Source organism: Dendrobates tinctorius, unplaced genomic scaffold (genome assembly GCF_039654945.1).
Source record: "Dendrobates tinctorius isolate UK_male_01 unplaced genomic scaffold, ASM3965494v1 ptg000086l, whole genome shotgun sequence".
Classification (NCBI taxonomy): Eukaryota; Metazoa; Chordata; class Amphibia; order Anura; family Dendrobatidae; genus Dendrobates; species Dendrobates tinctorius.
This window is the reverse complement of record NW_027361754.1, coordinates 57,464,240-57,536,328: the sequence shown is the minus strand read 5'-3', so window position 1 is coordinate 57,536,328 and position 72,089 is coordinate 57,464,240. Positions and strand designations below refer to the sequence as shown.

General features: G+C 45.3%; 1 pseudogene; it reads right to left on the bottom strand.

The window, feature by feature from the left end:
- Positions 1-29,624: 29,624 nt before the first annotated feature.
- LOC141098071 (RCC1 and BTB domain-containing protein 2 pseudogene) lies at positions 29,625-30,714 on the bottom strand (annotated as a pseudogene).
- Between the last annotated feature and the right edge of the window lie 41,375 nt (positions 30,715-72,089).

Here is a 72,089-nt window from a genome sequence, read left to right as displayed (position 1 = left end):
CAGGTTCCGGGCATCCGGCAGGCAAACCAGGGTTCAGGCAAGGAGGCACGACAGATATCCAAGCAGGGTGCGTGTTTAGGGAACACGCCAAGGTCCAAGGCTAGGTGCGTGTGTAGGGGACACGCCAGGGTCCAAGGCTAGGTGCGTGTGTAGGGGACACGCCAGGGTCCAAGGCTAGGTGCAAGGCAAGGTGCGTGTGTAGGGGACACGCCAGGGTTCAAAGCGAGGTGCGTGTGTAGGGGACACGCCAAGGTTCGCAAACGAGACAGGGTGCGTGTGTAGCCACGCCAAAGCATAGAATAAGACAGTGCGTGTAGAGACACGCCAAGGTACAAGGTACAAGACAGAGTGCGTGTAGAGACACGCCAAGGTACAAGACAGAGTGCGTGTAGAGACACGCCAAGGTACAAGACAGAGTGCGTGTAGAGACACGCCAGGGTTCAGAGCAGGGCTGCGTGCTAGGAGCTACGCAGGGACGCACACCTCACTGGCCAATGCACACGGCTGTAACGCCAGCACGAGGCACGACTAAGGCACAGGAGGGGGGCAAAGGAACCTTCGTGCTAGGAGCCACGCCAGGTTCAGGGCAGGGTGCGTGCTAGTAGCCACGCCAGGGTTCAAGGCAGGGTGCGTGCTAGGAGCCACGCCAGGACACAAGGAAGGGCTGCGTGCTAGGAGCCACGCAGGGGGCACGCCACACTGGCCAGTACACACGGCTGTACACAAACACGTGGCACTTACCACGGCACAGGAGACGGCCAAGGGGAACCCACGCCGGGGTTCAATGCAAGGACAAGGCAGGGAACAAGGCAAGGAACACAGGCAGAAACAGAGCCAGGTCAGAGAGAGGACAGAGTCTAGCAGCGGAGCGTAGGCAGAAGCCCAGAGCCGGGCCAAGGGAAGACCTTGGGACTAGACAAAGAAACGAGCACTAAGGAGAGGAGAAATGGTGCGTGTGCCAGGGAGCACTACAGAGCACCATAGGAGAGAGCGAGGCAGAGCAAGCAAAGACTGAGACCATAGGGAGGAACACAAAGCAAGGAATAGCAAGGCAGAGAACACAGGGAGGACTACAAGTCAAAGCATAGCAAAAGCAAGACATAGCAAAACAGGCGAGGCAGAGAACACAGGAAGGACTACAAGTCAAAGCATAGCTAAGGCGAGACATAGCAAAACAGACTAAGACAAAGAACAGCAGAAGGACTACAAGGCAAAGCAAGGCAAAGACAAACATGGCACGAGAGACAACACAAGACAAGAGGCGGAATACGAGCACGGAGCGTGTGCAGAGACGCACTACAGAGCAAAGTGCAAGGGCACAGAATAGAGGGAGCAACCCCACAGACCCAGAGCCTTGCAGGGAAGCAACACAATAATCAGGCCCTGAGCATAGGAAGAGGCGGCCTGATATAGGGCATAGCACCTCCTCCTCCAGGTCAGGACCAGGGGAGAACTTCCGGGATTCTAGACATGACGAGATGATAGCAGAACCAGACAGTGCAGGATCTTAGGAAACGTCACATGATCAGGGTTTCAGACATGACGAGATGATCACCGAACCAACCAGTGCAGGATCCTAGGAAGAACACATGATCCGGGATTCTAGACATGACGAGATGATTGCAGAACCAGACAGTGCAGGATCTTAAGAAACATCACATGATCAAGGACTCCAGACATGACGAGAAGATCACAGAAGGCAGAGCAGAAACGCAGGGATCCTGCAGCTCAGACATGAGGTGAGTCTGCACACAGCTCTAGCGAACATGCAGGACAGCAGACAAAACATGCGCATGCACATCGCTCCAGGAGTTCTTGAGACAAACAGACATGGCGGACGTGACACTGTGGCACCTGTGCTGTTGCTCAGGGTTGCTGCTCTTAGTGTATAACCTCTCTTCCTTCACCAGCTCCCCCTGGTGGAGGTTTCACTACACCAGAGTTTAGATAGTATCTCTGAGAGGTATGGGGTGAGTCATTGATCCTCAGGAAATATTGGGGATGGATCTGAGCCTATCAGAGCCATCATAACTGTGGGAAAGGCATGCAAAATACAAATTTCCTCACTGTCTTCATCTACATAGGGATTTTATAACAAAAAAAAAAAAAAAAAAAACATCTGACCATCATCTTGGAATTGTATTCTGGAGCGGAACTGTGATAATTAATCTGCCCCTAGTAAATTTACAGGACATGTGGGAGCGATCACGAACTGAGCAGTAACAAGAATTAGCAGGGAGGGGCTGAGGAGCAGGGTTCCCACTAGCTGAAGTCGAGGAAGGGGGGCAAGAGTTTGCTGTGTGGGCTGAAGGGCACACTGTGTGCTCGCAGCTGCGGTGGGGGCTGGAGGCTGCTGTTTGCTTTTGGTTTTTTTTCTGTACGCTGAACAGACGGGTTAAATTCTTCTGCGGTGGCTCATAAGAGATACTGTGAGCGTTTAACAAAGAAAAGGTGGGGGCTGCGACTCTCGGTCTCCTTGTACAATTGTCATCTAGCAGGGAGACCTCTTCTTTCAAATCATCACTTTTAACTATTTCCCTGACACATTAATATCAATCTTAGTTCCTTCGTAACTAATCACATTCTCACAGCACAGTCACTTTCTTGAACCACAATACATTCCGTCTTTGCCATAATAATAGACAATTTTTCCTTCTTCAACATAGCAGTAACAGAAACAATCAGAATTCACTTTCTCTGTTCTTCCTAACACCTTCGGCACACAATTCATGTGCCAAGCCACAAAATTCTTCTTTTCCTTCCACAGATTCTCTCATTTAGAGCTAAATATCCTTACTTCAGTTGTGCACAACACTGGAGCGGCCGTCTCAGTCTGTTCCACAGGGTCAATAATCCCCCTCTGGGATTGCCCAAAATTCGCGGTACTCAGTGAAAGGAGGAGGGCGTCTCAGACTATCCCTCCGGACACCTCTGGTTATATATATCTATCTATATATACCTGAGTTACGTATCCTACCCATCTTCGATCACATGACCACGCCTGACTACTAACAGTGAATTCAGGATTTCAGGATATTTTGACTATAAAGAGAGTCACAATCACTGGTCAATCCGGGGTGTCCGTCCCTTATGAGGTACGGTTCGAGCACTGGGCCCCCAACGGGACTACACCTCTATATGATTCCACCCATGAATCACCCCACCAGGGGACAAACCTCAGATCCTCTTTGCAGCAACAAGCACAGGAAAACCACACCAACGGCCAGTCTGAACAGTATAACTGCCAACTTACCGCGGCTGTGGGGGGTGATCAGTCCCAATTTTCCAACACCTGTGTCCGCTCCGAGGGTCCTTTGTCTTGTTGTCCTCCGGGGGCAGAGGCGTCCCTACTCGGGGCCCCACGTTTGGGCGCCAAGACTGTTGAGGTAGAGCTAAATTAACCCTTCACGGTTGAGCCAGTGATTTCCAAATTAATTTACAGGGAGTTGCTAGCAACTGGGAATGACCACACGGAGACGGGGGTCTCTGTACGGGAGGATCGAGGCAGATCACTGAGCCCCTTTACTGAATCTCACATTACATAGCATTCTGCTTAATTATGCAAAGTATACAGCTACCAATAGAATCGTAATACATTTAAGCCAATAGTATTGCAAGAAAATCAGAATATGTCCCCAGCTGCATGACGTAGAATATAGAACAATAGCACATTCTTTTAGGGTCTCATCTCATATCTTGTACAAGCTAGAACAGTCTGGTTTCATAACAGCCGTGAACTTTCATCTAGTTAAGTTACAAAATTTAACTCGGAAACAACAAAATGGCGTTGCAAGCACAAAAATGGATTCCGAAGAACAAGATGTCCTGTACATCTGAATACTGTACTTCACAGTAGTATATATGTAGTATGTATGTTGCATGTAGTATATATGTAGTATATATGTATGTTGCATGCATGTAGTATATATGTTGTATATATGTATGTTGCATGCATGTGGTATATATGTAGTATGCATGTAGTATGTATGTTGCATGCATGTAGTATTTATGTAGCATGTATGTTGCATGTAGTATATATGTAGTATGTATGTTGCATGTAGTATATATGTAGTATATATGTATGTTGCATGCATGTAGTATATATGTAGTATATATGTATGTTGCATGCATGTAGTATATATGTATGTAGCATGCATGTGGTATATATGTAGTATGCATGTAGTATATATGTGTTATATATGTAGTATGCATGTTGCATGCATGTGGTATAAATGTAGTATGTATGTATGTTGCATGTAGTATATATGTGTTATATATGTAGTATGCATGTTGCATGCATGTGGTATAAATGTAGTATGTATGTATGTTGCATGCATGTAGTATATATGTAGTATGCATGTTGCATGTAGTATATATGTATGTTGCATGCATGTAGTATATATGTGGTATATATGTAGTATGCATGTTGCATGCATGTAGTATATATGTTGTATATATGTATGTTGCATGCATGTGGTATATATGTAGTATGCATGTAGTATGTATGTTGCATGCATGTAGTATTTATGTAGCATGTATGTTGCATGTAGTATATATGTAGTATGTATGTTGCATGTAGTATATATGTAGTATATATGTATGTTGCATGCATGTAGTATATACACTCACTGGCCACTTTATTAGGTACACCATGCTAGTAAGGGGTTGGACCCCCTTTTGCCTTCAGAACTGCCTCAATTCTTCGTGGCAGAGATTCAACAAGGTGCTGGAAGCATTCCTCAGAGATTTTGGACCATATTGACATGATGGCATCACACAGTTGGCGCAGATTTGTCGGCTGCACATCCCTGATGCGAATCTCCCGTTCCACCACATCCCAAAGATGCTCTATTGGATTGAGATCTGGTGACTGAGGAGGCCATTTGAGTACAGTAAACTCATTGTCATGTTCAAGAAACCAATCTGAGATGATTTGAGCTTTAGGACATGGCGCATTATCCTGCTGAAAGTAGCCATCAGATGTTGGGTACATTGTGGTCATAAAGGGATGGACATGGTCAGCAACAATACTCAGGTAGGCTGTGGCGTTGCAACGATGCTCAATTGGTACCAAGGGGCCCAAAGAGTGCCCAGAAAAAATTCCCCACACCATGACACCACCACCACCAGCCTGAACCGTTGATACAAGGCAGGATGGATCCATGCTTTCATGTTGTTTACGCCAAATTCTGACCCTACCATCCGAATGTCGCAGCAGAAATCGAGACTCATCAGACCAGGCAACGTTTTCCCAATCTTCTACTGTCCAATTTCGATGAGCTTGTGCAAATTGTAGCCTCAGTTTCCTGTTCTTAGCTGAGAGGAGTGGTACCCAGTGTGGTCTTCTGCTGCTGTAGCCCATCTGCTTCAAAGTTCGACGCACTGTGCGTTCAGAGATGCTCTTCTGGCCACCTTGGTTGTAACGGGTGGCAATTTGAGTCACTGTTGCCTTTCTATCAGCTCGAACCAGTCTGCCCATTCTCCTCTGACCTCTGGCATCAACATGGCATTTCCGGCCACAGAACTGCCGCTCCCTGGATTTTTTTTCTTTTTCGGACCATTCTCTGTAAACCCTAGAGATGGTTGTGCGTGAAAATCCCAGTAGATCAGCAGTTTTGGAAATTCTCAGACCAGCCCTTCTGGCACCAACAATCATGCCACGTTCAAAGGCACTCAAATCACCTTTCTTCCCCATACTGATGCTCGGTTTGAACTGCAAGAGATTGTCTTGACCATGTCTACATGCCTAAATGCACTGAGTTGCCGCCATGTGATTGGCTGATTAGAAATTAAGTCTTAACACACAGTTGGACAGGTGTACCTAATAAAGTGGCCAGTGAGTGTATGTATGTAGCATGCATGTGGTATATATGTAGTATGCATGTAGTATATATGTGTTATATATGTAGTATGCATGTTGCATGCATGTGGTATAAATGTAGTATGTATGTATGTTGCATGCATGTAGTATATATGTAGTATGCATGTTGCATGTAGTATATATGTATGTTGCATGCATGTAGTATATATGTGGTATATATGTAGTATGCATGTAGTATATATGTGGTATATATGTAGTATGCATGTTGCATGCATGTGGTATATATGTAGTATGTATGAATGTTGCATGCATGTAGTATATATGTAGTATGCATGTTGCATGTAGTATATATGTAGTATATATGTATGTTGCATGCATGTAGTATATATGTAGTATCCATGTTGCATGCATGTAGTATATATGTTGTATGTATGTTGCATGCATGTTGTATATATGTAGTATGCATGTTGCATGTAGTATATATGTAGTATGTATGTATGTTGCATGCATGTAGCATATATGTAGTATGCATGTTCAATGCATGTAGTATATATGTAGTATGCATGTTGCATGCATGTAGTATATATGTTGTATGTATGTATGTTGCATGCATGTAGTATATATGTGGTATATATGTAGTATGTATGTTGCATGCATGTAGGATATATGTAGTATGCATGTTGCATGTAGTATATATGTAGTATGTATGTTGCATGCATATACAGTCATATGTTAAAGTTTGGGCACCCCTATTAATGTTAACCTTTTTTCTTTATAACAATTTTGGTTTTTGCAACAGCTATTTCAGTTTCATATATCTAATAACTGATGGACTCAGTTATATTTCTGGATTCAAATGAGGTTTATTGTACTAACAGAAAATGTGCAATCTGCATTTAAACAAAATTTGACCGGTGCAAAAGTATGGGCACCCTTTTTCATTTTCTTGATTTGAACACTCCTAACTACTTTTTACTGACTTCCTGAAGCACTAAATTGGTTTTGTAACCTCATTGAGCTTTGAACTTCATAGCCAGGTGTATCAAATCATGAGAAAAGGTATTTAAGGTGGCCACTTGCAAGTAGTTCTCCTATTTGATTCTCCTATGAAGAGTGGCATCATGGGCTCCTCAAAACAACTCTCAAATGATCTGAAAACAAAGATTATTCAACATAGCTTTTCAGGGGAAGGATACAAAAAGTTGTGTCAGAGATTTAACCTGTCAGTTTCCACTGTGAGGAACATAGTAAGGAAATGGAAGAACACAGGTACAGTTCTTGTTAAGCCCAGAAGTGGCAGGCCAAGAAAAATATCAGAAAGGCAGAGAAGAAGAATGGTGAGAACAGTCAAGGACAATCCACAGACCACCTCCAAAGACCTGCAGCATCATCTTGCTGCAGATGGTGTCACTGTGCATCGGTCAACAATACAGCGCACTTTGCACAAGGAGAAGCTGTATGGGAGAGTGATGCGAAAGAAGCCGTTTCTGCAAGTACGCCACAAACAGAGTCGCCTGAGGTATGCAAAAGCACATTTGGACAAGCCAGTTACATTTTGGAAGAAGGTCCTGTGGACTGATGAAACAAAGATTGAGTTGTTTGGTCATACAAAAAAGCGTTATGCATTGAGGCTAAAAAACACAGCATTCCAAGAAAAACACTTGCTACCCACAGTAAAATTTGGTGGAGGTTCCATCATGCTTTGGGGCTGTGTGGCCAATGCCGGCACTGGGAATCTTGTTAAAGTTGAGGGTCGCATGGATTCAACTCAGTATCAGCAGATTCTTGACAATAATGTGCAAGAATCAGTGACGAAGTTGAAGTTACGCAGGGGATGGATATTTCAGCAAGACTATGATCCAAAACACCGCTCCAAATCTACTCAGGCATTCGTGCAGAGGAACAATTACAATGTTCTGGAATGGCCATCCTAGTCCCCAGACCTGAATATCATTGAACATCTGTGGGATGATTTGAAGCGGGCTGTCCATGCTCAGCGACCATCAAACTTAACTGAACTGGAATTGTTTTGTAAACAGGAATGGTCACAAATGCCTTCATCCAGGATCCAGGAACTCAGTAATAGCTACAGGAAGCGACTATAGGCTGTTATTTTTGCAAAAGGAGGATCTACAAAATATTAATGTCACTTTTATGTTGAGGTGCCCATACTTTTGCACCGGTCAAATTTTGTTAAAATGCAGATTGCACATTTTCTGTTAGTACAATAAACCTCATTTGAATCCAGAAATATAACTGAGTCCATCAGTTATTAGATATATGAAACTGAAATAGCTATTGCAAAAACCAAAATTGTTATAAAGAAAAAAGGTTAACATTAATAGGGGTGCCCAAACTTTAACATATGACTGTAGTATATATGTGGTATATATGTAGTATGTATGTTGAATGCATGTAGTATATATGTAGTATGTATGTTGAATGCATGTAGTATATATGTAGTATGTATGTTGAATGCATGTAGTATATATGTAGTATGTAGCATGTATGTAGCATGTATGTAGTATGTATTTTTTTTTTTTACATTCAACACATTAGCCGGATGATGGGATTACTACTGTCCCATCATTAGCTAATGTGTCAGTCACCGTCATGGTAGCAGGCATCGCCCGATGGGACTTGTAGTCCCATTGGACGATGCCTGCACAGACCCCCGCAGCCTGCACAGACCCCCGGACAGTCGGCACATACCACCGGCAGGCCGGCACAGCCCCCCGGTAGGCCGGTACAGACCCCCGGCAGTCAACACAGACCCCCGGGCAGGCCGGCACAGACCCCCGGCAGGCCGGCACAGACCCCCGGACAGTCGGTACAGACCCCCGGCAGTCGGCACAGACCCTCGGGCAGGCCGGCACAGACCCCCGGCAGGCCGGCACAGACCTCCGGCAGGCCGGCACAGACACCCGGGCAGGCAGGTACAGACCCCCCGGAAGGCCCGAACTGACGGCGCATCATGATGCTCACAGACCGCGCATCATGATGCGCACAGACCGCGCATCATGATGACGTCATTTCGGCAGCCAATCAGAGCCACAACAGTGACTCATTGCATTATGGGAACTTCCGTTTCCGATATCGAAAAAATATCGGTACTCGGTATCGGAATTCCGATACAGCGAATATTGTCCGATACCCGATATTTGCAGTATCGGAATGCTCAACACTAACTACCAGTAATATCCCACATCATCCCGTCAGCCAGAGCCACCGTAATACTACCTCTAATATCCCACATCGTCCCGTCAGCCAGAGCCACCGGACTACTAATATCCCACATCGTCCCATCAGCCAGAGCCACCAGACTACTAATGTGGCGCCCCTGAGGGTTCAGTCACCACAGAGGTACTGCACCTCCTCCTGAGGTGTGGTAACCCACTTTCCAGGTAAGGTGGAGACACCTGACCACGCTCCAACACCTGCATCCCACGCAAAATAGTAGTGTAGCAAAGCACCTTTGGTGGCTCCCTGCTTGGAACACGAAGAGTGCTGGGAGGTGGGTGGAGCTAAGTCTGCACCAAAGAGCAGGAGAAGATAGGATTCAGGAGTAGTTGGTGAGAGAAGATCCCCTGAGTGGGATGGATGGAAGGAAGTGCTGCAGCAGACCTCAGTGACCTGGAGCTGCTTGCACAGGAAAGAGATATTCGGAAAGCCTAATTCTCCATAAGAAAGATAGTTTTGTACGGAACGTAAGGAGAAGAGAACTAAGGACTAGGATTAGAGCAGAGCCCTTCCTCAAGTTCTAAGCGCATGGCCGGGGTCCGGTCCCTGACGTTGTATGGATACTAATGGTCCTGCAGCAGACACTGGAGGAATAGAAGCTGTCACCACTTTATTCCCACACAAAACTTGGGGGCACAACAGTAACGTGAGTGAGCCGGGACTTAGTAGCAAGGAGTCCCTGAAGCAGGCTACAGCTGTCTGCCGTACAAGTAGAGTTCAAAGAACATCTGAAAGGAGGAACTCAAGAGTAACTCAGTAATGTGAGTACTTCAAATAGGCGCTAGAAGGGAGACGTTCAGGAAAGGCACATGTTGGTGGAGTGTTGGAACGGAGTACTTCATCTTGCCTGGAGGTTGGCTGAGCCCCTGACCTGGAGGGCACGGATGCGGGCACCTGTATGCACAACAGACTGTGAGTAAAGCTTTGGAACTACATGCCCTGGTGTCCTCCGCTTATTCCTGCGCCAACACACTCAGCACTGCTACATCTCTGTGCCTAACACTGCACCATCTACGTCTCTTCCCTATCTCTTCATCTACTCTGCCCTGGGACTACAGCCCTACCTGTGGAGGGCCACAACATCATTGCTGCACCACACCATCTGTTCCAGAGGGTCTGTCTTCAGCGTCGGCTTAACATCTTCATTGCCGAACACCACAGGTGGCGTCACGAATCATACACTCATAAACTTTAATCATTATCCACACGCACTTGCAATCCCCCTTTTACAATGGACGCCCAGGGCCACGGGCCGGGTCACAGCTACCGTGACAACTCCCATTGAGATCAACGGTCCCGGTACCGAGTACCCCACTGCCCTGGTGAGTGATCCACTAATATCCCACATCATCTCGTCAAAGCCACCGGACTACTACCACTATTATCCCACATCATCCCATCAGCAAGAGCCACCGGACTACTACCCCTAATATCCCACATCATCCCGTCAGCCAGAGCCACCGGACTACTACCCCTAATATCCCACATCATCTCGTCAGCCAGAGCCACCAGACTACTACCCCTGATATCCCACATCAACCCGTCAGCCAGAGCCACCAGACTACTACCCCTAATATCCCACATCATCCCGTCAAAGCCACCGGACCTCTACCACTAATATCCCACATCATCCCGTCAAAGCCACCGGACTTCTACCACTAATATCCCACATCATCCCGTCAGCCAGAGCCACCGGACTACTAATATCCCACATCTTCCCGTCAGCCAGAGTACTTTCTTTGAAAACCTGAGTCAGGAAGGCTATATAATCCTGATTATATGATGAGCATTTTATGAGTCCAGTAGTTAGACAGAAAAAAAGTTTAACAAAGAATAATTCAGCCATTCTCATGTGACTTTTCAAAGTAAGTACACCAGCCTCATCATGTACGTTTAATAATGTATGCAGTGTGTATTATGACAGATCTCGTTAACATCCTATAATCTTATGAATCATCACTAGATTATATAATCATTTAACCCCTGGGACCTCCGCCCATCCTGATAATGAAGGTACAACGGCCGCCCCAGAGCCTCAGTGTTTGTGCAAAACGCAGCGGCCTTGGTATCCAGCAATTTTACCACAATCCTAAGCTTTACCCTGACATTGGGCACCCAGCTTGGGATCAACTGCAGTATTCAACATTTTTATTCTTCCCTTTTGTGTCTCTTCCCAGGAGGTGAGAGGTTCAGAGTTCCCGTAGAAGAGGAGAGCACGAGTTCAGACTCCAGTCCTCCCAAGGACGGTCCAGCATGACGGAGGTCTCGCAATGGAGCGCAGTTCATGGACTGCTTATTACTCACTGGTATCCAGTGGCTTATTCTACCGGACAGCGATACGGGAGAGATCCATAGACTCGCCACTCGAAAATCTCTGCACCAAAGCGATTTGTCAAGGATTTAACCTTTTCACAACCAGACCGGTTTAACTTGAAGCTGATTTTTATGTTTTTTTCCCCCTCGAAAGATGCGTCTTTATTTTTGTAAAAAGCTGGAAAAAGATACAATTTTAATAATTTACCCGAAGATTTCATCCATTTTAAGTTTATGCTTAGAACATACAACACTGCCCTTCACCTCTCCAAACAAACCTATTTCAACACCCTCATCACCTCACTGTCCAATAACCCGAAACGTCTCTTTGACACTTTTCATTCTCTACTCAATCCAAGAGTACAGGCCCCAACCACGGAGCTCCGAGCTGACGATCTGGCCAATTACTTCAAAGAAAAAATTGACCAGATCCGACAGGAAATTATCTCCCAATCACCTCATACCATGCACTGTCCTCCCTCCCCCACTGCATCGAACTCACTCTCTGATTTTGAACCAGTCACAGAAGAAGTAGTAAGCAGGCTCCTTGCATCTTCTCGCCCAACTACTTGCACCAGTGACCCATTTCCGTCACAGCTCCTTCAGTCCCTTTCCCCTGCTGTCACCCCTCACCTAACTAAAATATTTAACCTCTCTCTCTCTTCTGGTATTTTTCCCTTCTCATTTAAGCATGCCATCATACATCCACTACTTAAAAAACCATCCCTCGACCAAAACTGTGCCGCTAACTATAGACCTGTCTCTAATCTTCCCTTCATCTCTAAACTCCTGGAACGCCTGGTCCACTCCCGTCTTATCCGCTATCTCTCAGAAAACTCTCTTCTCGACCCTCTCCAATCCGGTTTCCGCTCTTTACACTCCACTGAAACTGCCCTCACTAAAGTCTCTAATGATCTGCTAACAGCTAAATCAAATGGTCACTACTCCATGCTAATTCTCTTGGATCTCTCTGCAGCATTCGACACTGTGGATCATCAGCTCCTCCTCACTATGCTCCGTTCCATTGGCCTCAAGGATACCGTTCTCTCCTGGTTCTCCTCCTATCTCTCCGACCGCTCCTTTACTGTATCTTTTGCCAGTTCCTCCTCCTCTCATCTTCCCCTTACTGTTGGGGTCCCCCAAGGATCGGTTCTAGGTCCCCTCCTCTTCTCCTTGTACACTGCCCCTATTGGTCAAACAATCAGTAGATTTGATTTCCAGTACCATCTCTATGCTGATGACACCCAATTATACGCTTCTTCTCCTGACATCACGCCAGCCTTTCTAGAAAACACCGGCGATTGTCTAAACGCTGTGTCTAATATCATGTCCTCACTATATCTGAAACTGAACCTGTCAAAGACTGAACTCCTGGTGTTTCCTCCCTCTACTAATGTACCTATACCCGACATTGCCATTTCTGTGTGTGGTTCCACTATTACTCCCCAGCAACAGGCCCGCTGTCTTGGGGTCATACTTGATTCCGAGCTTTCCTTTGCCCCCCACATTCGATCACTGGCTCGCTCTTGTCATCTGCACCTCAAAAACATTTCTAGAATTCGACCTTTTCTTACCTTTGACTCTGCAAAAACTCTTACTGTTTCTCTTATTCATTCTCGTCTCGACTATTGTAACTCTCTTCTAATCGGTCTCCCTCTTACCAAACTCTCCCCCCTCCAATCTGTCTTGAATGCTGCAGCCAGGATCATATTCCTCACCAATCGTTACACCGATGCCTCTACCTTGTGCCAGTCATTACACTGGCTACCCATCCACTCCAGAATTCAGTATAAACTTATTACCCTCACTCACAAAGCCCTCCATGGCTCAGCACCACCCTACATCTCCTCCCTTGTTTCAGTATACCACCCTACCCGCGCCCTCCGTTCTGCTGATGACCTGAGATTAGCATCCTCAATAGTCAGAACCTCCCACTCCCGTCTCCAAGACTTTACACGTGCCGCGCCAATTCTTTGGAATGCACTTCCCAGGTCAATACGATTAGTCCCCAATCCCCACAATTTTAAGCGTGTCCTGAAAACGCATTTATTCAGACTGGCCTACCACCCCAACACATTAACCTAATCTATCCCTGTGTGGCAGAGCCAAAAGTTTTACCATAACCAGGTTCCCCGCATCATGTTCCCACATGCTTTATGCCTCCATTAGCCCTCTGTGTCTGTACTGTTACACACTTAACATTATGACTGGTCCATACAATCAGGGTAACTGTTACCACCCACCTTTCGTGTCTCCCTCTTTCCTCATAGACTGTAAGCTTGCGAGCAGGGCCCTCTTTCCTCTTGGTATTTGTTATAATCTACTGTATGTGATTATTGTTATGCTGTAATGTCTATTGTCTGTACAAATCCCCTCTGAAATGTAAAGTGCTGCGGAATATGTCGGCGCTATAAAAATAAAATTTATTATTATTATTATAATTTAATTTCTTTAATTATGCATAGTGAACTTGAAAATTAAAATTTAGCTTCATTCTGATATATGTGATTTTTGTTGATTTTCTACTCATGGTTAGGTCACGTTCACACGGTCAGTATTTGGTCAGTATTTTATATCAGTCTTTGGAAGCCAAAACCAGGAGTGGGACAATCAGAGGAAAAGTACACTGCTCCAAAAAATAAAGGGAACACTTAAACAACAGAGTATAACTCCAAGTAAATCAAACTTCTGTGAAATCAAACTGTCCACTTAGGAAGCAACACTGATTGACAATCAATTTCACATGCTGTTGTACAAATGGAATAGACAACAGATGGAAATGAATGGCAATTATCAAGACACCCTCAATAAAGGAGTGGTTCTGCAGGTAGGGAACACAGACCATCTCAGAACCAACGCTTTCTGGCTGATGTTTTGGTCACTTTTGAATGTTGGTTGTGCTTTCACACTCGTGGTAGCATAAGACGGACTCTACCACCCACACCAGTGGCTCAGGTAGTGCAGCTCATCCAGGATGGCACATCAATGTGAGCTGTGGCAAGAAGGTTTGCTGTGTCTCAGCGTAGTGTCCAGAGGCTGGAGGCGCTACCAGGAGACAGGCCAGTACACCTGGAGATGTGGAGGGGCCGTAGGAGGGCAACAACCCAGCAGCAGGACCGCTACCTCAGCCTTTGTGCAAGGAGGAACAGAAGGAGCACTGCCAGAGCGCTGCAAAATGACCTCCAGCAGGCCACAAATGTGCATGTGTCTGCACAACGGTTAGAAACCGACTCCATGAGGATGGTCTGAGGGACCGACGTCCACAGATGGGGGTTGTGCTCACAGCCCAACACTGTGCAGGACGCTTGGCATTTGCCACAGAACACCAGGGTTAGAAAATTCGCCACTGGCGCCCTGTGCTCTTCACAGATGAAAGCAAGTTCACATTGAGCACATGTGACATAGTCTGGAGATGCCATGGAGAGCGATCTGCTGCCTGCAACATCCTTCAGCATGACCGATTTGGCAGTGGGTCAGTAATGGTGTGGGGTGGCATTTCTTTGGAGGGTCACACAGCCCTCCATGTGCTCGCCAGAGGTAGCCTGACTGCCATTAGGTACCGAGATGAGATCCTCAGACCCCTTGTGAGACCATATGCTGGTGCGGTTGGCCCTGGGTTCCTCCTAATGCAGGACAATACCAGACCTCATGTGGCTGGAGTGTGTCAGCAGTTCCTGCTAGATGAAAGCATTGAAGCTATGGACTGACCCGCCTGTTCCCCAAACCTGAATCCGATTTAGCACATCTGGGACATCATGTCTCGCTCCATCCACCAACGTGTCATGTTGCACCACAGACTGTCCCGGAGTGGGCGGATGCTTTAGTCCAGGTCTGAGAGGAGATCCCTCAGGAGACCATCCGCCGCCTCATCAGGAGCATGCCCAGGCGTTGTACAGTAGGGAGGTCCTACGGGCACGTGGAGGCCACCCACAATACAGAACATCTTTTCCTTGTCATGAGGCATTTCCACTGAAGTTGGATCAGCCTGTAATTTGATTTTCCACTTTGATTTTGAGTATAATTCCAAATCCAAACCTCCATGGGCTATTCATTTTGATTTACATTAATAATCGTTATGTTCTATTGTTCTGAACACATTCCACTATGTAATGAATAAAAATCTGAAACTGGAATATTTTATTCAGAGATATCTAGGATGTGGTATTTTAGTGTTCCCTTTATTTTTTTGAGCAGTGTATAATTAGAAACATGTCCCCACTTCTGGTTTTGGCTTATAAATACTGATGTGAAATACTTACCAAATACTGAAGGTGTGAGCGTGGCCTTAGGGATATTGGTATGACTGGCTGTGACTTTATCATTTCTTTGAGGCTATGGTCAGACAGCTGTGGCTTCCTTCATCTGAGATAATTTAGTCAATTATGCTAATAAGATTATGATCACAGTGTGATCTGATTCTCACAATGGAGAAGATGGAGAATTTTTTTTCCCCATCTTCCTTATTGTGCCAGTCTGTGAAAATCAGGCTGCACTCAGATATCATCCGAGTGCAGTCTGATGTTTTCTACAGACACATTTACTTGCATGGCCGAGAGTGCTCTGAATATTTGGTCAAACTCGGGCATGCTGCGTTTTTGTGGTTTGTCTGAGGAAAATATGGGACATACGCACTGCCCCTTAGGCCGGGGTCACACTAGCGATTAAAATGGTCGAATGCAATGCGATAAAAAATCGCATTGCATTCGAACCCCTGTTATTCTATGGGGCAGCTCACATCATGTGATTTTTTTTATCGCATCTGTTCCTCGGACCGAGACAATCGCAGCATGCTGCGATTGTCACCGATTTTCGGATCGGATTCCCCAATGCAAGTCTATGGATGCGATAAAAAAACGCATGGAAAATGCACCAAACGTGTGACTTGCGATTAAATCGCACAAATTCTCCAGGTCTACAGGATAGGGCATCAGGCATTGGCATTGGATGTCAATTTGATGCTTAGATGCGATTAAAATTGGTTCCTTGCCGGAAAATGGGATGACAGACGGATATCTGGCCAAGAATTCTTTGTGCGATTTCGTACCGTTAAAATGGGACCGATTTTTTAATGGTTGTGTGTGACTCCAGCCTTAGACTAACATTGGTTCAAGTGCAAACCAATATTTTGTCAGATCAACATTCGGACTGAAAGTATGGCAATGTGCATGAGCCCTTAGTATGATATCTGCTCTAATATCTGCAGCATAAATTGACATGCCGACATTTCTGTCACAGAATCCTTCCCACATGAATCCACCCCAGGGGAATTTTAGCAGCAGAAATTCAGTACAATGTTCAAAACAGATCCCATTTACTTAAACCAAAAAAATTCTACTTAAACAATTTTATTATAAAACATATAATCTTTATTAGATCAAAAAAGACACCAACATTAAAATCAAAAAATATAAAAAAAATCCTACAAAGGAGGCAGGTCCTCATACACAGTTAGACAATATATATAATTATAAATCCCAAAAGGGAAAAAGGAGGGATCATACAATATTATATTACATATAGTCAATTTATCCCATCACTTTTAATTATACTATCAAAAAACAGTTTGTTATATGGCCAAATTTATCACTAATATAAAGAAGCATAAAGTGCATAGTGCATTTCAAATATAAAGTAGTTAGGCCATGATAGTGTGGGGTTAAACCAATAACTACCCACCTGAATTCATACTGTGTATGTGACCACCGCCGCCTCACACTCCAACGCGCGTTTCACACGTGGTTTCCTCAGGGAGTGATAAGGTGAGTGGGCTACACGCTGGTTTTTATAACACAATAATCTAGCAGGATACCAATCAAGAGCGCTCTGCGGCGCATCGCCAGCTGCCATATTGATGACTGTTTTTTGATAGCATAATTAAAAGTGATGGGATAAATTGACTATATGTAATATAATATTGTATGATCCCTCCTTTTTCCCTTTTGGGATTTATAATCATATATATTGTCTAACTGTGTATGAGGACCTGCCTCCTTTGTAGGATTTTTTTTATATTTTTTGATTTTAATGTTGGTGTCTTTTTTGATCTAATAAAGATTATATGTTTTATAATAAAATTGTTTAAGTAGAATTTTTTTGGTTTATGTTTATGGTATCTACTTAAAATTTATATAGAAACTTAGGGTTAAAATAATTGTTAAATCTCCTTTATTTGGAATAAGATCCCATTTACTTGCGGTGTAAGATGCCTGCAGCGTGTTCTCGGCACGTCCGATCTAGTGCGGAAATGCAGAGTATTTTGTAATCAAATATCGTGTTTTGGGGCAGATTTTCATGGGGAAGATTTTCATGACCGGATGTCGGAACTTTAGGTCTAGTCACACTGCAATGTTATTGTGAACGTTAGGAAGTCTCGTTTCATAATCATGCAGTCTGAACAGACACGAGACATGCAGCCGAGGGGATTCAAACATATTATTCGAGCACGCCGAAGTCACTCGGTTAGCACCCGAGCATGCTCAGATAGCACCTTATCCCAGCACGTTCAGTCATCACTAGTCTTAGTGTGTCTGTGCCACATTTCTTTTTCTGATGGCTCCGCCAGAAGAATGAAACTCCAGTGTGCACGTGTCCTGAAGGTTTTTGTACCGCGACATTAAAGCGGATCGTCTCCAAAATCCACAAAGAATAGTGTACATACCGGTGCTTCTCACTAAATTATAACTGAACAGCCAGCTTCTTTAGCAATGACCTTTTGTGGCTTACCCTCCTTGTGGAGTGTGTCAGTGACTGCCTTCTGGACATCTGTAAATTCAGCAGTCTTCCCCATGATTGTGGATCCTACTGAAACAGACTAAGGGACCTTTTTAAACACTTAGGAAGCCTTTGCAGGTGTTTTTTGTTAATTATTCTAATTTACTGAGATAATGACTTTTGGGTTGTCATTGGCTGTAAGCCACAATCATCAACATTAACAGAAATAAACACTTGGAATAGATCACTCTGTAATGACTCTATATAATACAGTGGGGAAAAAAAGTATTTAGTCAGTCAGCAATAGTGCAAGTTCCACCACTTAAAAAGATGAGAGGCGTCTGTAATTTACATCATAGGTAGACCTCAACTATGGGAGACAAACTGAGAAAAAAAAATCCAGAAAATCACATTGTCTGTTTTTTTTTTCATTTTATTTGCATATTATGGTGGAAAATAAGTATTTGGTCAGAAACAAAATTTCATCTCAATACTTTGTGATATATCCTTTGTTGGCAATGACAGAGGTCAAACGTTTTCTGTAAGTCTTCACAAGGTTGCCACACACTGTTGTTGGTATGTTGGCCCATTCCTCCATGCAGATCTCCTCTAGAGCAGTGATGTTTTTGGCTTTTCGCTTGGCAACACGGACTTTCAACTCCCTCCAAAGGTTTTCTATAGGGTTGAGATCTGGAGACTGGCTAGGCCACTCCAGGACCTTGAAATGCTTCTTACGAAGCCACTCCTTCGTTGCCCTGGCGGTGTGCTTTGGATCATTGTCATGTTGAAAGACCCAGCCACGTTTCATCTTCAATGCCCTTGCTGATGGAAGGAGGTTTGCACTCAAAATATCACGATACATGGCCCCATTCATTCTTTCATGTACCCGGATCAGTCGTCCTGGCCCCTTTGCAGAGAAACAGCCCCAAAGCATGATGTTTCCACCACCATGCTTTACAGTAGGTATGGTGTTTGATGGATGCAACTCAGTATTCTTTTTCCTCTAAACACGACAAGTTGTGTTTCTACCAAACAGTTCCAGTTTGGTTTCATCAGACCATAGGACATTCTCCCAAAACTCCTCTGGATCATCCAAATGCTCTCTAGCAAACTTCAGACGGGCCCGGACATGTACAGGCTTAAGCAGTGGGACACGTCTGGCACTGCAGGATCTGAGTCCATGGTGGCGTAGTGTGTTACTTATGGTAGGCCTTGTTACATTGGTCCCAGCTCTCTGCAGTTCATTCACTAGGTCCCCCCGCGTGGTTCTGGGATTTTTGCTCACCGTTCTTGTGATCATTCTGACCCCACGGAGTGGGATTTTGCGTGGAGCACCAGATCGAGGGAGATTATCAGTGGTCTTGTATGTCTTCCATTTTCTAATTATTGCTCCCACAGTTGATTTCTTCACTCCAAGCTGGTTGGCTATTGCAGATTCAGTCTTCCCAGCCTGGTGCAGGGCTACAATTTTGTTTCTGGTGTCCTTTGACAGCTCTTTGGTCTTCACTATAGTGGAGTTTGGAGTCAGACTGTTTGAGGGTGTGCACAGGTGTCTTTTTATACTGATAACAAGTTTAAACAGGTGCCATTACTACAGGTAATGAGTGGAGGAAAGATGAGACTCTTAAAGAAGAAGTTACAGGTCTGTGAGAGCCAGAAATCTTGATTGCTTGTTTCTGACCAAATACTTATTTTCCACCATAATATGCAAATAAAATGAAAAAAAACCAGACAATGTGATTTTCTGGATTTTTTTTTCTCAGTTTGTCTCCCATAGTTGAGGTCTACCTATGAAGTAAATTACAGACGCCTCTCATCTTTTTAAGTGGTGGAACTTGCACTATTGCTGACTGACTAAATACTTTTTTTCCCCACTGTATATGAGCATCACTTTTTGTATTGAAGACCTGAAATAAATGTTTGATGTTCTTATTTTGTGAGATGCACCTGTAAATGACCCAAGCGAGCCTCGATCTTAAAATATAAGTAGCCGATCATCTCTCTTACTCCATGAGGCAAGTTACGAGAAAGAAGGAAAAGGGTCGCTTTTAAAATCGCTCAGCTTGTAGCAATAACACAAAAATATTACCAGCTACTCCCTTGTCCGCAGCCAATTTCAAGAGTTTTCCCAAAAGTCACGTGGCTTGGGTATACTATTGTTAGCAGAACGAGCAATTATTTTCCATCACGTTCTGTAATGATTCTCGGGGTATTTTCAGAGGGTTTTTTCTTTTTAAAGGTGGAAATATCTGACGTAGTTTACAAGAGAAATCCATATCAATTTTTATTTCAGTCTTTTGGTTTCAATATAACGTTTGGAGCAGATTGCACAAGGAAACCAGATCAAAGAAGGGAGGTGACACAATGTTTACACGGCTCATTGTTTGCATAGTTCATTGTTTACATGGCTCACTGTTTACACAGATCGTTGTTTACATGGATTCATTGTTTAACCCCTTAGTGACCGCCGATACGCCTTTTAACGGCAGTAATTAAGTGTACTAAAACCACAGCGCCGTAAATTAGAGAATAGCGCCCCCCAGTGTCGGATTTTCTCCGGGGTCTCGGCAGCCGGGGGTAGCCGAGACCCCAAAAAACATGAATCGGTCGGTTTTTACCGACCCCGCTTTTGCGGTCACCGTTATTAACCCTATAGAAAGAAAATGGCGGGCGCATGCGCAGTGCGCCCGCCGGGAATCTGCCAGCTCCGGCTGGCAGATTCCATTCATTCATTTTGATCACTATGATAAACTATCATAGTGATCAAAATAAAGAAATAGTACATAACCCCCCGTTTATCACCCCCTTAGTTAGGCCAACATAACGAAATAAAGAAAATATTTTTTTTCAGTTTTCCTTTAGGGCTAGGGTTAGGGCTAGGGTTAGGGCTAGGGTTAGGGTTAGGCTAGGGTGAGGGTTAGGGCTAGGGTTAGGGTTGGATGAGGGTTAGGGTTAGGGCTAGGGTTAGGGTTAAGGGTATGTCACACTAAGAGATATCGCTAGCAATATCGCTATAACTAGTGACGTTATAGCGATATTGCTAGCGATATCTCTGTGTGTGATACTTACCTACGACCGGCTCCCCCGCTGGTTATCGCTGATCGCGCGAGAACAGGCTGGACTGTTTCTCGTCGTCAGCTTCCTGTGGCGCTTCCTGCTGTGAGGACGAGCGACGCGTGGAGCCGGGCGGGAGGACGCAGGATCGCCTGGTGTGACAGGTAAGTAGCGATCCCCGTCCCCAGTGATGTCGCTGGTGAGATCTGCCTGTATGGCAGCTCACTAGCGACCACTTAGCGATGTACCAGCGATCCTGACCGCGTCATATCGCTGGTCGGGATCGCTGGTACATCGCTAAGTGTGACAGTACCTTTAGGGCGAACTAGGATTAGGGTTAGAATTATGATTAGGGATTAAGGTTAGGGTTAGGGGTGTGTTGGGGTTAGGGTTGGAGCAAGAATTGAGGGGTTTCCACTATTTACCAACTTTGGGGGTCTAAAAATTGGGGTCTAAAAAAATCACTTTTGTGGAAATAAAAAAGACTTTTAATTTTCACGGCTCTGCATTTATAAACTTCTGTGAAGCGCTTGGAGATTCAAAGTGCTCTCCACACATCTAGATAAGTTCCTTAGGGGGTCTAATTTCCAAAATGGGGTCACTTGTGGGGGGTTTCCACTGTTTAGGCCCATCAGGGGCTCTGCAAATGCAACATGACGCCCGCAGACCATTCCATCAAAGTCTGCATTCCAACATGGCACTCCTTCTCTTCCAAGCTCTCCCATGCACCCAAACAGTGGTTCCCCCCACATATGGGGTATCAGCGTACTCAGGACAAATCGCACAACAACTGTGGGGGTATGATTTCTCCTGTTACCCTTGTAAAAATAAAAATTTGGGTGCGAAAAGATCATTTTTGTGGAAAAAAAATGATTTTTAATTTTCACGGCTCTACGTTATAAACTTCTGTGAAGCACTTGAAGGTTCAAAGTGCTCACCACACATCTAGATAAGTTCCTAGTTTCCAAAATGGGGTCACTTGTTGGAGGTTTCCACTGTTTAGGCACATTAAGGGCTCTCCGAACGCAATATGGCATCCGATCTCAATTCCAACCAATTCTGCGCCGAAAAAATCAAACGGCGCTCCATCCCTTGCAAGCTCTGCCGTGTGCTGAAAAAGTGGTTTACCCCCACATATGGGGTATCGGCGTATTCAGGAGAAACTGTACAACAAATTTTGTGGTTGATTTTCTCTTTTAACACTTGTGAAAATAAAAAAAATTGGTTCTGAATTAAATTTTTTGCAAAAAAAAGTTGAATGTTAATTTTTTCCTTCCACATTGCTTTAGTTCCTGTGAAGCACGTAAAGGGTTAATAAACTTCTTGAATGTGGTTTTGAGCACCTTGAAGGGTCTAGCTTTTAGAATGGTGCCACTTTTGGGTATTTTCTGTCATGTACACCCCTCAAAATTACTTTAAATGTGATGTGGTCCCTAAAAAAAGAATGGTTTTGTAAATTTTGTTGTAAAAATGAGAAATCGCTGGTCAACTTTTAACCCTTATAACTGCCTAACAAAAAAAAATATTGCTTCCAAAATTGTGGTGATGTAAAGTAGACATGTGGAAAATGTTATTTATTAAGAAATTTGTGTGACACATCTCTCTGATTTAAGGGCACAAAAATTAAAATTTTTAAAATTGCAAAATATTCAAAATTTTCGCCATCTTTCCATTTTTTCATAAATAAACATAAGACTTATCGAAGAAATTTTTCCACTATCATGAAGTACAATATGTCATGAAAAAACAATCTCAGAATCAGCGGGATCCGTTAAAGCGTTCCAGAGTTATAACCTCATAAAGTGACAGTGGTCAGAATTGAAAAAAATGGCCTGGTCATAAAGCTGCAAAATGACTCTGTCACTAAGGGGTTAAACATCTCTTTGTTTACATAGATTATTTGTTTACACAGCTCATTGTTTGCATGACTCATGGTTTACATGGTTCACAGTTTACACTGCTCATTGTTTACCTTCCTCACTGTTTACACAACTCATTGTTTACACAACTCATTGTTTACACTGCTCACTGTTTACATGACTCGTTGTTTACACCGTTCACTGTTTACACAGCTCAGTGTTTACATGGCTCATTGTTTACGCTGTTTGCTCAACTCACTGTTTACCCATCTCTTTGTTTACGTAGACTCATTGTTTGCACAACTCATTGTTTACATGGTTAATTGTTTATACAACTCATTGTTTACATGGATCACGGTTTACACTGCTCATTGTTTATCTTGCTCACTATTTACACAGCTTGTTGTTTACACAACTCATTGTTTACATAGCTCATTGTTTACACGGCTCACTGTTTGCATGGCTCACTGTTTACACGACTCATTATTTACACCGTTCACTGTTTACATAGCTCAGTGTTTATACAACTCATTGTTTACATGGCCCATTGTTAACACAGCTCACTGTTTACACATCTTTTTGTTTACATAGATTCATTGTTTACATAGCTTTGTTTACACGACTCATTGTTTACACGGCTCACTGTTTACATGGCTCACTGCATACACGGCTCACTGTTTACAGGACTCATTGTTTACACGGTTCACTGTTTACACAGATCAGTGCTTATGCGGCTCAATGTTTACGCTGTTTACACAGCTCACTGTTTGCATGGCTCATTGTTAACACAGTTCATTATTTACATAGCTCATTGTTTTTGTGACTCATTGTTTTTGTGGCTCATTGTTTTTGTTGCTCATTGTACACCTACATGTACATGGCAGTAGATTCTCTCATCCCAGCGTATCGGCCCAATAATGCTGCCATATTTCTCTTTACACCCGCTGCTGCAATTTTCAGGCTTTGTACACACATTTTTTGTAAAGTGTCAAATTTGGAGTGGATTCCACGAGGGATCCTCTTCAGAGAAGTGACATCTCACTGCTTCATCAGAAAAAAAGTTCTATCTCGCCGGATGAACTACAAAGTGGGTTTCCGTTGAATTAAATAGGAAGAGGATTTTGGAGCCGATCCACTTAACAAATCCTCCGTGCCTAATGGGCAAAACAGCATCCATGTCCTGACCAAAGTGCAAAAAAGAAACCATCCCCTGTGCATACAGGTGTAGGAAATCTATATCTCCACTACATCTCAAAGCTGCGGTGTAGGGTCGACCCCGGACCTGGGGAGGGTATGTAGCGCACGGGTTGTTTTTAATGATTAACGCCGTTTCTAGTAGACAGTTTGGGATATGTTCACACATTGTGTTTTTGCAGGGTTTTTTACTGCACCAAAAACGAGAGCGGTGGCAGGAAACCACTGAATGTTTTATACAGCAATTACACAGAAAAAAGCCACATGTGAACATATCCTTACAGCGGATGAGATTTCATGAAAACTGTTTTTTCTTTTTCTTTGGTTGCATTTTTTTTCCTATAGTTGAATGCCCCCATAAAACCGCACGTAAAAGGTACTGATTCCCCGTGTTTATGCACTAAAAAAAAAGCATTTGACGCTCTGCTTCAAATCTGCACCAAAAAGGGGAAAAAGGCAGAAAAACAGCAGCGGCTTTGAACGTGGTTCTGATGCACGCAGTTTCACCGACCATGTGGATCAGTTGCCATGCTTGGCATGAGGCTGAAGTTGGTTTCTTATTCAGCAATTTTTTCTTTTCTTGTTTTTACAGGTTTAACAACAAAAATAAGCAACACAATAATAAAACATGCCCATTTTTGTGCCAGTTTTATAATTTTTGACGCTGATTTTAAGTGTATTCACATCAGGGTACCTCACTGCATTGGTTTTTATTATTGTGTTGCTTATTTTTTGTTGTTAAACCTGTCAAAACAAGAAAAGAAAAAACTGACGAATAAGAAACCAACTTCAGCCCGAATAAGAAACTGGACGAATAATAAATCAGCCCCGAATAAGAAACTGGACGAATAAGAAACCAACTTCAGCCTCATGTTTTTAAGGGGTTAAATGACTTTGGGCCACTGAAATCACACTAAGAACACAAAGATAGTGATGCCCTGCATCAAACCCAGGTCCCTCCAGCCTGGCCCAAATGTGTTATGGGCACCAGAACTGGCATCAAAGTGGGCACACAGCCAATTTTCACAGATTTGAATAAGCAACTGATGTTTTTAAGGGGTTAAATGACTTTGGGCCACTGATGTCACACTATGAATACACAGATAGTGATGCCCTGCATCAAACCCAGATCCCTCCAGCCTGGCCCAAATGGGTTCTGGGCATCAGAATTGGCATCTAAGTGGGCACACAGCCAATTTTCACAGATTTGAATAAGTAACTGATGTTTTTAAGGGGTTAAATGACTTTGGGCCACTGATGTCACACTATGAATACACAGATAGTGATGCCCTGCATCAAACCCAGGTCCCTCCAGCCTGGCCCAAATGGGTTCTGATCATCAGAATTGGCATTAAATTTGGCACACAGCCAATTTTCACAGATTTGAATAAGTAACTGATGTTTTTAAGGGGTTAAATGACTTTGGGTCAATGATGTCTCACTATGAATACACAGATAGTGATGCCCTGCATCAAACCCAGGACCCTCCAGCCTGGCCCAAATGGGTTCTGATCATCAGAATTGGCATTAAATTGGGCACACAACCGATTTTCACAGATTTGAATAAGTAACTGATGTTTTTAAGGGGTTAAATGACTTTGGGCCACTGATGTCACACTAAGAACACACAGATAGTGATGCCCTGCATCAAACCCAGGTCCCTCCAGCCTGGCCCAAATGGGTTCTGGGCATCAGAATTGGCATCAAATTGGGCACACAGCCAATTTTCACAGATTTGAATAAGTGACTGATGTTTTTAAGGGGTTAAATGACTTTGGGCCACGATGACACACTATTAATACACAGATAGTGATGCCCTGCATCAAACCCAGGTTTCTCCAACCTGGCCCAAATGGATTATGGGCACCAGAACTGGCATCAAAGTGGGCACACAGTCGATTTTCACAGGTTTTAATAAGTAACTGATGTTTTTAAGGGGTTAAATGACTTTGGGCCACTGATGTCACACTAAGAATACACAGATAGTGATGCCCCGCATCAAACCCAGGTCCCTACAGCCTGGCCCAAATGGGTTCTGGGCATCAGATGCTCCATAAAATGCTCCTTAGATTATGCCCCATACGATGCTCCATGGTTTATGTCCCCATAAAATGCTCCTTACATTATGCCCCCGTAAAATGCCCCATAGATTATGCCCCCATAAGATGCTTCATAGATTATGCCCCCAAAAATTGCTCCATAGATTATGCCCCATAAGATTCTTCAGAGATTATGCCCCACATAAGATGCTCCATAAAATGCTCCATAGATTATACCCCATAAGATGCTCAATAGACTATGCCCCCATAAGATGCTCCATAGATTAAGCCCCCATAAAATGTTCCATAGATTATGCCCCCATAGGATGCTCCATAGATTATGCCCCCATAAGATGCTCCATAGATTATGCCCCCATAAGGTGCTCCATAGATTATACCCCCATAAGGTGCTCCATAGATTATGCCCCCATAAAATGCCCCATAAAATGCTCCATAGAATAGGCCCCATATGCTGCTGCCGCTGCTAATAAAAAAATAAATGACATACTCTCCTCTCGTCGCTGGGGGCCAGGTGTCGGGTTTTGAGCAGGCGGGGACACTGGTGCACTATGGGGGACATGTGCGGGTGTCACCGCTGGCTCAGGGACCCGGCACCTGCGATAATCACCTGTCCCCGGTCCATCGCTGCTCGTCGCTGTCTGCCGGGTCCCTCTGTCAGTGACTGTTCAGGCAGAGGGCGCAGCATGCTCTAACTACGTCATCGCACCCTATGCTGCCTGAACGTCACTGACAGAGGAGGCCGAGGACAGAGCAATGCGCAGCGATGGCCCGGGGACAGGTGAATGTCGCTTATACCTACCCCCTCCTAGCACAGTCTCTGCAGTCTCTGTGTCTCCTGCAAGAGAATGGTCATCCATAATATGCTGAGCGGCCATGATGAATCAGGCAGTCATCTTGTCAAAAGTTAGAGAAGATTCAACTTTTACAAAAGAACTCATAAGATGTACTTTGAAATGGAGGATGTAGAATGAGATCATGTCTGCTATCACCCTGGCAGGCTTGCAGAAAGGAAAATTAGATCAATAGGGGAATAGGGTTACCAAATATATGGTCAATGTGTGTATACGTGATAGTTTTAGAAGAAAGAACAGAATCATTAAAATGTCAAATGCATGAATTTTTGGATCAAGCCTGAAAGCAGTGATAAGATTAAGGACAGTAGCCATAGATACCAATGACTTATGGGTTTTAGTGTTGCTTGGAGAAACATTAATTAATGTCTTCGTATTATGTCATTATATTCTGTGCTCCAAACCATGTTTCTCTAGAATTATCATGTAAACGCCTTAGAATTATAATTTAAATGCCCTCTGCAGCAAGATGCAGCTTTCTTTGTTCCCATTATGTATAAGAAGCCCCTGTTGCTTGTTGCCATTCCACCGCCATCATGCCACTGTGCCACACCATGGCCAGGGCACGGAGCCTTATCACCGCCAGACCTCCTAGCGAATCTCTGCCCATCTGAATTCCTGTTTTTGCCCGCATATTTCAACTTCTCTGATTGTCCGTTCTGTTTTGCCGTGTATCTCCTGAATAAACGTAGACCTCAGCTCAACGAGAAGATCGTCTCCAGTTTTGTTTGGCTCTTCCAGCTCTCTCAGTAAGAACTTTTTCTTACATCTCCGACAGCTCTTCCTACCTTCAGCGGTCACGTCGTACCGCTCATTAAAGTCATGAATATGTGCATATTCGGCGTACTTCCTGTGTGGCGCGGTGGATTGTGGGAGAGCGACACAATCGCCGGAAGCTGTGACAGAGCCGATTGCCAATTATTATATATCTTTATATATATATATGTCAGTGACACACACATATATATCTGTATATACCTTTATTAGTGATGAGCAAACGTGCTCGTCACTACTCGTTACTCGCCCGAGTATCACGGTACTCGGCGAGCACCGAGCATTTCCGGGATTACTTTGCAGGAACTCGGGTCTCCACCCAGCTTTTTTGGAGGACTTTAGAGACCCAGTCACGATGCAGGGATTGTCTGCCAGGCAATGAAACGCCGCAGCAAGCTTTGCTGTGGTCGTGCAGTGATTGGCTGGCCGCACAGCATCATCAGGGGTATAAGAGACCAGACACCGCCATGCTCAGCGCATTCAGCTTCCAATTTAGATAGTGTAGGGAGAGCTGCTGCCGAGATAGGTTCAGATTTGGGGATTAATTAGTCAGTGTGGGTCCTACCATCGTAAACTACTCAAATCCAGCTAAACCAACAGTCCTTCAAAGGACTAATTCTGGAGTCACTGTACTTATATACAGCACAGTGTGGTATCTCCATGTCAGCTCATATCTGTGCGTGCTCAAAGTTGAGCCAGTTTAAGCCGGTTTTCCTTTTTTGTCCTGTGTGTCACTGTACTACTATACCGCACTATTTATCCAAATAAGCAAAAAGTACAGGCACACATTTGTCGGTGTGGTATCTCCGTGCTAGCTCTTATCTGCGCGTGCTAAAAATTGAGCCGGTTTAGACCGGTTTTCATTTTTTGTCCTGTGTGGCACTGTAGTTATATACAGCACTATTTAGCCAAAAAAGCCAAAAATACAGGCCACACATTTGTCGGTGTGGTATCTCCCTAACAGGCCTCATTTATCTGTGTGAAAAATTTGGCCATTTTAGGCCTTCATATTGTATTTTTTTTGCAGTCTGTTAACGTACTTATTGACACAAATTGTCATGATCTCAGTGCGGGTTTGACTCGCACACGTGGGGTTAATGTCTGGAACCAGTGCTGATGACTGGCATTTCTGGGGTTAAAGGTTGGATCCCGGTGCAGGCTTATCTGCACACCTGGGGCTATGATTGTGGCCTCTCCCTGGTTCTGGGGGAGGCTTCTTATAGCCTCAGGACGCTCCCATCCCTGTCAGTTATACTCTTGCCCTTGGCATTGTGTGGTGACCCCTGAGTGTGTTTGTGCTGTGTTCTGGTTACTTGATTCTCTGTGTGTGACTCGGTCTGTTTCCTGGATATCGCTTTGGATTCTGCCTGGTACCTCCTATGTCTGTTTGGTTTTGATCTCTGCTTGGCCCTGATTAACCGCTCTGTCTCCTCCCTGGTACTGTACTGTGATCCTGTGTATGACCTTTGGCTTTGTCTGACCTCCCGTCTGTTTATCCCTCCTGTACCTCGCTGGTCTGTACTGTACATGGCTTCTGCTTTGCCATAATCTGAGTTCTCTGGCTTCTCTGACGCTAAGCCCCGCCCTTTTGCAGCCACATGACGGTTCACAAGACCGAAGGTCCTGTGCTTGCTTTCTAGTCTTCTTAGTGCATTTTCCGGCTATTCTTGTCCCCAGGGGGTCCCTGCGGTGCGGGTGAGTCCCTGCTTAGCAGAGGCTGCTCGTCGGCGCTGTCGGGACCGTGACATTATAACTGACCACCTTGAGATTTGGCAGCAGACGTGTGGGAGGAGTGGCACGCCGAAATTTCCACTATTATTTCTTTTTCCACACATATTTGAACAGGGTAGGACTGATTACTTTTATTTCCTGTTCCCAACTGGCCATAAGAGTTGGCTCCCCAAGCGTACATTACACCTTCATCTGTCACTGCCAGAGTGTGTGCATAGCCACACACAACCTGTTCCACGCGCACACCTTGAAGAGTAGCTATTCTGCACGGCGTTGGCTGGTTTCCACTGCTTCCCAACCCTAGCTGTCCATTTCCGTTGTAGCCCCACGCATAAACCTCACCGTTGTCCACTATAGCCATGGAGCTCATCTGACCACAAGCAATGCCAACAACTATCTTATTCTGTAGACAACTAGTTACTCTTCTAGGGATTGGTTGATTTGCCGTAGAGCCAGATCCAACTTGGCCTGAATTATTATATCCCCAAGCATACACCTCTCCATCGGATGTGGACACCATGGAATGATGAGAACCACAAGCCACACTCACGACCTTCTTGTTTATCAAGTTGGTGGACACTTGACATGGAATTAAAGCTTGATTTGTAGATCCATTTCCCAATTGGCTGTAGGCATTATGACCCCAGCTATATATTTCTCCATCTGAGGTAACAATGACAACATGAGGACCACTTCCACAGCTTAAGCTAGCTACCTTCTTCCCTGAGAAAACATTAAGACACCTAGGTTCAATGATACTCTGTGCATCTCCTGTTCCTAAACAGCCACTGCTGTTAGTGCCCATCACAAAAACTTCATCATTTTTTGTGATGTATAACACTTCATTTCCAGAACCGAACACACAAGCCTTTCTGATAAGCTTCAAATCTTCCTGAGGACAAAGTGCAAATATCAGCCATTTTCCAACATCTACCATGGTCAAGGTAGAATAAAATTAGAAAGGCAAAATCTGGTGTCCGTAGTCAGCGCCGCAGGGGTCCTACAGCAGCTGATATTATGACGCTCCCCACAGGTCCCACTACCACAGGCATCAGTGACGTCGCCGCTAGCTCCGCCCCCTACTTCTGGCAGCGTGAAGACCAAGCGGCTGCGGATAGTGATGTCCGGATGGACCGCAGGCTGCGGGCCAGAGGGGTGATGCAGGTGGATACTCCATTATTCCCCAGTGGAAAAGAGACTGCCCCTGAGCCCATGGATGTAGGCGCTCTCTCCCTGAAGGATACGGAGAGGAAACGCCGGAAGGACAAGCAGTTATGCTTTTACTGCGGTAAAACGGGACATTGGAAAAGGGAGTGCCCGAATTGCCCATCTTCAAACCCGGTCGGCGGGAAACGACTAGGTCTGGGTAGTCAACGGGGAGGCTGCTCAGACCCTCAGGTACTATTTTCCTCGTTTTCTAAAGTAGTACTGCCTGTGGAACTGTTTGTGGATGGTAGTTCTTTTTCCTCTACAGCCTTCGTGGACTGCGGATCATCTATTAATCTTATTGACTCCCAATTGGTCACACACTGTAAGATAGGGACAGTTAGGCTCAAGGTTCCGATCAAGGTGATGGCCACTGACTCATCTCCCCTCACTAAGGAGGGAATTCGCTTTATGTCTGATGTGTTTTCGCTCAGAGTGGGCGCTATTCATGTGGAAAACATAAGTTGTTTTGTGCTGGACAATCTACCTGCAGGGTTGGTGTTGGGCATGCCCTGGTTACAACGCCATAACCCAGTTATTAACTGGAAAACGGGGGAGATTGTACAATGGGGGTTTAATGATTTTGAGTTCTGTGATAAATCCGCACTGCTGGTTGAACCTGTTAAATCTGTGTCTGTATCATCTGTCGAGCTGGAAGGTATTCCGGAATGCCTGAAGGACTTCGAAGATGTATTCTCCGAAAGCGAGGCCGAGACGTTACCGCCACATAGACCCTTTGACTGCGCTATTTGACTGGTCCCGGGGGCTAAATTACCCAAAGCCCGTCTGTTTAATTTGTCCGGTCCTGAGCGCTTGGCTATGAAGGAGTACATTACTGAAAGTCTGCGCAAAGGACACATACGTCCTTCAGTCTCACCTGTGGTGGCACGTTTCTTTTTTGTAAAGAAAAAAGATGGCGGGTTACGTCCCTGTCTCGACTTCCGGGAGCTTAATCAAATTACTGTACGGAATACGTACCCCCTTCCGTTGATTCCCGATTTATGTAACCAACTATCAGGGGCAAAGTGGTTTTCTAAACTGGACCTTCGGGGGGCATATAATTTGATAAGGGTCTGAGAGGGGGATGAATGGAAAACCGCGTTCCTCACGACCGAGGGACTATTTGAAAATTTAGTCATGCCGTTTGGTCTTACCAACGCCCCTGCCATACTTCAGAATTTCATCAACGTGGTATTCTCAGATCTCATTGGTCGTTTTTTTGTTATCTACTTAGATGATATTTTGATATATTCCCCCGACAAGTATTCTCATTTGGAACATGTACGAACTGTGCTCCAAAGGCTGAGAGAAAATCATTTGTATGCCAAATTGGAGAAATGTGTATTCTGTGTACAAGAGTTGTCCTTATTGGGGTTAATTGTATCCGGTGAGGGTTTTCGCATGGACCCCAAGAAGGTGCAGGCCATTGCGGATTGGGTGCAACCCCGAGATCTTAAGGGTCTTCAGCGCTTCTTGGGGTTCGCCAATTATTACCGCAAATTTATCCGCGGGTTTTTGCAAGTGGTCAAACCTCTCACGGATCTAACATGCAAAGGTGCGGATGTGAGAAATTGGTCCTCGCTCGCAAAAGAGGCCTTTGCAACGCTGAAAAAATGTTTTATGTCTGCTCCTGTGTTAGTGCAGCCAGATCCGTCCAAACCATTCGTCGTGGAAGTGGACGCCTCTGAGGTGGGGGTGGGGGCGGTGTTGTCCCAAGGGTCTGCCACTCTAACCAACCTCAGGCCATGTGCTTTCTTTTCCAAGAAGTTCTCTGCTGCGGAAAGAAATTACAATGTAGGCAATAGAAAGCTTCTTGCGGTCAAATTGGCGTTTGAAGAATGGAGGCACTTTTTGGAGGGGGCCAGTCACCCGGTTACGGTGATCACGGATCACAAAAATTTGAGGTACATTGAGTCTGCTAAAAGACTAACGCCCAGACAGGCCCGTTGGTCACTTTATTTTTCCCGTTTTCAGTTTACGATTACATTTCGTCCAGGGTCTAAGAATGTCAAGGCTGACGCCTTATCACGCAGTTTTCAGCCGGTGTCGCCCCCTGAGCCACCGTCCTCCATCCTTCACCCTGGGGTTGTGATAGCAGAGGTCTCATCTGAATTGGAACGGGAGATTCAGGGGGCCCAGTCGCAGGCCTCGGCGGCCAAGCCGGAGGGGAAGTTGTTTGTCCCAGAGCAACTTCGCCTGTAACTCTTGCAGGAGTTCCATGAATCCAAGCTGAGTGCTCACCCTGGTATTTCAGCCACACCTCTGGCGGTGGCTAGGGTCTTTTGGTGGCCTACCCTTGGTTCGGACATAAAAAAATTCATTGCTGGTTGTGGGGTCTGCGCTCGTTCTAAAAGCTCTCATAGCCGGCCGGCCAATCTCCCTCCATCTAAGGGTAATACAGTGGTATGGGTAGTGGTGGACAGGTTTTCTAAGCAGGCTCATTTCATACCCCTGTCTGCACTACAGTCAGCTGAGACGTTGTCCAGGTTGTTTGTGCAGCATGTGATCCGGTTGCATGGGGTACCCCTGAATTTGGTGTCTGATCATGGTGTGCAGTTTGTGGCTAAGTTTTGGCGTGCTTTCTGCAAAAAATTAGGTATGTCTCTGTCCTTTTCATCTGCATACCAGCCTGAGAGCAATGGGCAGACGGAGCGCACTAACCAGTCCCTGGAACAGATCCTCAGGTGTCTAACCTCTGCTAGACAGAATGACTGGTGCGATGCACTTCCGTTGGCTGAATTTGCCTTCAATAGTCGGGTGAGTCAATCCACTGGTAGGTCCCCTTTCTTGATTAACTATGGGTTCAGTCCTCATTTTGGTGAATTTTCTCATCTGGATTCGGGGTGTCTCGGGGCTGAGGACTCTGTTCAGCAGTTAAAAGATACGTGGGCAGAAGTCCAGCGGCGTATATCTAGGTCTCAAGGCAGGTATAAGTTTTTCGCGGACAGGAAACGAACACCTGGTCCCATGTTTCGGGTGGGAGAGAAAGTTTGGCTCTCCACGCGAAACATTAAGTTAAAGATTCCGTCAGCCAAGATGGGACCCAAATTCATTGGCCCATACAAGATTGTGGAAAAAATCAATCCAGTGGCGTGTAGGCTGTGCCTTCCACCCTCTTTCAAGATCCCTAACGTCTTCCACAAATCTCTACTGAAACCTTTTGAAGCAGTCCGGGGAGACTCCGAGTCTGCTGCTCCTCCTGTTTTGGTCGAGGGGCAGGTGGAGTACGAGGTTGGTCATATCGTAGATTCCAGGTTGGTACGGCGGTCAGTACAGTACCTGGTTCATTGGAAGGGGTATGGACCGGAGGACAGGTCCTGGGTACCAGCCCGGTTGATGCATGCTGATCGCCTGGTGCGGGCTTTCCATGCTAAGTACCCGGGCAAGCCTGGGGGTCCAGAGGCCCCCTGTTGAGAGGGGGGTACTGTCATGATCTCAGTGCGAGTTTGACTCGCACACGTTGGGTTAATGTCTGGAACCAGTGCTGATGACTGGCATTTCTGGGGTTAAAGGTTGTGATCCCGGTGCAGGCTTACCTGCACACCTGGGGCTATGATTGTGGCCTCTCCCTGGTTCTGGGGGAGGCTTCTTATAGCCTCAGGACGCTCCCATCCCTGTCAGTTATACTTTCGCCCTTGGCATTGTGTGGTGACCCCTGAGTGTGTTAGTGCTGTGTTCTGGTTACTTGATTCTCTGTGTATGACTCGGTCTGTTCTCTGGATATCGCTTTGGATTCTGCCTGGTACCTTATATGTCTGTTTGGTTTTGATCTCTGCTTGGCCCTGATTATCCGCTCTGTCTCCTCCCTGGTACTGTACTGTGATCCTGTGTATGACCTTTGGCTTTGTCTGACCTCCCGTCTGTTTATCCCTCCTGTACCTCGCTGGTCTGTACTGTACATGACTTCTGCTTTGCCATAAACTGAGTTCTCTGGCTTCTCTGACGCTAAGCCCCGCCCCCTTGCAGCCACATGACCGTTCACAAGACCGAAGGTCCTGTGCCTGCTTTCTAGTCTTCTTAGTGCATTTTCCGGCTATTCTTGTCCCCGGGGGTCCCTGCGGTGCGGGTGAGTCCCTGCTTAGCAGAGGCTGCTCGCCGGTGCTGTCGGGACCCTGACACAAATCTGATAAGGCAAAACAAATTTTTATCTACAGTCCAGGTAGGTAAAAGTGTGGTATTCCAGCACATGTTTCATAGAATCATAGAATCGTAGAGTTGGAAGGGACCTCCTGGGCCATCTGGTCCAACCCACTGCTCAAAGCAGGATTCGCTAAATCATTCCAGTCAGATGTCTGTCCAGCCTCTGTTTGAAGACTTCCATTGAAGGAGAACTCACCACTTCTCGTGGCAGCTTGTTCCACTCATTGATCACTCTGTCAAAAAGTTTTTTCTAATATCTAATCTGTGTCTCCTCCCATTCAGTTTCATCCCATTGCTTCTAGTCTTTCCTTGTGCAAATGAGAATAAAGTTGATCCTTCCACAATTTGACAGCCCTTTAGATATTTGTAGACAGCTATTAAGTCTCCTCTAAGTCTTGTCTTTTGCAAACTAAACAATCCCAAATCCTGCAACCTTTCCTCATAAGACAGGGTTTGCAGACCGGTCACCATTCTGGTTGCTCTTTTCTGAACTTGCTCCAGTTTGTTGATGTCTTTTTTAAAATGTGGTGCCCAAAACTGGACACAATATTCCAGATGAGGTCTGACCAAAGAGGAGTAGAGGGAAATAATGACTTCACGTGATCTAGACTGTATGCGTCTGTTAATACATCCTAGAATTGCATTTGCCTTTTTTGCTGCTGCATCACACTGTTGACTCATATTCAGTCTGTGATCTATTAGTATACCCAAGTCTTTTTCACATGTGCTGTTGCTTAGGCCTATTCCTCCCATTCTGTATATGCTTTTTTCATTTTTATTGCCCAGATGTAGTACTTTGCATTTTTCCCTGTTAAAAACCATTCTGTTAGTTGCTGCCCACTTCTCCAGTTTATTTATATCTTTTTGAATCCTCTCTCTCTCTTCTCTAGTATTAGCTATCCCTCCTAGCTTTGTGTCATCAGCAAATTTAGTCAGTTTACCCTCAATTCCTTCATCTAAATCATTGATAAAGATGTTGAACAATACAAGGCCCAGGACAGAGCCCTGTGGCACCCCACTTGAGACATTTTTCCAACTGGATGTGCAGCCATTTACGACCACTCTTTGGGTCCGATCACTAAGCCAGTTATGAATCCACCTAACAGTTGCCTTGTCCATTCCATACTTAGTCATTTTTTCAATAAGGATTGTATGAGAGACTTTGTCAAATGCTTTGCTGAAGTCAAGATATACTATATCTACAGCATTTCCTTGATCCACCCAATCACTGATTCTGTCATAGAAGGAAATTAAGTTAGTCTGACATGACTTATTAGTTACAAACCCATGCTGACTCTGTTTAATCACTTCATTCTTATCCAGGTACTGATATACATGTTGTTTAATAATTTGTTCAAAGATCTTTCCTGGTATAGAAGTCAGACTCACCGGCCTATAGTTGCCTGGGTCCACCCTCTTCCCCTTTTTGAAGATAGGAACAACATTTGCTCTTCTCCAGTCTTCTGGGACTTCTCCTGTTCTCCAAGAATTTTCAAAGATTATGGAGAGGGGTTCAAAAATTTCTTCTGCTATCTCCTTCAGTACTCTGGGGTGTAATTCATCTGGACCTGGAGACTTGAATTCATTTAGATTAGCTAAGTGTTTCCTCACTATCTTTCTGTTTATAGATATCCTGGATTCTTCTATTCCCTTAATAGGACAGTGAAGAACAGTTGATGTTACATTTCCTTTCTGAGAGAAAACAGATGCAAAATAGGAATTTAAAAGTTCGGCCTTCTCAACATCCTGTCTTACCATTTCATCATTTTCATCCTGTAAAAATTCTATAGCATCTTTGACTTTTCTTTTACTTTTGACATATCCCCAAAATCCTTTATTATTGCTTTTGACATCTCTTGCAAGCCTCAATTCATTGTCAGCTTTAGATAATCTGATTTGTGCCCTGCAGGTTCTGCAGACAGCATTATATTCTTCTTTAGATATGCCTCCCTCTTTCCATTTTATAAACATTTTTTTCTTCCTTTTTAGCATGTGCTTAAGTTCTGTGTTCATCCATCCTGGCTTCCTTAAATGCTTCCTATTCTTCCCTCTTTTCGGAATTGTTAACAATTGTGCTTTGAGAATTTCATTTTTCAAGATTTTTCATCCTTCTTGGACATTTTTGTCTTTAAGGATATCCAGCCATTGGATCCCTCCAATTCTCTTTCTGCATCCCTTAAAATCTGCCTTTCTGAAATCTAACCTTGACGTCTGAGTCTTCACAGGTCTTCCTCCTCTACAAGTTGCCTCCCAAATCAGCCATTTGTAGTGAACGTGTATAATATTCTACTCCATTTACAATGGGCAAGGTGCGTGGTAAGGGACGGGGAAGTGGACGTGATGGTGATGGTGCAGGACAAGGCCGTGGGCAAGCTGAAATTGGGCCACTGAAAACACCCACATCTTCTTGCTGGACTTTAGTGTCCGAAGTCCTAGGGGACCACGGCAAGACAGCACTATTGAAGCTCGAGCAGTGTGAAAAAGTTGTTGGTTGGATAGCGGATAATACTTCAAGTTACTTATCCACCAGCACCCTGTCTTCCACACGGTCAAGTCACAGTAGCCGTAAATCTAGACAGCATATTCCTTTCCCTGATCCTCCGTCCTCCCACCATACTGAGTGCCTTGAGACAACTGATCCCACACTCGGACACTCCGAAGAGCTGTTCAGTTTTCAATTTGGATATTCGTGCCTCTCGCCCGGTCCACTTGAGGAGGAGGACCAGGTTGGGGAAGTGGAAGATAAGGTGGTGGATGATATAGTAACAGACCCAACCTGGCAGGAGGACATGCAGAGCGAGGACAGCAGCACACAGGGGGAGGTAGGCGTTGCACCACTTCAGGCAGGAAGAAGTGTGGTGGCTGCAGACAGAAGGCGTGCAACCGTTCCCTGTAACACCAATATGACGGAAATGGCCAGTACAACTGTTAGGTCTTCCCGGATCTGGTTATTTTTTAAAGACTCTGCCGATAATCCCAAACAGGCCATTTGCAACACCTGTCATGCCAGCATCAGCAGGGGTAGCAAAACTACCAGCCTTACAGCCACCAGCATGATCAGGCACATGGCAGCAAAGCACCCAACTTTGTGTGCCCAACCCCATGCTGTGTCTGCTGGTGACACCACAGCTTCTTCCACTGTTGTGCGTTCTATCCAATCCCCTGTCCATGGTGCATGCAAAGATGCCTCCTGCCCTGCACCTGCTGTTGCCCACAGTCAAATAGCACCATCATCAAGCACTTCCACGTACTTGTCCCAGCGCAGCCTTCAGTGGTCCATACTCCAGTCATTGGAATGTAAGCGTAAATATGCAGGCAATGCCCCATAGGCCACAGTACTCAATTCTCATATTTCTCATCTGTTTGCGCTCATGTTGCCTTTTAGGCTCGTGGAGACGGAAACTTTCCGCAACCTGATGGCGGCGGCCGTCCCAAGGTACTCGTTCCCCAGCCGCCACTATTTCTCCCGCTGTGCCATCCTGGAATTACTCAAGCATGTGTCCCACAACATTACCCGTGCCCTCAACAATGCAGTTAGTGGTAAAATACACCTAAGCACGGACACGTGGACAAGTGCTTGTGGCCAGGGACAGTACATCTCGCTGATGGCACACTGTAACATAGTGGAAGCCGGGACCCAGTCAGACTTTGGGATGGAACACGTCCTCCACACGCCAAGGATGGCGGGCCCTACGTCAATCAGGGTTGCCCCCACTGTGTACAGCTCCTGTACCTCCTCCTCCTCTTCAGCCTCCATCTCCGAAAAGAGCACATCAGTCACAAGCTGGAAGAGCAGGCAGATGTGTGGCTGACACCACTGAATCTCCAGCCAGGCATGGTTGAGTATGACAATGGCAGGAACCTGGTGGCGGCTCTGAGGTGAGGCGAACTGACACACTTACCATGCCTGGCCCATGTGCTTAACCTCGTTGTTCAACATTTTCTAAAAAGCTACCCGGAGCTGCTGGATCTGCTGGTGAAAGTACGCCACCTGAGGGCCCATTTTAGAAAGTCAGCTCCATCTTCAGCAGCGATTGCAGATTCTGGCTCACCGACTGGTGTGCGATGTCCCCACGCGTTGGAACTCTACACTTCATATGTTGGAAAGGATTTGTGAGCAGAAGAGGGCAGTTGTTGAATACCAGTATCAACAAGGCCTCCGTTTTTCAGGTTTGACTCCACACATAAGACCTCAGGAGTAGACATGGATGTCAGACATATGTGTGGCGCCCCCAGGAGTATGGCTGCCACAGTGGCTTTGCCTTCCTCCAGGGGAGGGTAATGCCAGGCTTGGAGGCAATGATGGGTCTCTCTCACAGTCAATCCATACATGCAACATAGTTCCACTCCAGGCCAGCAGGGGGAACTCTGAACCAGGATTAAGGGGAGGGGTGCCCTCTGAGGGCCAAGAGGAAGGAGTGGTCAGTTAATCTGCGGAGGGTGAAGGGTTGCAGATGTGTGGAAGGAAGCTGGAGGTTGAGCTAGGAAGGAGAGCTCCCTAAGCTTGAGAGCGCACGAACTGGAGCCTGGTCTCCACGGCTGTACGGATACTAAGGGTCCTACAGCAGATACCAGAGGAGTAGGAGGCTGTAAATGCCCTGCACCCATCTAAGACTTGAGGCTCAACAGCAGCTTGGATAGAGAGCCAGGACTCAGGCGAGGAGTCCCCGAGAGAGGCTACAGCTGTCTGCCGTGCAAGTACGGTTCTTGGGAACATCTGACAGGAGGAACTTCAGAGTAATATAGTACTGGAGTGCTTCATTCAAACAAGCATTAGGAAGGAGACTGCACAGCCCGTCTGCTGAGAGAGAATCCCTGAGTTGCTTCCAGGTTAGCCTGCTCCGTTACCATCTGTAATCAGGACCCTGGACTGCAGTTATCAAGTAAAGGTACAGAAATTGCACCCTGCTGTGTCTTGTCTGCTTCCTACCTTTCCAGCACTGCTACATCCCTGTGCCAACCACATCTACACTGGCCTGGGAATATAGCTCCCCCTGTGGGGAGCTTTTACATCCTTGCTGCACAATACCATCAGTCCCAGTGGATCTGCCTGCAGCGTCGGCTTAACACCTCCCTTGCCGAGCACCACAGGTGGCATCACAAACTATTCCATTCCATTAACTACATTCCCCCATTACTTGGGCGCCCAGGGCCACGGACCGGGTCACTGCTGCTGTGACACCTCCCACTGACACCCCACAGCCCTGGGAGGGTGACCCATATGTAACATCCAAAACTTTGAGCAGTACACCAAGATGGTGAGCGGCGATGACGCCATAATTAGCATCACCATCCCGCTCATCTGCATTCTGAAAAGCTCTCTGCTCAGAATGAAAGAGGATGCATTGCAGGCGGAGCACGAGGACATGGATCAAGGAACCATACAGGGTGATTACACACAGCCCAGCCTCATGTCATCTCATTGTGGTTTGGTTGAGAATGAGGAAGAGGAGGAGGAGGAAGAACAGGAGCTACTTTCATGCGCTATAGACGGGACTGCAACCACAACTGTCATACCATCTGTTGAGCGTGGATAACCTGAAGACAGGGAAGAAGAGGAGGAGGAGGACACCTTGGTCAGTCATCCTGTTGGTGAGGACATGGAAGGCTTGTCTGTTACCAGTCTGGCACGCATGGCTGACTTTATGTTGCAGTGCCTTTCCCGTGACCCTCGTATTGAGAAAATATTGGGTAACAGTCATTACTGGCTAGTGACACTTTTAGACCCACGCTACAAGAAGAACTTTCAATCTCTTGTTCCAGAGGCAGACAGGTGTACCAAAATGGTGCAGTACTAAAGGTCCATTGTTGCTGAATTATTAAAAAAATTTCCATCTCAAAATGCTGGCAGCAGAGATAACAGTTCATTGGCCAACCAAGGGAGACAACTCCAATCCAGCAGTGACACACTGGCAAAGTTCTGGGACAGTTTTCTAAGACCCTCCCATCGCCCTGGCACTGAGGCGCGGGGTAATCTCACAAGGAATGCAATGTTTTCTAAGCTGCTGATGGAGTACCTTGCTGACCATATGTTAGGCAGGGGGTTCCTGTCTCTGCACAGCAGGAATCCCAAGCCTTGCATTCAGCAGTCTCCCATTCCTCTCTGGCCACAGAGGAGGCTGTTCAGCAGACTCGTCGATCCAGGCGCTCTGCTAAGACGAGCTCTGTAGGTTTGGTTGCTGCTGCCACCTCTGGTCCAGCTATAGCAATGCATCCTGGTCAGCAGCGAGCTACTCCAGGGACTGTCCTCCTTTCGGTCCACTGAGCATGCCCGTGGGACGATCTCTCATTGGAGATCGGAGGTCACATGCTCAGGTCCTTCTCCAGCTCGAATTGGACCATCAGGAAGGTCCCGGAAGGACGCGGCTATAAAAGGTTTGCATGGCCACTCGGCCATGCTCTAATATAGAGAAAAATTCATACCATGTGGAGTGAGTGTTGTATGCATGCATGAATGTCTCTGGTGAATGACTCATTGGAAACCCCTACCCTTGGTACGCATGTGTTGTGTAACCTAGCCTGCTAGCGCCCAGGCTGAGGTCCAGGTAGAGGTAGAGTCAGAGACTGGCATCAACATCCACCGGTGGTTTTGTCTGTACGCCATGGTGCACATAATCTGCATTCCTCTGTGGTCAGCATTCATTAGAGGTGTCCGCAGGTGCGACGCCGCACGCTCAGTAGGTCTAGAGGGACTCAGACTTCGTGTCCTGGGGGCAGAGTTCTGTGACCACATACTGAGCGCTATCTTGCCGAGTGCTGTGAGTTTTACAGGCTCCGGCATTTATGTTCTGCGGTAGTGCGGCTCTGTGTCATAACAGAGTTCACTTATGTTCACACTGGGTGACGTTAACCCACGTGTGACCTTTTGTATACCACTTTATACTTCCGCCATTACTAAGCAAAAAAGGGGGAGACAGAAGCGCACAATAGGGTCTTATCCAATGATATAAACGTTTCAACAGATATGGATCCACTCACCTGGTTCAGTTGTGTGAAACACAACAACCATAAGCACAAATGGGTAGGATCCGATGAACTGCAGCAATCAGCCGGTCACTAGAATTGCATATATAGGAAGGAGAGAAGTCCGGCTTTCAGGATCGCGCTGTTCCAGTCCAAAGATCACAAGGAGTTAATCCAAGGACCAAGCAGTGATTATAACTTTCTTTTTATTCCATAAACTCTACGCGTTTCGTGTACACACTGTACACTTCCTCAGGAGCAAAGTTACACTGGCATCACATTCCATTCTCCTTATATACTATCTCCCCCAGGAAGTGAGGTAGGTGCTCATTGCACTTAAAAAAAATTCACACATAACTATCAACATAATGTAAAATCACAAAAATCACTAAAATTCATCTATAAAACACACTTATATAAAAACACACATATGTAAAACTTCACACTACATTACTGAAAATGAAATATTACACACTACATTGAGGAATAAATCTAATTTTTACCCGATACAGAACCAGGGACACCATTTAAAAACATTTTCTGATTTACTACTGAAGGATTTTGAGAATATAAATCCTGCAGATTATAAAAATGAAAGAAATATGACTAAAGCAGAAAGGGAGGCTGTTAAAAGTCTGAAAGAGAACACAGAGGTGGTTATTAGACCAGCTGATAAGGGGGGGGGAGTTGTAATCCAAGATAGGAAGGAATATTTGAAAGAGGCATATAGAATATTAAATGATGAGAATACATATAAAGTGGTCACAATGGATATTTATAAGAGTGCGGTAACTGAATATAATAAATTAATTGCAACTGGAAAAAAGGAGGGGATTTTAAATAAAAATGAATATAATTTTCTGACTATGAAAAATCCCCCTAGAGCTTTTTTCTATCATCTTCCTAAGATTCATAAGGATCAAAACCACCCCCCAGGGAGGCCCATCATTTCTGGCATAGGTTCTCTCACGTCAGGATTGGCAGCGTATGTAGATAATATTATGTATTTCCATGTGATGTCTGTGAAAAGTTTTCTTAGGGATTCTGCCCAGCTGATTCATTTGATGAAGGATATAGTGTGGAAAGATTCATACATGTTTCTGACTATAGATGTTGCATCCCTCTATTCAAATATTAGACATGATCTAGGATTGTATTGTTTTGGGAGATATGTGAAAGAAGATGCCCATTTACCATTGAATCAGAAAGCCTTTTTAATGGATAGCATGAAGTTTATACTGCACAATAACTTTTTTGACTTTCAGGGAAAACTATATCACCAACAAGTCGGTACCGCAATGGGTTCGAAAGTAGCGCCAACTTTCGCTAACCTATTTATGGCCATTTTTTAATTCATTTATATAGAAAATTCCATTTTTTCAGAGCATATTATATTTTTAAACGGTACATAGATGACCTTATGATAGTCTTTGATAATAAATGTAATAACATAGAACAATTTCTGGAGAGCATTCAGAGGAATGATTGGGGTCTCACCTTTTCATGGGTATATAATATGGAGAGTATAGATTATTTGGATCTGACCATTTTCCATTCAGAAGGGAAGATTTTTACTAAAACTTTTTTTAAGAAGTGTGATGCAAATAGTCTGTTAGATTTTAATAGTGGCCATTATTATAAATGGTTAATCAATGTCCCGAAGAACCAGTATAAAAGGATTAAGAAAAATTGTAGTTTAGAGTCAGATTTTGTATTACAAGCCAAGGAATTGAAAAATAGGTTTATTGAGAAAAACTACCCAAAAAAACTGCTAGAAAAAGCATATAATGAGTGCGCAGGTTTGGAACAGATGGACCTAGTAAATCCTAAGAAAAAAGAAAAAGAGAATGATAGTTTCTCCTTAAACTTTTTAACTAATTTTACTAAACAAAATAAAAAAATTAGGAATATTTTACAGGATCATTGGTCTGTTCTTCTTAATGATCCAGTGTTGGGGAGTATGCTATCAAATAAACCAGGACTAACCTTTAAAAGATCCTCTACTCTTAGAAATATACTGGCCCCCAGTCGCCTGAAAAAAGAAAAAATTAGGGATGAACAGTGCAAAAAACCAGGAGTCTTTAAATGTAATACCGCTCGGTGTCTGTGTTGTGGCATGATTATGCATAATATGACCACATTCAGATCAATTCAGAATAATAAGGTGTTTGATATAAAGTTTTCCCTGAATTGTAAAAGTAGTTTTGTGATATATCTGATAGAATGCGAATGTGGTTTACAGTATGTGGGTAAAACCACACAAGAACTGCATAACCGCATGAATTCGCACAGACACAATATAATTGAAGGTTTTATGTTCCATGGAGTATCAAAACATTGCACTATAAAACATGGGAAGAAACCATGTATTAAAGTGGCCCCAATTGATTATGTTTCAGAAGACACTGTGAACAGGAGTGTCATTCTGATGAGAAAGGAAATTTACTGGATTCACAGGTTGCAGACTCTGCAACCATACGGTTTAAATGAAATATCTGACATCTTTAAATAATTTTGGTGCTCTGCATATTTGTCTGCTAAGGATTAGAGTAGTATTGGCATCTGATAATTGTGTGATGTCCATGCTATAACATTACAGCAAGGGAATGATCATATCGCTAACATATAAAGAGATACAATCGGCGGCATTTTACTATGATTGGAATAGTTGGCTGGTGCCTTGAAAAAGAACTGACAGCTCTGGAGATGTGGAGCCTTTGGCTGAGAGAACAGAAAAGTTTCTTGAGTGCAGAGCATGGGTCTGCTGTGCAGGATCGAATCCGCATAGGAGTACATACATTAATTAATATATGATCATCTGCCTGAAATATAAGGAAAGTAAAAGTATAATATGTTGAATGAAGGGTTAATACTGAAAGGAAAATATAAGTGCAGTTATATAAGAGATTTGTGAATGTTGTTCTGCTAATTGATATGATGTACCAAGAATTTTAGACTTTTATTGAGTATAATCATAATTTTATTATAATGTTTTACATTTTTTCTAGTGTGAAGTTTTACATATGTGTGTTTTTATCATAAGGTCATCTATGTACCGTTTAAAAAATATAATATGCTCTGAAAAAATGGAATTTTCTATATAAATGAATTAAAAAATGGCCATAAATAGGTTAGCGAAAGTTGGCGCTACTTTCGAACCCATTGCGGTACCGACTTGTTGGTGATATAGTTTTCCCTGAAAGTCAAAAAAGTTATTGTGCAGTATAAACTTCATGCTATCCATTAAAAAGGCTTTCTGATTCAATGGTAAATGGGCATCTTCTTTCACATATCTCCCAAAACAATACAATCCTAGATCATGTCTAATATTTGAATAGAGGGATGCAACATCTATAGTCAGAAACATGTATGAATCTTTCCACACTATATCCTTCATCAAATGAATCAGCTGGGCAGAATCCCTAAGAAAACTTTTCACAGACATTACATGGAAAGAAATATGACTAAAGCAGAAAGGGAGGCTGTTAAAAGTCTGAAAGAGAACACAGAGGTGGTTATTAGACCAGCTGATAAGGGGGGGAGTTGTAATCCAAGATAGGAAGGAATATTTGAAAGAGGCATATAGAATATTAAATGATGAGAATACATATAAAGTGGTCACAATGGATATTTATAAGAGTGAGGTAACTGAATATAATAAATTAATTGCAACTGGAAAAAAGGAGGGGATTTTAAATAAAAATGAATATAATTTTCTGACTATGAAAAATCCCCCTAGAGCTTTTTTCTATCATCTTCCTAAGATTCATAAGGATCAAAACCACCCCCCAGGGAGGCCCATCATTTCTGGCATAGGTTCTCTCACGTCAGGATTGGCAGCGTATGTAGATAATATTATGTATTTCCATGTAATGTCTGTGAAAAGTTTTCTTAGGGATTCTGCCCAGCTGATTCATTTGATGAAGGATATAGTGTGGAAAGATTCATACATGTTTCTGACTATAGATGTTGCATCCCTCTATTCAAATATTAGACATGATCTAGGATTGTATTGTTTTGGGAGATATGTGAAAGAAGATGCCCATTTACCATTGAATCAGAAAGCCTTTTTAATGGATAGCATGAAGTTTATACTGCACAATAACTTTTTTGACTTTCAGGGAAAACTATATCACCAACAAGTCGGTACCGCAATGGGTTCGAAAGTAGCGCCAACTTTCGCTAACCTATTTATGGCCATTTTTTAATTCATTTATATAGAAAATTCCATTTTTTCAGAGCATATTATATTTTTTAAACGGTACATAGATGACCTTATGATAGTCTTTGATAATAAATGTAATAACATAGAACAATTTCTGGAGAGCATTCAGAGGAATGATTGGGGTCTCACCTTTTCATGGGTATATAATATGGAGAGTATAGATTATTTGGATCTGACCATTTTCCATTCAGAAGGGAAGATTTTTACTAAAACTTTTTTTAAGAAGTGTGATGCAAATAGTCTGTTAGATTTTAATAGTGGCCATTATTATAAATGGTTAATCAATGTCCCGAAGAACCAGTATAAAAGGATTAAGAAAAATTGTAGTTTAGAGTCAGATTTTGTATTACAAGCCAAGGAATTGAAAAATAGGTTTATTGAGAAAAACTACCCAAAAAAACTGCTAGAAAAAGCATATAATGAGTGCGCAGGTTTGGAACAGATGGACCTAGTAAATCCTAAGAAAAAAGAAAAAGAGAATGATAGTTTCTCCTTAAACTTTTTAACTAATTTTACTAAACAAAATAAAAAAATTAGGAATATTTTACAGGATCATTGGTCTGTTCTTCTTAATGATCCAGTGTTGGGGAGTATGCTACCAAATAAACCAGGACTAACCTTTAAAAGATCCTCTACTCTTAGAAATATACTGCCCCCAGTCGCCTGAAAAAAGAAAAAATTAGGGATGAACAGTGCAAAAAACCAGGAGTCTTTAAATGTAATACCGCTCGGTGTCTGTGTTGTGGCATGATTATGCATAATATGACCACATTCAGATCAATTCAGAATAATAAGGTGTTTGATATAAAGTTTTCCCTGAATTGTAAAAGTAGTTTTGTGATATATCTGATAGAATGCGAATGTGGTTTACAGTATGTGGGTAAAACCACACAAGAACTGCATAACCGCATGAATTCGCACAGACACAATATAATTGAAGGTTTTATGTTCCATGGAGTATCAAAACATTGCACTATAAAACATGGGAAGAAACCATGTATTAAAGTGGCCCCAATTGATTATGTTTCAGAAGACACTGTGAACAGGAGTGTCATTCTGATGAGAAAGGAAATTTACTGGATTCACAGGTTGCAGACTCTGCAACCATACGGTTTAAATGAAATATCTGACATCTTTAAATAATTTTGGTGCTCTGCATATTTGTCTGCTAAGGATTAGAGTAGTATTGGCATCTGATAATTGTGTGATGTCCATGCTATAACATTACAACAAGGGAATGATCATATCGCTAACATATAAAGAGATACAATCGGCGGCATTTTACTATGATTGGAATAGTTGGCTGGTGCCTTGAAAAGGAACTGACCGCTCTGGAGATGTGGAGCCTTTGGCTGAGAGAACAGAAAAGTTTCTTGAGTGCAGAGCATGGGTCTGCTGTGCAGGATCGAATCTGCATAGGAGTACATACATTAATTAATATATGATCATCTGCCTGAAATATAAGGAAAGTAAAAGTATAATATGGTGAATGAAGGGTTAATACTGAAAGGAAAATATAAGTGCAGATATATTAGAGATTTGTGAATGTTGTTCTGCTAATTGATATGATGTACCAAGAATTTTAGACTTTTATTGAGTATAATCATAATTTTATTATAATGTTTTACATTTTTTCTAGTGTGAAGTTTTACATATGTGTGTTTTTATATAAGTGTGTTTTATAGATGAATTTTAGTGATTTTTGTGATTTTACATTATGTTGATAGTTATGTGTGAATTTTTTTTAAGTGCAATGAGCACCTACCTCACTTCCTGGGGGAGATAGTATATAAGGAGAATGGAATGTGATGCCAGTGTAACTTTGCTCCTGAGGAAGTGTACAGTGTGTACACAAAACGCGTAGAGTTTATGGAATAAAAAGAAAGTTATAATCACTGCTTGGTCCTTGGATTAACTCCTTGTGAACTTTGGACTGGAACAGCGCGATCCTGAAAGCCGGACTTCTCTCCTTCCTATATATGCCATTACTAAGCAGCAGCTTACCACCCCTGCACGATGGACCCCGGGCTGTGAACACACCTTACTATTATTTTATTATTTGGTGCGTTCCGTCATTATATTAGCGCCAGGGTCTGGCTAGTAATGGCGGACGAACAGCAACTGCTGCAGCACATCTGGCAGCTAGGGGGCAGGTTGGCGGCTTTCAAGCGTTCAGCCTCAGCAGATGTTACTGCGGTCGCTGTTCAGGCAGCCACGGAGGCCTTCTCCCGTGTGACCACTGCCATCCCTGCTCTGACTTTGTCCCCCCTCCCTTTGCCCGAGAAGTTCTCGGGTGATAGTGCCTCATATAGGGTTTTCGTCAGCCAGTGCGCTCATTGCCTTCTTCCTGCAACCCCGTCAGCACTGCTACATCTCTGTGCCAGACACTACACCCTCTTCCTCAACACCTATCCTCACTGCCCTGGGACTACTGCCCTACCTGTGGAGTGCCACAACATCATTGCTGCACCACACCATCTGTCCCAGAGGATCTGTCTGCAGCGTCGGCTTAACATCTTCATTGCCGAACACCACAGGTGGTGTCATTCACTCATAAACTTTATTCCATCACTTAACCCCTTTTACATGGGCACCCAGGGCCACAGACCGGGTCACCGCTGCTGTGACATTCCCCTTTGAGAGACCAGTCCGGTACCGAGTACCCCACAGCCCTGGGAGGGTGACCCATTTTGGCGTCACGAACAGGATTTACAGAGCCCGGTGTCCCCGGGTCCTGTGTGCCAGAGACTGTGTTGTGTGCCATAGACTATTTGTGCAGTTGCCGCCATTACCCCGCCGCTTGGCACGCGCGGGAAGCAACGGGCGGGCCGTCGTGGGCGGAGCCAGCCGTAAAGCGCCAAAAAGTGAAGTGCCGAGCGGGAAGAGGCCAGCGCGAGAAGTGAGAAGTGGAGGTCTGCAGTCCCGGCATCCCCCGATCATCCAGCCGGCAAAGCAGCAACCGGTAAGCCAGCGCAACTCAGGGCATGCCAAACGTTAACTAGGGGGGAAGAGAATGTCTGAAGCAAGAGCAGACGCAAACCCCACAGTGCCACAAGCTGCAGCTCTCATAGCACCGCTGCATCCAGCAGCCAGCGCTGCCTCCACAGCAGCGCAAGAATCAGCGCCCACCGCAGCAGTCCCCATAATGCCGCTGTCCATGACTGATATACCGGGAGCGGCCTGGCTACCGCAGTACTCAGGTGAGTCACATAACCTGAGTGAATTCAAAGAGAGACTGTGCAGTTTGTTTGAGGTGTAACCTCTGTCTGAAAACCAATAAGTGAACATCCTTATTGGGCAGCTAACTGGTGCAGCACAGAGGGAAGTAAAAGCCTGGCAGGACACTGATAAAGAGACTGTTAAAAAGATCCTGGCTAAGCTAAGAAGAACCTTTGACACCCGTACTGCAGCTGAAATAAAGATGAGATTCTTTGGGTGTAAGCAGAGAGTGCAGGACAGTATACGGGACTATGCCCTTAACCTGCAGGAGGCACTGCGAGCCATCAAGCAGATTGATCCAGACAGTGTGAAAGATGGAGACAGACTGTTAGGCTGAGTTCACACGTGCGTTTTTTTCGCGTTTCCGTGGCGGTTTTAACCGTGCGATTTTGCCACGAAAACGCGAAAAATAAGCATCCCATGCTTTCTATGGGATTCCGCAATGCTGTGTTAATGCTGCGGTTTTTACCGCGGCGGAATCGCTTCGCGGTAAAAAACGCAGCATGCTCATTAATTTTGCGGAATCGCAGCGATCCCGCAACCCATAGGAATGCATTGTTCTGCTCACTTTCCGCATGTGGCTGTGCACACCATGCAAAAAGTAAGCAGAACAATTGTGGATGGTAACCACGGTCCGGAGGAGAGGAGACTGTCCTCCGGGCTTTGGGTACCATATCCCTGTAAAAAATAGAATTTAAAATAAAAAATATTGTTGTTCTCACATTCCGACGTCCCGCGCAGGCTTCCCGCCTCTCTCCACGCTCCCGTTCCCAGTAATCCTTTGCGAAAATGCCCGCGATGACGTCCGTTCTCGCGGGATCGCGAAGTCTCGCGGTCATTCGCGCGACGCCATCGCGAATGACCGCGAGATGTCATTCGCCGAAAACGGACGTCATTGCGGGCATTTTTCGCAAAGGATTACTGGGAACGAGAGTGTGGAGAGAGGCGGGAAGGCTGCGCGGGACATCGGAAGGTAAGAATAACACCATTTTTTATTTTTTTATTATTTTTTACATTTTATCTTTTACTACTGATGCTGCATAGGCGGCATCAGTAGTAAAAAGTTGGTCACACTTGTCAAACACTATGTTTGATGAGTGTAACCAACCTGTCAATCAGTTCTCCAAGCGATGCTAGATCGCTTGGAAAACGCTAGCATTTTGCAAGCTAATTACGCTTGCAAAATGCTAGTTTTTCCGCGGGAATTTAAAATGCGATTTTCCCGCTGAATGGAATTCCGGAACTCTCGCGGTAATTTCTGCGAGAGTTCCGCTACGTGTGAACTTACACTTAAAGGAGCAAATTATTGAGGGACTCCTATCCAGTACCCACAGAGCACAGCTGCACATCATAGCCCTACAAAACCCTGACCTAGACTTTGCAGACTTCAAAGACAGGGCTATTCGGGTGCTGCATGAACCAAATGTCAGCCGTCCAGCGCCCCCTAGGCGCCCAGCGATCACATACCACCAAGAAGCAGCATCTTTCCCTCTCAGCCCTGTGGAGGCTGATGCACAGACTCTGGACAAAGACCCATCTGCCGAACTGCGTCTTCAGGTCCAGGAGCTGACCAAGAATATGGCTGCACTTGCCAAAACTGTGAGGTCCCTGCAGGTGTCATAAAAGGAGAAGATCCAGCTGGCCTCCAGTCCAGAGGATGTCCCATGGCTACGGAAGAAGAGGATCCCGCCACGCCGAGGGAAAGACAACGATCGCTATGACCTGGATGGACGTCCCATCTGTCGACACTGCCACAAGGCAGGCCACATTGCAAGGTTCTGTTATTTAAACGAGCAACCCCTGGGGCAGAGGACCAACCCCCAGGAGTAGGACCACAAGGCATAAAGAACTGGCAAGCCAAGTATGCTGGAGGGCGACCGGTCCTCCCAGTGGTGATTGACGGCGTCCCCATGAACGCTTTGCTGGACACTGGCTCTCAGGTGACAACTATGCCATATATTCTTTACAAGCGGTATTGGGCTGACTTCAACTTTCTCGCGGCCCAAGTGATGAACTGAGAGTAGTGGCCAGCAATGGTCAGTCTTTGCCGCAAGTAGGGTGTAAAGAGATTACTATTAAAGTGGGGCGAGTAGAGTTAAAATCTCAAGGTCTGATAGTTGTAGACATTGATCGACGAGAATGTAACCCAATGATGACCTTAGGTACTAATGTGATTGAAAATTGTCTTGCCGAGGTTATTGTTTTGTTGCAACAGGTGGCTGAGACTGCTGGTTCCAGTGAACAACGAGTCCTGCAGAAGGATATCAAGGCCCTGATGCAAAGACAGCAGGTAGAACTCTCTGGCGGAGAAATTGGCAGCGTCAGAGTGAGTGATTCTTTCCCCATTGCGATACCCCCCAGATGTGAAATGTTAATTTGGTTTCGGGCAGCCATAGGCCTCAGAGAAAAAGATTACCAAGCATAGGTAGAGACAGTGTACTCTGATAGCAGACCCACTGTCCTGACAGCCAGAGGGGTAGTTGATGTTTGCAAAGGGAGAGTACCTGTACGCCTCTTGAATTGTGGGGAAGAGGAGGCCACAATACATCGGTATGCCACAGTTGCTAAGCTGCTTACTGTCAGTAACAATGCAATACGGGCAGCAGAGCCCTTGGTCTCATCCGACCAGGTGGAGGACAATGGCTCTGTAAAGCAGCTGGAGGAGTGGTTTCAGCAGCTGCAGGTGGGAACTGACTCCACCCCTTCATACCAAAAGAGTGGGGTTTACCGAGTGACTCAGGAGTATGAGCTGGTATTCAGTAAACACCCTGTAGACTTTGGGAAGGCAAAAGGGGTTCAACACCATATCCCCACTGGAGATCATCCACCCATTAAAGAAAGGTACCGGCCTATACCCTCAACACAATATCAATGTGCCAAAAGTATGTTGCGGGAAATGAAGGAGGCTGGGGTGATCAGAGACAGTTGTAGCCCCTGGGCAGCTCCAATAGTCTTTGTGAAAAAGAAGGATGGTACCATGAGAATGTGTGTTGATTACAGAAAAATTAACAGAATTACACATAAGGATGCCTACCCATTACCCAGAATTGAGGAGTCATTAGCCGCACTTAAAACTGCTAACTATTTTTCCACCTTAGATCTCACTAGTGGGTATTGGCAGATTCCCGTGACAGAGGAAGACAAGGAGAAAACAGCGTTTACTACACCAATGGGTCTCTGCGAGTTCAACTACATGCCGTTCGGGCTCTGCACCACCCCTGGGACATTTCAACGGCTAATGGAGTGCTGTCTTGGAGAACTTCGAGACAGTCATGTTGTACCTTGATGATGTCATTGTTTTCTCCAAGACTTATGAAGACCATCTGAAGCACCTGGCTGAGGTGTTTGAAGCCTTGTCCAACTTTGGCCTGAAAGTGAAGCCATCCAAATGCCACCTCCTGAAGCCCAAGGTACAGTACCTCGGTCATGTAGTGAGTGCAGAAGGTGTGGCACCGGATCCTGACAAAGTCACTGTCATCCGGGACTGGCAGAAGCCCAGCAACCTTCATGAGGTACGTCAATTCCTCGGGTTAGTAGGCTACTACAGAAGGTTCATCAAAGGCTTCACTGAGATAGCCACGCCTATGCAAAATCTTCTGGTGGGCCAGCCCAAGAAAGCCAGGAAGAAGAGTCCTACATTTGAATGTAATGAGGAACTGGAGAGGTCTTTCACTCGACTGAAGATGGCTCTCACAGGAGATGAAGTTCTGGCCTACCCAGATTATGACCAACCTTTTGTTTTGTATACTGATGCCAGCAACGTGGGACTGGGAGCAGTACTGTCACAGGTACAGAATGGCAAAGAAAAAGTGATCTCCTACGCCAGCAGGAGGCTTCGTCCCACTGAAAGGAACTCTGACAACTACAGTTCCTTCAAGTTGGAGTTCCTCGCCATAGTCTGGGCTGTGACTGAACGATTCAAGCATTACCTAGCTTCAGCCAAGTTTACCATCTTCACGGACAACAACCCGTTGACTCACCTGGAAACTGCCAAACTAGGTGCACTGGAGCAGCGTTTGATGGGCCGGCTGTCTAACTATGAATTTACCATCAAGTACCGAGCGGGGCACAAGAATGCCAATGCTGATGCACTGTCCAGAATGCCCAATCTGCCAGATGCAGGAGAAGACCCTGAAGCACTCGAAGAAATAGAGTTACCTGCCTTCCACCAGCCAATAGCGGCCCAACGTGCCCAAGGAGAGAGAAACAGATGGTCTATCATGAAAGAGGCCACCCTAAATCCATTGCCTCATCATAACTGGGCAGAAACGCTGGGTAGCGACCCTGCAGTCCGCCTGGTCAAGGAGCTACTGTCACAAGCTGACTCACGCCCAGCTCCAGATGCTCCTGAAGAAACCCAGCAATTGTGGAAGGAAAGAGGCAGGCTGTTCCTCTATGAGGGAAAGCTGTGCCGGAGGAGTATCAATGCCCGCACTCATGAGTTGGTCTGGCAAGTGGTAGTCCCAAAGAGGGAGGCATCAATGGTCCTGGAAGCATACCACAATGGAGCTGGACACTTTGGATGGAAGAAGTTGGAGGCCTTGCTCCGAGAGAGATTCTACTGGGCTGGTATGAGGAAGGCCATTGAAAATTGGTGCCAAGAGTGTGGACAATGCAACCTGCGCAGAAAGGACCGTAACAGCCAGCGAGCTCCTTTGCAGCCAATAATAACCAACCACTTGAGTTGGTCTCCCTGGACCATGTGAAGCTGGTCCCAAGCCGTTCAGGCTACGTTTATGCTCCTACCATCGTTGACCACGACTCGAGATTCCTGGTAGTCGTGCCTGTCAAGGATCAAACAGCCAGGACAGCAGCCAGAGCATTCCAACAGCACTTTTGTCGACCACATGGATATCCCGAGCGAGTGCTTACAGATCAAGGTCCAGCTTTTGAGGCAGAAGTGTTCCAGGAATTCTGTAACTTGTACGGTTGCAAGAAGATCAGGACAACACCGTACCATCCACAGACCAAATGGCATGTGTGAAAAGATGAATCAAGTGGTGATCGATCTACTGAAGACCTTGCCTTTGGAAGAGAGGAATCTGTGGCCAGAGAAGTTGCCAGATCTGGTCGACCTCTACAGTCACATTCCTGTGAATTCCACCAACTGCTCTCCAGCCTACCTAATGAGAACGAGGCCTAGCAAGCTGCCTATTGATTTGGATATGGGAGTCCTTACACCTGTGGTGACATCACCAGATGCTGACTGGGATACAGAGCAGCAGCAGCAATATCGAAGAGTACAAGAGTGTGTAGAAAAGAGTCTAACTCAGGCGAGACAAAAGCAGGAAAAGAATTACAATCAACATGCACCTGCAGTTCCCTTATCACCAGGAGAAGTCCTAAAGTCCTAAAGAGGAAAAGAAGGATGCATAAATTGGATGACCAATGGGAAGCTGAACCCTACACCGTCTTACCATCAAACTTTGACAACACCAAAGTTTGCCTTATCAGTAAGGATGGAGGAGAAACCTCATCAGCTGTATCGAGGGATCATCTGAAATTGTGCCCTGACCAACTAAAGGACAGAATAGAAGAACAAAACAACCTTCAGCCCATAGAGGAAGAAGAAGAAAAGGTCAGCACTGTACTCAGAGAATTTCCTGCAAATTGGACTAGAGCAAATCAAGCCATAGTGGTGCCAGTTTTGACATTTCCCCAACTGGTAGTGCAAGAAGAAGTGACTCAAGACCACCCTGAAAACCAGCAAGTACAGGCAGCGGATTCCACACCAGCAGTGGAACAAGAGAATTCTCACCCTGCCAGTGGTGAATCTGTCATGCCCACAGTGAGTAGAAGTGGTCCTAGGAAATCTAGTATCCCTGTGCTACGCAGAACCAACAGTAAAGTAGCCAGTACAACACACACTACACCAGTAGTAGTTAACACAAGGCATCCAGTAAGGTCCCCAACAACACCAGTGCTACGTAAGTCTGTCCGTAGTACCCAAGGTATACCACCCTTAAGGTGTTGTATATAAATAACTAATGTAAATATGCAACTGTTTAAGTTTATGTGCCTACAGAGACTCTGTAAGAACCTTTTTGAAATATCAGTTTGTTTTTGATGGACAATTGGGCCACAGGACTATGTGTGGCCAAAACCATCTTGTACATAGTTTACCAACTTGCACAGGAAATGGACCATGGACATTGTCGCATGGACTAATCATCATCAGGACTATTTTTGGATCTTTGGTTTTTGTAATTTTTCATTTTTTTTTAAATCCTGCTACATTTAAAATTGTTCATTTGTTAAAATGTTTTTGCATGTTTTTCTTCAGTCCGGGAGTACTGAATTGTACTAGGGGGGAACGTGGCACCCCAGGAGTATGGACGCCACAGTGGCATTGCCTTCCTCCTAGGGAGTGTGATGTCATGCTTGGAAGCAATAATGGATCTCCCTGGCAGTTAACCACAACACACAACACAGTTCCATTCCAGACCAGCAGAGGGAGCTCTGAACCAAAACTGGGGGAAGAGCTACTCTCTGGGGGCCAGGAAGGGGAAATTAGTTAGTTCGTGTGAGGAAGGCAACGTGTGTGAACGTGAGGAGAGGAGCTGGAAGATTGAGCAGAGTTCAGAGCTCACTTCTAGCTATAGCGCATGATCTGGAGCCCAGTTTCCAAGGTTGTATGGATACTGATGTTCCTGCAGCAGAAACCGGAGAAATAGGAAGCTGTAAATGCTCTGTTCCCACATAAGACTCGGAGGCACAACAGCAACGGGTGAGCCAGAAGAACAAGAAGGCTACAGCTGTCTGCCATACGAGGGAGTTCTAAGGGTATGTGCACACGTAATGAAATCTGCTGAGGTTTTGGCTCTGCAGAAACGCAGCAGATTCTGCTGCGTTGTACAGTACCTTTATTTTCAATGGAAAAAAAAACGCAGTGCACATGGTGCGGATTTTTCCGCGCAGTTTTGCTGCGGTTTACAATCCGCAGCATGTCAATTGTTTGGTGCAGAAACGCTGCAGTTTTGCACCTCATCCATTATGAGGTGTAAAACCGCAGGGCAAAACCGCAGGCAAAACCGTAGGCAAAACCGCAGATAAACCGCAGGACTTTTGTCCTGCGGTTTATCTGCGGTTTTCTCTCCAAAATCCGCACACCAAAAAAACTACGTGTGCACATACACTTGCTTGTTCTCTCTTAGGCCTCTTTCACACTTCAGTTTTTTGCATCAGTTATAATCCGCCAAAAAGGCGGACAAGCGGATCCGTTCTCAACTGATGTGAACGGATGGCACAGGATCCGTTTTTAGACGGATCCTGAAAATGAAGAAATTTAAAGGAATCGCTGGCCGGGAAGGAGAGAGAGAGAGAGAGAGAGAGAGAGAGAGAGAGAGAGAGAGAGAGAGAATTTTTTTTTTTGTCCGGCACCCAGAAAGAAATTCGGGTTAAATCAGTGTTTGCAGGATCCGCCAGAGAAAAAAACGTTACAAGCTCCGTTTTGAAATTTTTGAGGATGGTGACGGACAGCAACTTTTGGCGGATCCTCACAAAAAACGGATGCAACGGACAGCAATCCGTCACAATCCGCCATTAATGCAAGTCAATGGGAAAAAACGGATCCTCAAAAAAAATTTGAGGATCCGTTTTTTTTCAAAACCTGGCGGATTGTGACTGATTGTAAAAAACGGAAGTGTGAAAGAGGCCTTAGGGTAACTTCAGTGTAACACAGTACTGCAAGTACCTAAGATAAGCGCTAGAAAGGAGACTACACAACCCAACTGATAGAGAGATTCCTAAGTTGCTTCCAGGCCGGCCAGCCTCTTTTCCATCTGTAATCTGGAATTCTGGACTGCATTTACCAAGCAAGTAAAGGTAAAAGAAACTGCACCCTATTGTGTCCTTGCCTTCTTCCTGCAAACTCTCCAGCACTCCTACATCTCTGTGCCAGACACTACACCCTCTTCCTCAACACCTATCCTCTACATCTACTCTGCCCTGGGACTGCAGCCCTACCTATGGAGGGCTACAACATCATTGCTGCCCCACACCATCTGCCCCAGAGGATCTGCACCGCAACGTCGGCTTAACACCTTCATTGCCGATCACCACAGGTGGCGTCACGTATCATCCACTTATAAACTTTAACCAGCCACTCTTAATCCCTTTTACTTGGACGCCCAGGGCCACGGACCGGGTCACCGCAACTGTGACACTTCCCTCTGAGATAGCGGCCCGGTACCGAGTACCCCACAGCCCTGGGAGGGCGATCCAGTCCAATTTGTCCTGAGTACTTTTATACCCCATATGTGGGAAAAAACTACTGTATGGGCACACGTCGGGGCTCGGAAGGGAAGTAGTGACGTTTTGGAATGCAGACTTTGATGGAATGGTCTGGGGGTGTCATGTTGCCATTGGAGAGCCCCTGATGTACCTAAACAGTGGAAACCCCCCCACAAGTGACCCCATTTTGGAAACTAGACCCCCCACGGAACTTATCTAAATGTGTGGTGAGCACTTTAAACCCCCAAATGTTTCACAGAAGTTTATAACGCCTGGGCATGAAAATCATATTTTTTTTCCACAAAAATGATATTTTTGCGACCAATTTTTTATTTTCCTAAGGGTAACAAGATAAATTAGACCATCAAACTTGTTTTGCAATTTGTCCTGAGTAGGCTGATACTACATATGTGGGGTTAAAACACTGTGTGGGCGCATGGCAGAGCTTGGAAGGGAAGGAGCACTATTTGACTTTTTCTACGCAGAAATGGCTGGAATTGAGATCAGATGCCATGTTGCATTTGGAGAGCACCTGAAGTGCCCAAACAGTGGAAACCCCCCAATTCGAACTACAACCCTAACCCCAACACACCCCTAACCCTAATCTCAGCCCTAACCCTAGCCCTAACGCTAGCCCTAATCCTAACCATAGCCCTAACCCTAGCCCTAATGGGAAAATGGAAATAAATACATTTTATTGTTTTTCCCTAACTAAGGGGGTGATAACGGGGGGTTTGATTTACTATTTATGGCGGGTTTTTATGTTTGGTAGCTGTCATACGCTAAAAGAAGCTTTTTATTGTAAAAATAGTTTTTGCATCACCACATTTTGAGAGCTATAATTTTTCCGTATTTTGACCCACCGAGTCATGTGAGGTTTTAATTTTTGCGGGATGAGTTGACGTTTTTATTGGTACCATTTTTGGGCACATGACATTTTTTGATCGCTTTTTATTCCGATTTTTGGGACGCAGATTGAACAAAAACCAGCATTTCAAGAATTTCTTTTGGGGGGTGCGTTTACACCGTTCCGTGTGCGGTAAAATTGATAAAGCGGTTTTATTCTTCGGGTCAGTATGATTACAGCGACACCTCATTCATTTATGTCATTTTTTTATGCTTTGGAGCTTTTATGCATTGAAAACAATTTTATATAAAAAATAATTATTTTTGCATCACTTTATTCTGCGAGTTATAACTTTTTTATTTTTTCACTGATGACGCTGTATGGCGGTTCGTTTTTAGCGGTACAATGGTTATTTATAACCGTCTTTTTGATCGCGCATTATTGCACTTTTTGTTCGGCGGTATGATAATAAAGCATTGTTTTTTGCTTTGTTTTTTATTTTTATTTTTAAGGGGTTCTCTAAAGGGGTTAACTAATGGGACAGTTTTATAGGGCGGGTCGTTATGGAAGTGGCAATACTAAATATGTGTACTTTTATTGTTTCGGGGTTTTTTTTATTTCCAAAAAATGAATTTATTAGGGAATATATATATATATATACAGTATATATATATATATATATATATATATATATATATATATACTTTTTTTTTTAATTTATTTAGCGATTTTGTATAAAAAATTTTTTACACATTTGTTTTTTTTTAACTTTATTACATTGTCCCAGGGGGGCCATAATTGTCATGTGTCAGATCGCTGATCTGACACATCACAGATCGCTGTGACAGATCAGCAATCTCACACAGGCACTGCATAAGGCTTCCTCATGCCTGCGCTGTGCAGGCCGTTAAGAAGCTGGCTCCCTGCAGGCCCCCGAAGGTCCCCGCCGCCATATTGGATCCGGGGACCAGCAGTGAAGGAGGCTCCCGCAGCAGCGCTGCACATCACGCTGCTGCGGGGGTCTCAGGGAAACACAGAGGGAGCCCCCTCCCTGCCGATGCTTCCCTAAACACCCGATACACTGCGATCGTGTTTGATCACAGTGTGCCAGGGGTTAACGTGCCGGGGGCTGTCCTTGACCGCCCCTGACACATAGTGTCGGGAGTCAGCTGTGATAATCAGTTGACACCCGGCCACGATCAGCGGCGCTCCCCCCTTGAGCGCCGCTGATCGCTATGACGTACTATCTCATCCATGGGCATAGGGGCCCGGGTCCCATGGATGGGATAGTACATCAAATGTCAGGAAGGGGTTAAGAGTGCATTACCCAGTTCAACTATTGCGATTATCTGGTTTACAAAATGTTCAATATCCTATTAGTAACTTTGTGTCCTATCTATTAGCCCAGAAAAAGTGACTACAAAGAGATGTTGGATTACGTCAAAGGCCTAACTTGAAGTTCATGGGGCCACAGAATTTCCAACAGGACTTTCAACTATTGTAATGCAGGTGTCTGGATGCAACACATTGAGGCACGAGGCGCAAACAGTCAGGGATGATAATAGCTCTTTTAATATATAGTGATTTAAAGTAACTCTAATCGATAAGTGTTAGTAACTGGACAGTATCTAACATTCAAACAAATATAACAATAGACTTGGAAAAGCAAAGGAAATCTTTCTCTATCTAACGTTAATGTTCCATTCACAACAGTGGTGCACCAAGTCGTGGAAGGCACCATGTAAGTTATCTCGCTGCAATTCTGGCCCTGGCAGGGGTCACTAGGCTGTCTCTCTCTGATGTAGTCTATTGAAGCCCATTGGGCCTCCCACGCAACAACCTGCCCCCTTCCAACCTTAGACCCTAATCCCAGCCGACCCCAGTACTGTAGATGTTAGCTGGAAGTGATGGGCCTGCTCACACGCACTGTCTTTCCGCAGTCACAGGCGCATGCTGCCGGTTGCAGACTCCTCATGGATCTCGTCAGGAACACCACACTGAACTTGCTCACTGAGCCAGTGCACGTGTCCTGAGTAAAGCGAAACAGTGCTCAAAGATACCTGTGGAGCGGGTAGCAACCGAGTAGAGGTGAACTTCAGAGCCGCAGGACCTGAAGCACGTGACTGCTGGAGGCGTGGCCTAAACTCCACAGAGCTAGGAGCTGCAAGAGAATTCCTAGCAGAGTAAATGCGATAAAGTTACCAAGGGGCATAGACAGGGAGAATAGTCAGGACGTAGCCAATGAGTCACAAACAGAGATAGCTGCAAGGTACCAAAGGGGCGAGCAGAGAGTAGTCAGGTCACAGGCAATGAGTCGTACACAGATATAGCTGCAAGGTACCAAAGGGGCGAGCAGAGAGTAGTTAGGTCACAGGCAATGAGTCATACACAGATAATAACGCAGTACACAATCAACAGGCAAACTCACAACGGGAAACAGAGCCGGGTCAGAACCATATAAACAAGCTATAGCAACAAACAGGCACACGGAGGTCAGCACACTAGGCCAAAGGTAAAAGTATAACTGGCAGGGATTGAAGCTTCCCAGGGGTTTAACAAGCTCTCCCAGAACCAGAAAGAGGCCACAATCATTAACCCCAAGTGTGCAGGTCAAAACCTGCACAGAGCTCCAGACATTAACCCCCGGTGTGCAGCTCAAAAACCTCCACTGGGATCATGACAGTACCCCCCTCTCAACGGGGGGGGGCCTCTGGACCCCCAGGCTTCCCCGGGTACTTGGCATGGAAAGCCCGAACCAGGCGATCTGCATGTACCGAGCGAGCAGGGACCCATGAGCGCTCTTCTGGTCCATATCCCTTCCAGTGGACCAGGTACTGCGAAGAGCGGCGCACCCGCCGAGAGTCCACAATATGTCCGACCTCATACTCCAATTGACTCTCCACCAGCACTGGAGGAACAACAGTCTCAGAGTTCTCTTTGACAGATCCTGCGGGTTTCAACAGATGGAATGGAACACATTAGATATTTTTAAGGAGGCGGGGAGACGCAACCTATATGCCACAGGGTTGACTATCTCCATAATCTCGTACGAACCAATGAACTTTGGTCCCAACTTAACTGATGGTACCTTTAAGTTGATGTTACGTGTGGAGAGCCAAACCTTCTCTCCCACCTGAAACATGTCTCCCGAGGCTCTCTTTTTGTCCGCAAAATATTTGTATCTCCCCTGGGCCCGAGAGATATTACGCCGGACTTCAGCCCAGAGGTTTTTTAACCGTTGAACGGACCCCTCTGCTCCTGGACAACTGGAATCCACCCGAGAAAACTCCCCAAAATGCGGATTAAAGCCATAGTTAATCAGGAATGGGGACATGTTGGTGGACTGACTCACCCGGTTGTTAAAAGCGAATTCAGCCAACGGTAACGCATCACACCAATCCTCCTGTCTGGCGGAGGTCAGACACCTGAGAATTTGTTCCAGGGATTGATTGGTGCGTTCTGTCTGACCATTGCTCTCCGGGTGATATGCCGACGAGAAGGAGAGTGAGATGCCCAATTTCATACAGAACGCCCTCCAAAATTTGGCCACAAACTGCACACCTCTGTCAGACACAACATTCAGGGGTACCCCATGCAATCGGACTACATGCTGCACAAACAACCTTGACAATGTTTCTGCTGAAGGTAATGCTGCCAAGGGAATGAAATGGGCCTGTTTAGAAAACCTATCCACCACCACCCAGATCACGGTATTGCCCCTGGAAGGTGGAAGGCTGGTAATAAAATCCATGGAAAGATGAGTCCATGGCCTATCAGGAACCGATAAAGGTATGAGTTCCCCAGCCGGTCGGTTATGCGAGCTTTTGGAACGGGCACACATGCCACAAGCAGAAATAAATTCCTTGACATCGGACCTTAATGAAGGCCACCAAAAACCCCTGGCTACTGCCTCTCTAGTGGCCGTGATACCTGGATGAGCACTCAGCCTAGAATCTGGAACAAACAGTTTATCGCCTGGCCTGGTTGCCGGAGCTAGGGCCTGAGCCCTTAGGACTTCTTGTTCCAACTCAGTTGAGACCCCCGCAACTACCACCCCTGGGGGAAGAATGGAGGACGGCGGCTCAGGGGGAGACACTGGATCAAAACTTCTGGACAGGGCATCCGCTTTGACATTTTTGGACCCCGGTCGAAAAGTAATTGAGAACTGAAATCGTGAAAAAAAAAAGTGACCAACGGGCCTGTCTAGGAGTAAGCCTCTTAGCAGATTCAAGGTATGCCAAATTTTTGTGATCCGTGACAACCGTGATAGGGTGAGCCGCCCCTTCCAAAAAGTGCCTCCATTCCTCAAACGCCAGCTTGACCGCAAGAAGTTCTCTATTGCCTACATCATAGTTTTTCTCAGCTGAAGAGAACTTCTTGGAGAAGAAGGCACAGGGTTTGAGATTGGTAAGGGTGGCCGGACCCTGGGACAGTACAGCCCCCACCCCCACTTCAGAAGCATCCACCTCCACAATGAATGATTTGGACGGGTCAGGTTGTACCAACACCGGGGCAGACATGAAACATTTCTTAATCGCTGAGAAGGATTCCTTAGCGAGTACAGACCAATTTTTTACATCAGCTCCCTTCTGGGTAAGATCCGTGAGTGGTTTAACCACTTGTGAGAAACCTTTAATGAATCTCCGGTAATAGTTCACAAATCCTAAGAAGCGCTGGAGCCCCTTGAGATCTCGAGGCTGAACCCAGTCAGCGATCGCCAGCACCTTCTTAGGATCCATACGAAACCCCTCACAGGACAAAATCAACCCCAAAAAAGATAGCTCCTGTACAAAAAACGAACATTTTTCCAATTTAGCGTACAATTGGTTCTCCCTGAGTCTCTGGAGAACTGTCTTTAGATGTTGCAAGTGAGATTGACTGTCCGGGGAATACACCAAAATATCATCTAAATAAATAATAACAAAACGGCCTATCATATCAGAAAACACAACATTGATGAAATTTTGGAAAATAGCGGGTGCATTAGTTAACCCAAATGGCATTACCAGGTTCTCAAAGAGTCCTTCTGATGTGAGGAATGCCGTTTTCCACTCGTCCCCTTCCCGAACCCTTATCAGATTGTAGGCCCCCCGCAGATCTAACTTGGAGAACCATTGGGCCCCAGATAATTGGTTACATAAGTCTGGGATGAGGGGAAGCAGTTAAGAGTTCCTAACCATTATCTTGTTCAGTTCCCGAAAGTCGAGACACGGCCGCAACCCACCATCTTTTTTCTTCACAAAGAAGAACCCTGCTGCCACAGGTGACACAGAAGGCCTGATATGCCCTTTGCGGAGGCTCTCAGCTATGTACTCCTTCATGGCTTGGCGCTCAGGCCCAGACAAATTGAACAATCGAGCGTTAGGTAACTTGGCTCCGGGTACTAAATCAATGGCACAATCATAGGGTCTATGTGGTGGCAGCGCCTCAGCCTCACTTTCGGAAAAAACGTTTTCGAAATCCTTCAGGTACTCCGGAATACCTTCCAGATCGACAAACGACACAGACACGGATTTAACAGCGTTAGCAAGATGTCCCTGGTTACCACATTTGTTATTGCATCCCCATTGAGTGATTTCCCCTGTAACCCAATCAATGGTAGGATTATGGCGTTGAAGCCAAGGCATCCTCAGTACCAGTCCTGCAGGCAAGTTATCTAGCACCAAACAACTTAGTTTCTCCACATGAGTGGAACCAACTTTTAGAGAAAAAAGTTCAGACCTGCAACAGATACCGTCTTGGGTAAGAGGAGATGAGTCAATTGCCACAAGTTTAACAGGATCGTGAAGCCTGACTGTCCCTATCTTATTAAGAGTCATAACCTTGGTCTCAATCAGGTTCACAGCAGAACCGCAGTCAATAAAAGCAGTAGTCTGAACAGGACCATAACCAAGTTCCAGTTCCACCTGCAGCACCATTTTTGCACATGAGGAAAATTGTACCTGAAGGTCTGGGTAGCCTCCTCGACTACTACCCAGACCTAGTCGTTTCCCACCATCTTGGAGGATGACAGACAGGAGGGGCAGTCTTTCTTCCAATGTCCAGATTTCCCACAATAGAAGCACAACTGCTTTTCACGTCTTCTTTCCTTTCCCTCACAGGTGACAGCGCTCACCTCCATAGCCATAGGAAGAGTCCGGGTCTCATCTCCACTGAAGAATAAGGGAGTTTCCCATTGCATAATGCCTCTAGCCTGCGATCCATGCGAACCGCTTGGACCATGGCATCCTCCAGGGAGTCAGGCGGAGGATGAAGTGCCAAAGTATCCTTCAGACGTTCACACAGGCCTCTGTGGAACAGCCCCCGAAGGGCGGCATCACTCCAGGAAATCTCTGCTGCCCAACGTCTGAATTCAGTACAGAACCATTCGGCCGAGTGCTCCCCCTGACACTCATCACTTTGTCCTCAGCCAACCGCACTCTATCAGGCTCATCATAAATAAGCCCTAAGGCTTCAAAAAACACATCCACAGACATTCTCTTAGGGGCAGAAGAGGAAAGCGAGAATGCCCAGGCTTGTGGGAACCCCCTAAGCAGGGACATCACCACCCCCACCCTCTGCTTCTCATCCCCAGAGGAGCGGGGTCTCAAAGAAAAAAAAAGCTTACAGCCCTCCTTAAATGCCCTGAAATCATCCTTGTTACCAGAAAATATATCTGGCAATTTAACCGGGGATTCAGGTGGGACTAAAATGACATCTCTATTCCCCACCTGCTGGAAGCCTGCGGAAAGTACCCCCTGAACTGAGTCCTCCACCCGCCGTTGGGACTGGGCCAGAGCTTGGTGTTCCAAACTAAGCTTCTGCAGTGACTGAGTCAAGCATTTCACCTGCTCAGATAAAGCACACATTGGTTCCATGCTGCAGAAGTGAGGAGAGAAAAAAAAATTGTAGGCCAGTTATAATGTCAGGAACACCGCACTGAACTTGCTCACTGAGCCAGTGCGCGTGTCCTGAGTAAAGCGAAACAGTGCTCGAAGATACCTGTGGATCGGGCAGCAACCGAGTAGATGCGTACTTCAGAGCCGCAGGACCTGAAGCACGTGACTGCTAGAGGCGTGGCCTAAACTCCTAAACTCCACAGAGCTAGGAGCTGCAAGAGAATTCCAAGCAGAGTAACTGCGAGAAAGTTACCCAGGGGCATAGACAGGGAGAATAGTCAGGACTGTTATGATTGAGTCACCGTAGGAGGCAAAAACAGAAATACAAGCTAAGTCCAGAAAACCAGAGAAGTTGGCAACTATCAGATTGCAGACCCCTGAACCTATCAACACAACTAGCAGTAGCCTTGGGGGGTTCCTACGATGCCCTGGACCCTTCGAACACAGCCGGAGAATTAAATAGGCCTAAAGAAAGAAAGGGGAAATCTAAACTTCCCCAGAGCAGACCCCAAAGCAATAGGCAGCCCCCAACATATAATGACGGTGAAGCAAGATGAAAACACTAACACAGACAGAAAGATAGACTGAGCAAAGCCGGGGCCAAAACTACCTAGATAGGAAAGGACAGGAAGGCTGCTGTCTGCAATCTGCCAAAACCCTATCAAATACAAAAGCCAACAAGCTGATATGAAAAAGACCCTGAAGCAGCTAGGCTTCAAAAACTAAATCAGCACTCAGGTATTTTCAGAAGACAGAGCTAAAGGAATTCAGCACACCCCAGCAGGGAATGGCAGAAATCCAGAAAAACAAAGCAAACAAAGTCAAAGCGCAAATGCAAAAAGCCGAGCAGCAAACTTAGCTTTAGAGGAGCAGGAATTCAGACTGGTCTCCAAGGATCCCACAGAGAAATCACCCGCAGGGCAGAAGGGCGTCGGCAGCCTTATATCCAGTCAGTAACTCCACTCAGCCAGTCATCATCATCAGCCTCAGGTGTTTGATAATCAGGCTCACTACCTTTCTTTACCAGAAGAGGGAGTTCCTCGGGCCTCAGTATTGAAGGGGAAAATGAACTCACAACAGTACCTCCCCCTTGAGGAGGGGTCACCGAACCCTCAACCACGCCACCAGGGCGATCAGGGTGAGCCCGATGAAAGGCACGCACCAATCTTTTGGCATGAATATCAGAGGCAGAGACCCAGGAATTATCCTCCTGACCATAACCCTTCCACTTAACCGAATACTGGAGTCTCCGTCTAGCCAGACGGGAATCCAGTACTTTCTCTACCTCATATTCCATGTTACCTTCAACCAATACAGGGTCTGGAGGTGCCACCCCCGGAACAACAGGTTCAACAAACCTCTTCAACAAAGATTTATGGAACACATTATGGATTTTAAATGTGACAGGAAGAGCCAAACGAAAAGAGACCGGATTAATAATCTCCACAATCTTGTAAGGTCCAATGAATCTAGGCTTAAACTTAGGAGAAGCCACCTTCATAGCAATATTTTTTGATGATAACCACACCATATCACCAATCTTAAACTGGGGACCAATGGTCCTATGTCGATTGGAAAACCGCTGGGCCTTTTCCTGGGAGAGAGATAACTTATCCACCACTTGGTCCCAGATCTGGTGCATTCTCTCCACCACAGTGTCAACACCTGGGCAGGCAGAAGGCTCCACCTGCCCTGAAGAAAATCGAGGATGAAACCCAAAGTTACAAAAAAAAGGTGACATCAAAGTGGCAGAACTAGCTCTATTATTTAAAGCAAATTCGGCCAAGGGCAAAAATGAAACCCAATCATCCTGATCAGCGGAAATAAAACATCTCAAATACGACTCCAAGGTCTGGTTTGTTCTCTCTGTCTGCCCATTGGTCTGAGGGTGAAAAGCAGAGGAGAAGGACAACTGAATTCCCAGCCTGGAACAGAAAGTTCTCCAAAATCTAGACACAAACTGGACTCCTCTGTCAGATACAATGTTCTCAGGAATCCCGTGCAAACGAACCACCACCTGTTGTAAAAACAGGGGCACCAACTCAGAGGAAGATGGCAACTTAGGGAGTGGTACAAGATGAACCATCTTAGAGAACCTATCACAAATCACCCAAATAACAGTCATCCTTTGAGAGACAGGCATATCAGAGATGAAATCCATTGAAATATGGGTCCATGGCCTCTTGGGGACAGGCAAAGGCATCAACAACCCACTAGAGCGAGAACACGATTTAGACCGGGAGCACGTCCCACAGGACTGCACAAAATTCCTGACATCACGAGACAAGGAGGGCCACCAAAAAAACTGACTCACCAGATCTCTAGTACCAAAAATACCTGGATGACCAGCCAAAGCAGAGCAATGAACTTCAGACATCACTCTCTTCTTCCACTGGTCAGGAACATACAACTTTCCACTGGGACAACGCTCAGGTTTGTCCTCCTGGAACTCTTCCAGAGCACGTCTCAAATTGGGCGAGATGGCAGAAAGAACTACCCCTTCGCCTAAGATGGTAGCAGGCTAGGTCACCACAGGAGAATCAGCAAAGAAGCTCCTAGAGAGGGCGTCTGCCTTGACATTCTTCGTTCCAGGAAGAAAAGAAACCACAAAATCAAAACGTGTAAAAAACAAGGCCCACCTAGCCTGTCTAGGGTTCAAGCGCTTAGCCGACTCTAGGTAAATCAAATTCTTGTGGTCAGTGAGGACCACGACTTGATGCTTAGCTCCCTCCAACCAATGTCTCCACTCCTCAAATGCCCATTTCATGGCCAACAGTTCCCTATTCCCCACATCATAGTTACGTTCAGATGGAGAGAACTTTCGGGAAAAGAAAGCACAGGGATTCATTTTAGATGGTACAGGATCCTTTTGTGACCAAACAGCTCCTGCACCAATCTCAGAAGCATCCACCTCTACCTGGAATGGAAGTGAGACATCAGGTTGCCGCAAAACCGGGGCGGAGGTGAATCTTCGCTTCAGCTCCTGAAAGGAAGAAACAGCCTCCGGAGACCAATTTAACACATCAGCACCCTTCTTAGTCAAATCAGTCAATGGCTTGGGAATACTAGAAAATTTTGCTATAAATTTCCGATAAAAATTAGCAAAACCCAAAAACTTCTGGAGGGCCTTCAAAGAAGTGGGCTGAACTCAATCGTAAATGGCCTGTACCTTGGCCGGGTCCATTTCAATAGTTGACGGGGACAAAATAAATCTCAAAAAAGAAATCCTCTGTACTCCAAAAAGGCATTTAGATCCTTTGATATACAGGGAATTCTCCCTCAAGATCCGGAACACAGTCCGAATATGTTCCACATGAGAATCCCAATCCTTGGAGAAGATAAAAATATCATCCAGATAGATAATCAAAAATTTATCGACAAAATCTCGGAAAATATCGTTCATGAAGCACTGGAAGACAGAAGGGGCATTAGTGAGCCCAAAAGGCATCACCAGGTACTCAAAATGTCCCTCCGGAGTATTAAACGCCATCTTCCATTCATCCCCATGCTTAATGCGAATAAGATTATACGCCCCCCTGAGGTCAAGCTTGGTAAACCAGCAAGCACCTTTAACTCTGGAGAATAGATCAGAAATCAGGGGTAACGGATACTGATATTTAATTTTGTTGAGGGCACGATAATCAATACAAGGTCTTAATGATCCATCCTTTTTGGCTACAAAAAAAAAACCCGGCACCTAAGGGTGACAAGGATGGTCTAATATGACCCTTCTCCAACGCCTCCTTAATATAGGATCGCATAGCCTCGTGCTCGGGTACAGATAAATTAAAGAGCCGACCCTTGGGAAATTTACACCCCGGGCTCAGTTCAATTGCACAGTCATAACTCCTATGAGGAGGCAGAGACGCAGACTCATTCTCACTAAATACATCATAAAAGTCCGCCAAATAATCAGGAACATCATGCGACTGAGGAGAGGTGGAAAACACCGGAGCCTCACTAAAGGCACACCGACAACCCCAACTCACCACAGACACAGATTTCCAATCCCAAACTGGATTATGAATTTGTAACCAGGGAAACCCCAGAACAACAGTATCATGCAGATTATGCAACACCAAAAATCTGCAATTTTCTTGATGGTCTGGGGCGACCCGCATTACCACCTGGGTCCAAAACTGAGGTTTATTTTTAGCCAAAGGAGTAGCATCGATCCCCCTCAAAGGGATAGGCGTCTGCAGAGGTGTCATCGGAAATCCACAACGTTTAGCAAAATCCAAGTCCATTAGGTTTAGGGCAAAGCGTTTCTCTCGTTTAGGACAGACAGAAATAATATGCGAGGCATCTCCACAGAAAAAACACAACTTATTACGCCTTCTGAACTCCTGACGCTGCTCTCTGGAGAAAACTCTATCACATTGCATAGGTTCAGACATTTGTTCAACAGGTGGCAACACCTCTCGTGCAGCTTTGCGTTCGCGCAAACGCCGATCAACCTGAATGGCTAATGACATAGAATCGTCAAGACCAGAGGGAACAGGAAATCCCACCATAGTATCTTTTACGGCTTCTGACAACCCCTTCCGAAAGAGAGCAGCCAAGGCATTATCATTCCAGGTAGTAAGTACTGCCCACTTTCGGAATTTTTGACAGTACAATTCTGCAGAATCACGACCCTGGTTCATTGCCAGCAGGGTCTTTTCAGCCTGATCAATGGCATTAGGTTCGTCATACAACAACCCCAAGGCCTGAAAAAATGCGTTCACATTAGTCAGAATAGGATCATCTGGTTTCAAAGAAAACGCCCAATCCTGGTGATCGCCACGCAGCAAAGAGATGACAATTTTAACCTGCTGCGCGGAGCTCCCTGACGAGTTTGGCTTCAAGGCAAAAAATAATTTACAATTATTTTTGAAATTCAAAAATTTAGACCGATCCCCAAAAAATACATCAGGTGTAGGAATCTTTGGTTCAGCAGCATGTGAATGAGCAAGGTAGGCGGAAATTCCCCGCACTTCCGCAGCGAGCTGCTCCACACGATCAGACAATTGCTTTATCTCCATTGAGAGAAAAAAAAATTCCCCCTACAGCCTCAGAGATATAGAGGAAAAAATATACACACTTTTTTTTTTTTTTACAATTCTTTCCTGCTATAGAGTACCCTAGGATCTGCGGTATGGCGGGCGATTCTGTTATGATTGAGTCACCGTAGGAGGCAAAAACAGAAATACAAGCTAAGTCCAGAAAACCAGAGAAGTTGGCAACTATCAGATTGCAGACCCCTGAACCTATCAACACAACTAGCAGTAGCCGTGGGGGGTTCCTACGATGCCCTAGACCCCTCGAACACAGCCGGAGAATTAAATAGGCCTAAAGAAAGAAAGGGGAAATCTAAACTTCCCCAGAGCAGACCCCAAAGCAATAGGCAGCCCCCAACATATAATGATGGTGAAGCAAGATGAAAACACTAACACAGACAGAAAGATAGACTGAGCAAAGCCGGGGCCAAAACTACCTAGATAGGAAAGGACAGGAAGGCTGCTGTCTGCAATCTGCCAAAACCCTATCAAAGACAAAAGCCAACAAGCTGATATGAAAAAGACCCTGAAGCAGCTAGGCTTCAAAAACTAAATCAGCACTCAGGTATTTTCAGAAGACAGAGCTAAAGGAATTCAGCACACCCCAGCAGAGAATGGCAGAAATCCAGAAAAACAAAGCAAACAAAGTCAAAGCGCAAATGCTAAAAGCCGAGCAGCAAACTTAGCTTTAGAGGAGCAGGAATTCAGACTGGTCTCCAAGGATCCCACAGAGAAATCACCCGCAGGGCAGAAGGGCGTCGGCAGCCTTATATCCAGTCAGTAACTCCACTCAGCCAGTCATCATCATCAGCCTCAGGTGTTTGATAATCAGGCTCACTACCTTTCTTTACCAGAAGAGGGAGTTCCTCGGGCCTCAGTATTGAAGGGGAAAATGAACTCACAACACAGGACGTAGCCAATGAGTCACACACAGAGATAGTTGCAAGGTACCAAAGGGGCGAGCAGAGAGTAGTCAGGTCACAGGCAATGAGTCATACACAGATAATAACGCAGTACAAAATCAACAGGCAAACTCACAACGGGAAACAGAGCCGGGTCAGAACCATATAAACAAGCTATAGCAACAAACAGGCACACGGGGGTCAGCACACTAGGCCAAAGGCAAAAGTATAACTGGCAGGGATTGAAGCTTCCCAGGGGTTTAAGAAGCTCTCCCAGAACCAGAAAGAGGCCACAATCATTAACCCCAAGTGTGCAGGTCAAAACCTGCACAGAGCTCCAGACATTAACCCCCGGTGTGCAGCTCAAAAACCTGAACTGGGATCATGACAGATCTTCTTGGCTTGACCATCGATGGAAGTCCTTCAGAGCAAACCAGGCTTTGGTTTCTGACGGGCGACGTCCGATCTCTTGAGCTTTAGTGGTGTGGGGCATGGATTCTGGTCCCAACTAGCACAGGTGGAACTCGGAGTCCTTCTGTGTGGAATCCTGTCAGGCGATGGCTGACACCTTGCATTCGAGGGCTTTCCGCTGAGGCTTGTTGGGCTGGCCTCAGTGACATCCCTGGAACATTTCTGCCCCACTCTCATTTCTGGTGCCAAATCTGCCTGCGGTTTGGCGCGTAGGGCTTTTATATCCAGGAAGCCCTTCCTGTGGGTCACCTGATCAAGTCCAGCACCCGTAGTCGCTCTCCCGGCAAATCTTCCAGTCCCATTTGGTTCAGCTTGATTTTGCCTGGCCAGTAGATGGCAGTCTCTCCTGTTGTGAGTTC